The sequence below is a fragment of the Henckelia pumila genome, chromosome 3 (genome assembly GCF_033568475.1).
Source record: "Henckelia pumila isolate YLH828 chromosome 3, ASM3356847v2, whole genome shotgun sequence".
NCBI lineage: Eukaryota > Viridiplantae > Streptophyta > Magnoliopsida > Lamiales > Gesneriaceae > Henckelia > Henckelia pumila.
Genome location: NC_133122.1, coordinates 130,930,225 through 131,002,313, shown reverse-complemented (window position 1 = coordinate 131,002,313; position 72,089 = coordinate 130,930,225). Strand labels below are relative to the sequence as shown.

Sequence of the window (72,089 nt, the reverse complement as noted above, 5' to 3'; positions counted from 1 at the left end):
CTAATATGACATATTCTTAAATGAGTAAATGACATTCACCTTCTCTAAATTTTATGTTTTTTATATTCATCTTTCTTGTGTGTTATAATTTTTATATTTGATAAGAAATTGAGTATCAAATATATAAAGGGCAGGAGATGTGAATGCAAATGACTCTATTTCAAATTAATATATTTTTAATTTTTACAAAATTTACAGATAAATTTTAATGTTTTTAAGTTCTTGTTTAACTTTTTATTACTCATCTCCTTTCCCACCTAGAATGGGCCCATGGGCATGGGAGCATACATTCAACTTCCAAGGAACAAACTGGCAAATGATTAACATAAATTTGATTTTTTTTAAAAAAAATAATCTTATTTATTCAAGAAATTTTATTTATAGGTTTGATTAATTGATTATATTATTAATCAATGAAGACAAGTCTACTAACTTATATTTTTTCTTCAATTTTATCTTTTTTCCACATGAATACTGGACACAAATAATATATGTCTTCTAAAAATAATAATAATATATATGTCGCCAAGTATCCTTTCCAATGGCAAGTCGACATTTTTCAACAAATACGTTCAGAAATTAATTTTGCTTCTTATGTGCATTAAATCACGGTAGTTAAATATTTCATCCCGCTTCAAATGATTTTTTTTTTAAAAAAAAACTTTTTTAACTTCTTTTTTAAAAAAAAAAAAACACACACACACATATCAATCATAATACTCAGGTGGGACAATATTTAAAAGTTAGGAGGTCGAATGAAAAAGGCTCCTCTTGATTCAATGGTGATAAGTGTATTTTATATATTTAATTTATATATGATTTTAATTGTTAAATGTTTGTTTCGAACAGATTTATGTGGGTGTTTTATTGTTTTTGTGATTGTAGGAAATTTTGAAAAATTTGTGGAAAAGAAGAATTAAAGGAGGAAAAAATAAAAGAAAATAAAAAAAGGAAAAGAAAAGAAGAAAGAAGAAAAGAACAGACAAAAGAGAGAAGAGTTATTGAGCTTTCTTAATGGGCTCAATGTTAGCGCTTGTTGTTAGCGCTCAAATAAGAGCTATCGCGCTGCTGCTCTGAAGATTTGAAATTGAATTCGAATTGAAGGCGCGCCCGCGCCGCTAACTGAGCGCCCGCCCGATCGTGATTTGGAAAGTTTTATTATTTCGAGCAATTATTCTATGGGATTTTGAGTGGGCTTTTGTGCACGATATATAAGAGATTATTTGTCAGAGAAATAAGGAAGGCCGCCACACATTAACACAAATCAGAGAACAGAGAATTGATCGTGAGATTTTGGAGAAGAATTCTGGAGCTTATCTGAAGAACAAAGACGGAGATCGATCGACCGGACACGGCGTCGACGACGGATTTGTTTTCTTATCTTTTATTTATTTAATTCTGAATTCATGTCTGGATTTTTGAACTTGTTTTGTTTTATTCAGAATTTAATTATGAACTAATTTTTTAGAGTCTAGAGGTCGGATGGAACATGGTGTATACACTTTCATGAATTTTTGATTTTATTGAATTGAATTTCTTCTAGATTAAAGAATTGATTGTTTTTTCAATTATCTGATCAATAATTGATTTGTTATATTTATTTGAAATCTGGCACTCGAGAAAGAAGATTTTGAATAGGACCATTAGAAACTACACTGTTAATTATTTATACAGCTCGGGAGAGTGTATAATTTTAACAGAGCATTTAAAAAGAACATTGTTTTGTGATAGATCGCTGCGATAAATTCTTAATAGGGATATTTGAATTGAATTGTAGTTGATAAAAATTATTTGTTGCTCGAGAGAGGGAAATAATAAACTTAAGTATTCTTGGCTATTAATTGACTGGAATTCATGAAACTAAATTAATTAGGATTGATTGCTGTTGAAACCAGGTGAAATCTAAACCTTTAGACCAATTTTCTCTGATTGATTATATCTGCAAGTTGTGTGCGTGCTATTAAAAACTCATTGATTATTTTATTCTGCAAAATTCTGAGATTTTGATTTTCTAGATAAAGTTTAGACTATTTTAATTACAAGCACTGAATATTTTCATTTTACTCCATGTGGGATCGATATCTGATTTTATCACTATATTAAAACTTAACACTTGTATGCTTGCAAGGAATTTTCACAACAAGTTTTTGGCGCCGTTGCCGGGGAGTAAATTTTGATTATTTTTTAGTCTTGTTACCAATTAGTCTAGATTTTAATTTAGAGTTTTTTTATTTTATTTTAAGTTACTAATTAATTTTTTCTTATTTTTTAATTGCAGTTTATGCGACGATCTCAAAGTACGAATTCGTTACTTTTTGATCCGGAGATCGAGCGCACTGCGCGTGCTTTGAGAAGAATTAGAAGAGAAGAATTAAGGCGCATGGCTGAAGAAGAAGCACAACAAGCTCCCTTGGTGCCAATCAGATATCACTTCAGGCCAGTAATCCAGGCTCACTAATCTGGAATAGCTCGAGGAACCATCAACGCCAATAATTTTGAGCTAAAGCCGGCCTTGATCAACATGGTTCAACAGAACCAATTCAATGGGAGCACCACTGCTGATCCTCACTTACATCTACGCACCTTCTTGGAGATAACTGATACGGTAAAAATTAATGGTGTGTCTGAAGATATTATTCGCTTACGCTTGTTTCCGTTTTCTCTCAAGGATCAAGCCAGAAGTTGGTTGCAATCGCTGCCGCTAGAAAGCATCACTACTTGGGAGGGGATGGCAGAAAAATTTCTTGCTAAATATTTTCCACCTTCCAAGTCCACCCAGTTGAAGATAGAGATCATCACTTTCAGGCAGATGGACAATGAACAACTATACGAGGCATGGGAAAGGTACAAAGAATTACTTAGACGTTGTCCTAACCACAATTTTGCATATTGGGAACAGATCGAGTGGTTTTACAACGGATTGAATTCACCTACAAGGATGAACGTGGATTCTGCTTCTGGAGGGACTATTTTTGCAAAGGACCCCGTACAAGCCTACGATATGCTGGAACAGATGACGGTTAATAGTTTTCAATGGCCATCTGAGCATATGGGAGTCAAGAAGCCAGCTGGAGTGTATGCAGTGGATCCTCTCACATCCATCACTGCTCAAGTATCTGCACTGACTACACAGGTAGCTGCATTGAATAAAGTGAGTGTTACAGAGCCAGCAGGTGTTCCGGGTGCGGTGGATGAATCTCACTATCATGAACAAGCCCAGTACATAAATCAAAGAGGTTATGGAGGCTATCGAGGTAACCCTGTCCCTAATACTTATCACCCTAGTATGCGTAATCATGAAAACTTTTCTTATGCTAACAATAACAATGTGTTAAATCCTCCTCCGGGATACAACATAATTAAGGGTGAGGGTAAGCCTTCTTTGGAGGACGTTGTTAGTACCTTTGTGCAGGAATCAGGTAAGAGGATGGCGAGAACTGAGCCTCGCCTTGACAGCTTGGAGACGCACATGGCCAACATGGGTGTTGTACTTCAATCTATGGAGACTAGCATAGGGCAGTTGGCGAACGCACTGAAGGATAATAATCGCGGTCAATTCCCAAGCAACACAGAGGTAAATCCCAAGGAGCAGTGCAATGCCATCGAGTTGAGGAGTGGCAAAGAAGTTGGAGTCCAAGAACCTGCTATTGAAGAGGAGAAATTTGAGAAGAAAGTTGAATAGATGGAGCTTAAAACTGAGCCGAAACCGATGTACAAGCCTCCACTCCCCTACCCACAAAGGTTCAAGAAGAAAGCTTTAGATGAGCAGTTCTCCAAATTCTTGGAGATTTTCAAGAAGATTCAAATTAACATCCCCTATGCTGATGCTTTGGAGCAAATACCGAACTATACAAAATTCATCAAAGAGGTGATGTCCAAGAAACGGAGGCTGCTAGAGAACGAGATGGTAAATCTAACTGAAGAGTGCAGTGCGGTGCTACAAAAGAAGACGCCACAAAAGCTTAAGGATCCAGGGAGTTTTACTATTCCTTGCACAATTGGTTCTTGTAGTGACCCGCAATTAATCGAGGTAATTAAGGTAATTAATTACTAAAATGTACCTAAATAGTCCAAGGTAGATCGGACGGTCCGAAGAGGAGTTCGGAGGATCCGAAGTGGATCGGAAGCTCCGAAGTTAGGATCAGAAGCTCCGTCGGCGAGATCGGAAGCTCCGATCGGACTCAGTGTACACACCATCGCTTACATCAGCAAGGTGACGTCATGACTGACGTAATATAGGGCGATCGGAAGCTCCGAAGGGGCGATCGAAAGTTCCGATCGAGTTCGAGCATTTCGAACCAGGTTCGGAGGCTCCGAACGTTGTCTATAAATATGGGGGCCGAGGGTTCATTTGGAGTGCACCAATTCCTCTCTTCTCTCTGCTTCCTAAGCCTTCTAACTCAGATCTAGAGAGATCTAGGCGTCCTATCGGTAATCCGGAAGTGGATTAGTGATCTAGGCGTCGTCACGGAGCTATGGCCTAGTTTTGAGGCTATCGACAGCAAAGGGCTAACGACGGATGCAGGTATAGCTTTGGCATCCTAAAAATATTTAGGAGTACACTTTAGCTTAGTTAAGGCTTTTAGAGCTTTATTGTTGATGCATGGATATTTGCATTGCAGTAGCAGTAGACTGGACTAGTAAGCTTGGAGTATAGGCCAGTGGAGCTAGGTTTGTCCAGCAGCGTTAGAGGTACGTAAGTACTGACCGAGATAGCCGGCATGATATATTTGCATGTATGTTGCTTGAGTATGTGCTATATGCTTTATCATATTTTAGCATGTTTTATCGTCTTAGCACATGCATGATTTTACGTATGACTGCATCCGAAGAGATGTGAGTCATTGACAGTCTCCATAGGGAACTATGATCTCATTTTTGGACTCGAGTCAGGTATGACAGTTTCCATATGGGGCTTGTATCCTGTTTTGGATTCGGGTCAGGATGGGGTTGGCTCAGCCCTGATATGGAGTATACGAGTACCCCGCGGAGTCGCTTTCTAGCTGGTACTGTATATTCTCGGCGCCATGAGCAAGTGTTTTCACTTGAGTTTTAAATCATCTGTGTGCGCATATTTGTATTTATATCATTGCTTTGTATTGAGCGTTCTAGCTCACGCCCCTGTGTTTGGGTATTCGTTGTGTACCTTGTGGAGGGGCAGGTTTGAGGCTGGACGGTCCAGGCGGCTCTCAGCAGGATTGAGCTTGAGAGGGTGTGAGGTTGTAGAGGGTAGGGATTTATTTACCCTGAACCTTCGATTTGATTGTATAACAGTACTTATACACTTGTGATATCGTCGGTTGTATTCTGCCAATTGGATTTGTTGTATTTTAATTATCTGCACTTTACGCTTTAAGCTTTTATTGCGTGCGCTTTTACTGTAACTCTGATTAGGTAGTGGATCCGGGTTGGGTCACTACATTTTTGGTATCAGAGCACTCATTGCACTGGGAATATCGCAAAGCGGATTAAGTAATTATCTGTTCTTATGCAATAGATGGCAGATTACGATGAGAGCCACGATAGCGGAGGCGGCGGTCGTTGGGGCGATCCAGATGATCGTAGACGTCGTCGTGGTCAGCCAAAGGAGCGCAAGCGAGTGAGTATGCGCAGATTCAAGGAGGTTAGCCCGAAGCCTTTGACTGGAGGTGAGACAGCTGAAGAGGCAGAGGATTGGCTTGAGAGGATGGAGCAGTGCTACCAGGAGTTCCGTTGCACGACTGAGGATAGGATGGAGATTCTTGCCTTTATGCTTGAGGGCAGAGCGAGGAAGTGGTGGAGATATACTTCCGCACCGTTCATAGCAGCTAGAGGTGTAGCTACTTGGGTTGAGTTTCGTACTGCTTATCAGAGACTGTATTTTTCTCCAGCTCTTCGTCAGGCGAAAGCCAGTGAGTTGTTGAGTTTGCGACAGGGGACGATGACGATCGAGGAGTACCAGCAGAAGTTCTTTGATCTGCTACCTTTTTGTCCACATGTTGCTGATAGTTTTATGGCGAAGTTTGATAATTTCCTTCAAGGGTTGAACCCTGATATTCATCGGATGGTTGTTGTGGGCGGCGATGGGACTTACGAGGATTTGGTGGACCGTTGTCGCCAGGCCGAGGACAGTATTCGGAAGAACAGGGGACTTTACTTTTCTTCTTCCAGGTCAGCGAGTGCTAGTGCTTTGGGCCCTAGGGGGCAGTCCTTCAAGAAGCTAGGAGGTACTTCTTATTCTTCCTCTGGATCTGGTGGAGTGCATAACTTTGGTGGTCAAAGGCCGGACCGTTGTCATCAGTTTAGACGCAGACATGCTGCTGGTACTGAGGTGGAGTGCATAACTTTGGTGGTCAAAGGCCGGACCGTTGTCATCAGTTTAGACGCAGACATCCGCCAGGGCAGTGCAGTCGATCGACCAGTGCATGTTTCCAGTGTGGCCAGAATGGTCACATGAAGAGAGATTGTTCTATGCTGATTGGGGCAGTGAGTGGTTCCGGAGGTTCTCAGGCGTCTGTTCATCCACCTCAGTACCAGCAGCCACCTTTCCAGCAGCAGTATTCGCAGCAGCGCCAGCAGCCGCAGCAGTCTCAGAGACAGCCTACTCAGACTCCTTCTCGGGGTCATCCTTCTTTGAGGCCACGTGCCCAGGGTCAGGTCTTTGCGCTTAATCAGGAACAGGCAGAGGCTGACAGTGATCGGATGATCGCAGGTACCTGTAGTTTGTGTGGTTTTCCTGCATTTGTTTTGATTGATACCGGTGCATCGCATTCTTTTGTCTCAGCACGTTTTTTTAAGAAGTATAGATTGTCGTTTATTCCTTTAGACGTGTTGCTAGTGGTTTCTACTCCTATGGGGAGCGAGGTTTTATCCAAGCGTCTAGTTGTGGGTTGTGTTTTGGATTTCGAGGGACATCAGCTTAGTGCTAACCTGATGATTCTAGCAATAGAGGATTTCGATTGCATCATTGGGATAGATGTCTTAACTACCTACCGAGCGATAGTGGATTGCTATCAGAGGTTTGTTCAGTTTCATCCAGAGGATGACGAGTCATGGTATTTCTATGGTGAGGGAGCGCGACCCCCGATGCCAGTGGTTTCAGCTCTGAAGGCCCGGCGTGCTTTAGAGTCTGGCGGGGAAGGCTACCTTATCTACGCCATTGACGCTTCCTTAGGAGAGCCAGATATCCGAGAGATACCAGTGGTTTGTGACTTTCCAGATGTATTTCCGGAGGAGATTCCAGGTTTGCCACCAGTAAGGGAGATTGAGTTTGGCATTGAGTTAGTGTCAGGGACTGCACCGATTTCCAGAACTCCTTACCGATTGGCACCATCAGAAATGAAAGAGCTGCAGAAGCAATTGCAAGATCTTCTTGATAAGGGTTATATTCGACCTAGTGTTTCGCCATGGGGAGCCCCAGTACTGTTTGTCAAGAAGAAGGATGGGTCGATGCGGTTGTGTATTGACTACCGTCAGTTGAATCAGGTGACAGTGAAAAATAAGTATCTTCTTCCGCGGATAGATGATCTCTTTGATCAGTTGCAGGGTACTTCTGTCTATTCGAAGATTGATCTTCGGTCTGGGTATCATCAGTTGCGAGTTCGACAGGAGGATGTTCCTAAGACAGCATTTCGTATGCGGTATGGACACTATGAGTTTCTAGTGATGCCGTTTGGTCTGACGAATGCTCCAGCTATTTTTATGAATCTGATGAACAGAGTTTTCCGCGACTTTCTGGATAAGTTCGTGGTGGTGTTCATCGATGACATTTTGGTGTATTCTCGCAGCATGGATGAGCATGCCTACCATCTCTATACTATATTGCAGGTCTTGAGGGAGAGACAGTTGTACGCGAAGCTGAGTAAGTGTGACTTCTGGATTGACCGAGTTTTGTTCCTTGGTCATGTCATTTCTCAGGAGGGCGTATCTGTTGATCCTAGCAAGACAGAGGCTATTTTGAATTGGTCACGTCCGACTACAGCTTCTGAGATTCGTAGTTTCCTTGGTTTAGCAGGATACTATCGTCGTTTTATGGAGAATTTTTCTCAGATAGCTAAGCCTTTGACTCAGTTGTCGAAGAAAGACGTTTCTTTCGTTTGGTCTGATGCTTGTGAAGACAGTTTTTGTGAGTTGAGACGTCGTCTGACGACAGCTCCAGTTCTTGCTTTACCGTCTGGATCAGGTGGTTTTGTATTCTTCACTGATGCTTCTCTCCTGGGTTTGGGGTGTGTGTTGACTCAGAATGGCCATGTGATCGCTTATGCCTCCAGACAGCTGAAGACTCACGAGGAGAACTATCTCGTACATGATTTAGAGCTTGCAGCCATTGTCTTTGCTCTTAAGATATGGAGTGACTATTTGTATGGAGAACGATTTGAGATCTTCACCGATCATAAAAGTTTGAAGTATATGTTCACTCAGGCTGAGTTGAACATGCGGCAGCGTCGTTGGATGGATCTGTTGAAGGATTACGATTGTGAGATCAAGTACCATCCAGGTTCTTCAAATCCTATTGCTGATGCGCTTAGTCGCAAAGTCTATGCGAGTTTCCTTCGTACCAATTCGGTACGGAAGGCAGTGGAAGAGTGTTGTTCTTCAGGATTCACATTCCGTCATAAGAAAGAACAGCAAGGGATTCGTGTTTCTTCTTTGCTTGCAGAGCCAGCGTTGTATCGACGAATCCGGGAAGCTCAGAATTCTGATCTGAAGACGCAAAAGTTAACCCGTTTGGCTGAGGTTGATAATACTTCTGGTTTCCATTTGCAGGGAGACAGTTTGTTGTGTCTTTCTGGTCGAGTTGTGGTACCCGAGGATTCTACTTTGAGGGATGAGATCTTATCGCAAGCTCACCGCAGTCGATTCTCTGTACATCCAGGCAGCATGAAGATGTATAAGGATCTTCGCACTCGATTTTGGTGGAAAGGGATGAAGCGCAGTGTCTATCAGTTTGTGTCCCGATGCCTTGTGTGTCAGCAAGTCAAGGCAGAGTTTAGACGACCCGGAGGGTTACTTCACAGCTTAGAGATTCCTGAATGGAAGTGGGAGCATGTGACGATGGACTTTGTCACCCACTTGTCTACGTTTTCCAGGAATTGTGATGCTATTTGGGTTATCGTGGATCGGTTGTCGAAGTCAGCGCATTTTCTTCCTTATAACCGCGATTTCACCTTTGATAGGATGGCGCAATTGTATGTGCGGAAGATTGTTCGATTGCATGGGATTCCGTTGAGCATTTTCAGCGATAGAGATCCGAGATTCACCTCCAGATTTTGAGGTAGTTTCCAGCGAGCCCTTGGTACTACTTTGAGCTTGAGTACGGCTTATCATCCAGAGACGGACGGACAGTCGGAGCGTACTATTCGAACTCTAGAGGATATGCTTCGCTCGGTGGTGATGGATTTTGGTCCAGCGTGACATGATCATTTACCCTTGGTGGAGTTCGCCTACAACAATAGTTTCCATCGCAGCATTGGCATAACACCATTTGAGGCTCTTTATGGACGCCGTTGTCGTACACCTTTGTTTTGGGACGAGGTTGGCGAGCATCAGTTTGAGGTTCCTCAGATGATTCAGCAGATGATTGATGCAGTAGAGTTGATCCGACGCAGGATTAAGGTAGCCCAGGATTGACAGGCTAGCTACGCGAACACTCACCGCAGGCCACTTCATTTTGAGGTAGGGGAGTATGTATTCTTGCGTGTGTCACCTTTCCGGAAGGTGATGAGGTTTGGTCGCAAGGGTAAGCTGACACCTAGATTTATTGGTCCTTTCGAGATTCTCGAGAAGGTTGGGGATGTAGCTTATCGTCTGGCCTTGCCACCCGATCTTTCGGAGATTCACAATGTGTTCCACGTGTCCTTGTTGAGGCAGTATGTGGCGGACGATTCGCATATTTTGCATCCGATCGAGGTAAAGGTAGATCGGGATCTATCGTATGTGGAGAAACCCCTGCGGATTCTTGACAGGAAGGACAAGGTGCTTCGTAACAAGCGCATACCTGTAAGGCCCGAGATTATTTAATTTTAATCCAAGAATATTTAATTTGAGAATTTTTGGAGTTTAGATTTAAATTCTAATATTCTTAAATTATTTAGGATTGAAATTAAAATAAAAAGAAGTTTCAAGGGCCAAATTGCAACTAGTAAAGGAATGGGGGGGCCAAAGTGCAATTTCTTACTTGAGTGCCTTACACATGGCATTGTTATGTATACAAACGTGTAAATGCATGGATTATCATCAGATTTTCATCTTCTTCAATTGAGAAAACCGAGACTTCATTTCTTTGTTGAGATTTCATCTTCAAACCAAGATATCTCAAGATCCGTCTGGCCGATTTCAATTCCGGGCATAGTTCTACGATCCTCTCGTCAAGAGCTATGAATTGATGTAAGTATTGATGAGATTCAGTATATTTCGAAATTATGTGTGTGAAGAACTCAAAATTTGATGTTAGATATGTGTTCTTGAGTTTCTATGTGTTGTATTATCGTAATCGGGTCGAAGATTGGATGTCGTTTTTATTTCTTATGAATTTTTCAGCATGTATTTCGAAATGGTAGCTGCTGATATGATGGTATATTGATGTATTTTGGCTGGTATATCATGTATTTGAAGTAGATATGAATGATAGATTGGTTGGATTTCAGTTTTGGTTACCAATTTCGTACCGTTACGCCGTCGGTTTGAAAAATGATCAAGTTGGAGTCTAGATTGTTTGAGCTGGATATTGTTTGAGTTATTGCTGATATATATATAGCTTGAATATGCTTCCTTTCAGATTGATTAAGAGCTTAATTAAACTCGAAAATCCCGACTTCGAAACCGATCGACGGAAGAACAAGGTTTGTGACTTGTTAGCCTTGAAGATTGAGAAGAGTATGAGCAGATTTTGATTGTGTTCTTGTTGTGCAGCTAGATCAGATTTGAAGAGCTTTGAAACCAAGTTTGAAAGGTATAAGACAACCTTTAAATAAGGGCTTGTACATTCAAGAGATTTTGCTTGAATGCCCTTTCCAAAACCACATACTATGTGCTTATATATCTTGTATTTGCACATTTACTTGCTTGTTTGACTTAGCTTGTTATTAGTTGGATTTTACTCTTATGCTTCTAGATTTTGATGCATTCATCTTGAGCCAACAACCCTTTGAGATTTGGAATGGCAGATTCGCCAAAAGAATATGGACGGTTGGATATATATAAAGGAACCTAGGAGATAGATCAACTCCTATGGTTAGAAACTTGATATAGTATGCCAAAGTCCGGGAAAAGAGCTCAACGCCACCCCGAAAGGGAGAGTAGGTGGGAGATTTGTTGTGTTCTTATTCCTCGGGATCCCAAGAACCAATATAGAACTTGATAGCAGATTTTTAAATCATGCATTGCATTAGATTGGTTAATTCTTGTTGAGATTTTTATATGAGTAATTCTTTAAACTCTATGATATGCATGATATAATTGTTTTATACTGGGATTAAATTCTCACCGGAGACATCCGGCTATTTCTATGTTTGTATGTGTGCATGGGAATAGATGGGGTGAGCACAGGACAAAAAAGGTTGTAAGCAAAAAGAGGTGGAGTTAGATGTGGTGAACTCGGGTTTATGCAATAAAGATGATGTCAACCTTTGTATCTAGATCTTGTGTATGTTTTCTTATAAAAACTTACTCATAAATACTTGTATGTTTGGCAAGAACAAGAACAATGTAAGATCTTGTGGGTTGTATATCAAGTTCTATGTTTTGTTGCTTGGTTCACTCATAGTTATGCATGTTTTTGCTTAGATTTTGAAGCATGTATCATGTTTGAAAGGTTAGATGTTGTTTGAGATTCAAAACAGGGGCAAAGGAACCATTTTTCAGCTCTTTGGAAGCCAAATCAGAGGGTCAGGCGCGCCCGCCTAGCCCAGAGGTGCGGCCGCGCCTAACCAAGGCACTTTGGGTGCCTTGGCCCGAGCCTTAGGCGCGCCCGCGCGTCAAGTTTTCTTAAAAAAAAAATAAAAAAAAATATTGTTGATCTTTTGCGACGTGTTTTTGCGTCGCCAAATGTATGGTTTTGCGTCGCCAAATGTCCTGTATTATTTATTTGATTTTTTTAAGCAGATTAATATTCTGATTGAATATTTCTTGTTATTAATCGCCCTTTAAGATGAGATTAGCACCCGAGGTCCTCACAATAGGTGGTATCAGAGCATAAGTTCTGGACTGATTAGAGATAAGCGAGTGGGGTAGATCGAGTCCTCTTGATTAATTGATTTTGATAGCATGATTTAATGTTTTAGATTGAATTGATCACATGATTATGTGTATTGATTTTATAAGCATGATTTATTGCTTTATCAAGTATGTATTATTTGAGAATGAATTAGAACCGGTTTTGGATCAGAACTTGATCTCTAGAGAAGGCATGAAAATGCTAATCAGAGGGGGACTGAAACAGAATGGGTGAGTTTGATATATTGATACTTTTGTGTGCTAATCCTTTTGAATATCAGATATGCCTCCTCGTCAAGCACTGGTTACTAGACAGACATTGGCCGTCCCTCCACCAGAACAGGCAGATGTACCACAGGCCGCAGAAGCTCCTAGACCGTAACAGGGCAGTACATCCAATGACCCAATGGATGTTACAGCAACACCTATGGAGACTTTACTGAAAAGGTTTCAATCCTTCAAGCCGCCTACTTTGAAAGGAATCGAGAACTCAGTTGAATGTGAAGGCTGGTTAGAGGATATGAAAATGTTGTTTGATTCCCTAGATTATGCAGATGACAAAAGAGTCAGACTGATTGGGCACCAACTACATGAGGTTGCCAAGAGTTGGTGGATAACAACCAAGAGAGCTCTTGAAAATCGAGGTACGACTATCACTTGGAAAGTATTTACAAAATAATTTTATCAACGTTTCTTTCCAGTGTCGTACAGAAAGGACAAGGGTGCAGAGTTTGCAAATCTAAAACAGGGGAATCTGAATATAGAAGAGTATGTTGCCAAGTTCTCTACATTGCTAAAGTTTGCTCCACATGTAGCTGGGAGTGAAGAGGCCAAAGCTGATCAGTTCATCAATGGATTGAATCCAGATGTCTTTAACCTTGTGAACTCTGGGAGGCCGAATAACTTTGTTGATGCACTTGATCGGGCAAAGGGAGCAGAGGCTGGTTTAATTAAACAGCGAGGAGCATCGTTTGTTGCACAGTCTCAATGACAACCACAACCCCCAGCTCAGTTTCAACAATCATCTCCTAGATTTGAGGGAGGTAGCAGCAGCGGTGGTAAGAAAGATTATCTGAAAGCAAAAGGAAAGCAGTTTAAGAAGTCAGGCAGTGGTTCATCCAGCTCTAGTGGGCAAAGACAGAGCAGTGCTGGACAGGGTTCAGGCTATATAGGAATGTATTGCAACAAATGCAGAGGAAGACATCCCAGTGATCAGTGCAGAGGTGTGTCTGGGAATTGTAACATATGCCATCAGCCAGGACATTTTGCCAAAGTATGTGCACTGCGTGGTTTAGTGAGGTCTCAAGGTGCGGGGTCATCACGATCAGTGGCTCAGCCTGAAAGGCTAGCATCTACTGTACACTCCTTCCAGCCACAGCCTCAGCAACAGAATAGAGCAGGAGGTAGTCAAGCAACGAATCAACCTCCAAGACAACAAGCTCGAGTCTTTGCCTTGACTGAAGAGCAGGCTCAGGCAGCACCTGACGACGTTATAGCAGGTAACTGTACTCTTTGTGGTTATCCTGCTTATGTGCTCATAGATACAGGTGCATCCCATACGTTTATATCTGAACAATTTGCTACATTACATGCATTGCCTGTTAAGTCATTATCTGCTGTAGTATCTATATCTTCACCTTTGGGGAGCGGTATAGTATCAGTGAAATCTGTCAGAAATTGTATAATACAGTTTGAAGGTAATGTGATAGAAATAGACTGTATTGTGCTTGGGTTGTCAGACTTTGATTGCATTATCGGAATCGATATGTTAACCAAGTACAGGGCTACCATAGACTATTTTCAGAAAGTTGTGAGATTCAGACCAGAAATGGCAGGGGAATGGAAATTCTATGGTAAAGGTTCGAGATCTCGAATACCTTTGATATCAGTTCTATCTATGACTCGTTTATTGCAGAAAGGGGCAGAGGGATTCCTTGTTTATGCAGTAGATGTGTTGAAAATTAGCCCAGAATTGGCAGATCTGCCAGTGGTTAGTGAGTTTGCTGATGTCTTTCCAAACGAAATTCCAGGATTACCTCCAGCTCGGGAGATAGACTTCAGTATTGAATTGATTTCAGGTACGTTACCGATTTCTAAAACACCTTACAGAATGGAACCAATTGAATTGAAAGAATTAAAAGAACAACTTGAAGATCTCTTAGCAAAAGGGTACATTAGACCGATTGTTTCACCCTGGGGCACTCCGGTTCTATTTGTACGAAATAAAGACGGCTCAATGAGACTTTGCATTGACTACCGGCAATTGAACAAGGCGACGGTAAAGAATAAATATCCATTGCCTAGAATAGATGATTTGTTTGACCAGTTGCAGGGTTCCTCAGTGTATTCCAAGATTGATTTACGATCCGGATATCATCAGTTGAGAGTGCGGAATGAAGATATACCGAAGACCGCATTCAAAACGAGGTATGGTCATTTTGAGTTCATTGTTATGCCGTTTGGTCTGACGGATGCTCCAGCAGTATTTATAGGTCTTATGAATAGAGTATTTCAGAAATATCTCGATGACTTTGTTATTATCTTTATTGACGATATTCTGATTTATTCTAAGAATCTGTGTGATCATGCCGAGCATCTCAGAATTATTTTAAAGACTTTGAGAACAGAAAAGTTGTATGTCAAACTGTCAAAGTGTGAATTTTGGTTGAAGAGAGTGGTCTTCCTTGGGCATATTATATCCGGATATGGGATTTCTGTTGATCCTAGCAAGATTGAAGCTGTGATCAGTTGGCCTAGACCGATATCTGTACCAGAGATACGGAGTTTTATGAGCTTAGCAGGTTATTATCGCAGATTTATTAAAGATTTCTCTAGTATTGCCAAGCCTATTACTCAGTTGACTCAGAAGAATGCACCGTATGTCTGGACTGAAGCATGTGAAGCCAGTTTCCTTGAGTTGAAGAAGAGATTGACAAGTGCACCAGTCTTGACTATTCCTTCAGGTACTGGTGATTTTACTGTATATTGTGATGCTTCTCACAGGGGATTAGGTTGTGTGCTTATGCAGCGAGAACATGTCATTGCTTATGCCTCGAGACAGCTGAAACCACACGAGACCAGATATCCTATCCATGACCTGGAACTTGCAGCTATCGTATTTGCATTGAAGATATGGCGATATTATCTATACGGTGAGAAATTTGAGATTTATTCTGACCATAAAGGTTTGAAATATCTATTTTCACAGTCTGAGCTGAATATGAGGCAACGAAGATGGCTAGATTTATTGAAAGATTTTGATTGTGAGATCAAATATTATCCGGGAAAGTTCAATGCAGCTGCAGATACCTTGAGTAGAAAGGTATGTGCCTTATCCTTATCTACGATAGGTGTCACTAAATTGGTAGAAGATTGCTGTGTTTCTGGGTTGGTATTTGACATAGTTATGAAGCCTATCAGAATTTGTGCACTTCAAGCTGAGCCAGAATTGTTGGTTAGAATCAAAGAAGCACAGAGAAATGATCAGAGTATTCAGAAGTCCGTTGACATGGTCAGATCAGGGCATCAGTCTGAATACAAGGTTAGTATAGATGGTGTTTTATATGTGAATAACAGACTTGTTGTTCCAGATATTTCAGATTTGAAACAGCAGATATTGAAAGAGGCTCATTGCAGCAGATACAGTGTTCATCCTGGTGGCAGAAAAATGTACAATGATTTGAAAACTCAGTATTGGTGGAAGCAGATGAAATCTGATGTTACAGAGTTTGTATCTCATCGTCTGAATTGCCAGCAGGTAAATGCCGAAAGAAAGAAACCAGGTGGTTTATTGCATAGCTTACCTATTCCAGAATGGAAGTGGGATCATATTTCTATGGATTTTGTAACGAAGCTACCGCGTTCATCCAGAGGTTGTGATGCTGTTTGGGTAGTTATCGACAGATTGACGAAATCAGCATGTTTTATTCCGTATAGAATGACATACAGACACGACCAGATGGCAAAGATTTATGTCAGAGAAGTGGTAAGATTACATGGTGTGCCTAAATCTATCGTTTCAGATCGAGACCCTAGATTTACATCGCACTTTTGGCACAGCTTGCAACAAGCTCTTGGTACTCGATTGTACTTGAGTACTGCGTATCATCCTTAGACTGACGGACAGTCAGAGCGGACTATCCAGACACTTGAGGATATGCTTAGAGCTATAGTGCTAGATTTTGGCACTAGATGGCAAGATTCACTACCACTTGTGGAATTCTCGTACAATAACAGCTACCAGACTAGTATTGAGATGGCTCCATTTGAAGCATTGTACGAAAAGAAGTGTAGATCTCCTCTTTATTGGGATGATATTTTAGAGACACCTGGTATTGGGCCAGATATGATTCGAGAGATGACCGAGAAAATAAGACTGATTCAGAAAAGAATGAAGACAGCACAAGATCGACAAGCCAAATACGCAAATGTCAGACGCATGCCTTTGTGTTTTGAACAGGGGGACAGAGTGTTCTTGAAGATTTCACCATTCAGAGGCACTGTCATATTCGGCAAGAGAGAGGGAAATTATCTCCACGATTTATTGGTCCATATGAGATTCTCGAGAAGATAGGCAATCTTGCCTATAGACTTGCTCTTCCTCAGCTCTTTCTGGAATACATGATGTCTTTCATGTTTCTATTAGGGGTGGGCAATCGGATCGGGTAGTTCGGGTCCCGACCCGACCCGAACCCGATCGGATACAAAAATCGGGTTGTTCGGTTTTTTAATCGGGTTCGGGTAGTAACCGAACCCGACTATTATTAAGTCGGTTCGGTTTCGGGTAGCAAACTGCTACCCGAATTACCCGATCGGGTACCCGACTATCCGATTTTTATTACTTTATTTAAAAATATAAAAATTAAATGGGCTATTGGTTTGGACTTTTATTATGAGGCCCATTATTTTAGTACAAAATATGCATGATTTGGTGAATGAGGGAAGGGACTGTGTCCTTATTCTTTCATGAGAGAAAGTTTGTATTTATTTTGATTATTTTTATTTTTTAAAAATTAATTTTTTTGTTTTTTTAAAAAAAATAGGTTACCCGAACCCGACCCGAACCCGAACCCGACTTAATCGGTTACCCGAAGAGTCGGGTACCCGATGTTATCAGTTCAGTTTCGGGTAGTATAAAATACTACCCGACTAATCGGGTACCCGACCCGAACTACCCGAAACCCGAACTACCCGACCCGTGCCCACCCCTAGTTTCTATGCTGCAGAAGTATCAGCCTGATATTTCTCATGTTCTCCAGCCAGATGAAGCAGAATTAGATGAGACTCTGAGTTACTTTGAGAAGCCGATACAGATACTTGATCATAAAGACAAACAACTCAGAAACAAGACTATTCCTCTCGTGAAAGTTCAGTGGAGTAGACATGGAGTTGAAGAAGCAACTTGGGAAGTCGAATCCGATATGAAACAACGCTTTCCAGACCTATTTCACTGATGTGAGTTCTTATTCAGTATTTCTGTTATTTTCTTATCTTATATGCGTATAGGCTGCATACGATTTCGAGGACGAAATCATATCTTAGAGGGGAAGAATTGTAAGGCCCGAGATTATTTAATTTTAATCCGAGAATATTTAATTTGAGGATTTTTGGAGTTTAGATTTAAATTCTAATATTCTTAAATTATTTAGGATTGAAATTGAATTAAAAAGAAGTTTCAAGGGCCAAATTGCAACTAGTAAAGGAATGGGGGGCCAAAGTGCAATTTCTTACTTGAGTGCCTTACACATGGCATTGTTATGTATACAAACGTGTAAATGCATGGATTATCATCAGATTTTCATCTTCTTCAATTGAGAAAACCGAGACTTCATTTCTTTGTTGAGATTTCATCTTCAAACCAAGATATCTCAAGATCCGTCCGGCCGATTTCAATTCCGGGCATAATTCTACAATCCTCTCGTCAAGAGCTATGAATTGATGTAAGTATTGATGAGATTCAGTATATTTCAAAATTATGTGTGTGAAGAACTCGGAATTTGATGTTAGATATGTGTTCTTGAGTTTCTATGTGTTGTATTATCGTAATCGGGTCGAAGATTGGATGCCGTTTCTATTTCTTATGAATTTTTCAGCATGTATTTCGAAATGGTAGCTGCTGATATGCTGGTATATTGATGTATTTTGGCTGGAATATCATGTATTTGAAGTAGATATGAATGATAGATTGGTTGGATTTCAGTTTCGGTTACCGATTTCGTACCGTTACGCCGTCGGTTTGAAAAATGATCAAGTTGGAGTCTAGATTGTTTGAGCTGGATATTTTTTGAGTTATTGCTGATATATATATAGCTTGAATATGCTTCCTTTCAGATTGATTAAGAGCTTGATTGAACTCGAGAATCCCGACTTCGAAATCGATCGACGGAAGAACAAGGTTTGTGACTTGTTAGCCTTGAAGATTGAGAAGAGTATGAGCAGATTTTGATTGTGTTATTGTTGTGCAGCTAGATCAGATTTGAAGAGCTTTGAAACCAAGTTTGAAAGGTATAAGACAACCTTTGAATAAGGGCTTGTACATTCAAGAGATTTTGCTTGAATGCCCTTTCCAAAACCACATACTATGTGCTTATATATCTTGTATTTGCACATTTACTTGCTTGTTTGACTTAGCTTGTTATTAGTTGGCTTTTACTCTTATGCTTCTAGATTTTGATGCATTCATCTTGAGCCAACAACCCTTTGAGATTTGGAATGGCAGATTCGCCAAAAGAATACGGACGGTTGGATATATATAAGGAACCTAGGAGATAGATCAACTCCTATGGTTAGAAACTTGATATAGTATGCCAAAGTCCGGGAAAAGAGCTCAACACCACCCCGAAAGGGAGAGTAGGTAGGAGATTTGTTGTGTTCTTATTCCCCGGGATCCCAAGAACCAATATAGAACTTGATAGCAGATTTTTAAATCATGCATTGCATTAGATTGGTTAATGCTTGTTGAGATGTTTATATGAATAATTCTTTAAACTCTTTGATATGCATGATATAATTGTTTTATACTGGGATTAAATTCTCACCGGAGACATCCGGCTATTTCTATGTTTGTATGTGTGCATGGGAATAGATGGGGCGAGCACAGGAAAAAGAAGGTTGTAAGCAGAAAGAGGGATGATGTCAACCTTTGTATCTAGATCTTGTATATGTTTTGTTATAAACACTTACTCATAAAGACTTGTATGTTTGGCAAGAATAAGAACAATGTAAGATCTTGTGGGTTGTATATCAAGTTCTATGTTTTGTTGCTTGGTTCACTCATAGTTATGCATGTTTTTGCTTAGATTTTGAAGCATGTATCATTTTTGAAAGGTTAGATGTTGTTTGAGATTCAAAACAGGGGCAAAGGAACCATTTTTCAGCTCTTTGGAAGCCAAATCAGAGGGTCAGGCGCGCCCGCCCAGCCCAGAGGCGCGGCCGCGCCTAACCAAGGCACTTTGGGTGCCTTGGCCCAAGCCTTAGGCATGCCCGCGCCACATGAGGCGCGCCCGCGCGTCAAGTTTTCTAAAAAAAAAAAAAAAATATTGTTTATCTTTTGCGACGTGTTATTGCGTCGTCAAATGTATGGTTTTGCGTCGCCAAATGTCCTGTATTATTTATTTGATTTTTTTAAGCAGTTTAATATTCTGATTGAATATTTTTTGTTATTAATCGCCCTTTAAGATGAGATTAGCACCCGAGGTCTCCATAATACCATTGGTAATGGTATAGTGGCAACGCAGAGGGACAGAGGAAGCTACTTGGGAGTTGGAGAGTCGGATGTTAGCCGAGCACCCCGAGTTATTTTGAGATTTTGTATTTCATTATATCAAGCTGTACTTGTTCAGTTGTAATAAGATTATTTGGTTGACTATTCCTATTTTCCTCTAAGACTTAAATTTCGAGGACGAAATTTCTTAAGTGGGGGAGAATGTAGTGACCCGCAATTAATTGAGATAATTAAGGTAATTAATTACTAAAATGTACCTAAATAGTCCAAGGTAGATCGGACGGTCCGAAGAGGAGTTCGGAGGATCCGAAGTGGATCGGAAGTTCCGAAGTCAGGATCGGAAGTTCCGATCGGACTCAGTGTACACATCATCGCTTACGTCAGCAAGGTGACGTCATGACTGACGTAATATAGGGCGATCGGAAGCTCCGAAGGGGCGATCGGAAGTTCCGATCGAGTTCGGGCGTTCCGAACCAGGTTCGGAGGCTCCGAACGTTGTCTATAAATATAGGGGCCGAGGGTTCATTTGGAGTGCACCAATTCCTCTCTTCTCTTTGATTCCTAAGCCTTCTAACTCAGATCTAGGGAGATCTAGGAGTCCTATCGATAATCCGGAAGTGACTTAGTGATCTAGGCGTCGTCGCGGAGCTATGACCTAGTTTTGAGGCTATCGACAGCAAAGGGCTAACGACGGATGCAGGTATAGCTTTGGCATCCTAAAAATATTTAGGAGTACGCTTTAGCTTAGTTAAGGTTTTTAGAGCTTTATTGTTGATGCATGGATATTTGCATTGTAGTAGCAGTAGACTGGACTAGTAGGCTTGGAGTATGGCCAGTGGAGCTAGGTTTGTCCAGCAGTGTTAGAGGTACGTAAGTACTGACCGAGATAGCCGGCATGATATATTTGCATGTATGTTGCATGAGTATGTGCTATATGCTTTATCATGTTTTAGCATATTTTACCGTCTTAGCACATGCATGATTTTACGTATGACTACATCCGAAGAGATGTGAGTCATTGACAGTCTCCATAGGGAACTATGATCTCATTTTTTGGACTCGAGTCAGGTATGACAGTTTCCATATAGGGCTTGTATCCTGTTTTGGATTCGGGTCAGGATGGGGTTGGCTCAGCCCTGATATGGAGTATACGAGTACCCCGCGGAGTCGCTCTCTAGCCGGTACTGTATATTCTCGGCGCCATGAGCAAGTGTTTTCACTTGAGTTTTAAATCATCTGTGTGCGCATATTTGTATTTATATCATTGCTTCGTATTGAGCGTTCTAGCTCACGCCCCTGTGTTTGGGTATTCGTTGTGTACCTTGTGGCGGGGCAGGTTTGAGGCTGGATGGTCCATGCGGCTCTCAACAGGATTGAGCTTGAGAGGGTGTGAGGTTGTAGAGGGTAGGGATTTATTTACCCTGAACCTTCGATTTGATTGTATAACAGTACTTATACACTTGTGATATCGTCGGTTGTATTCTGCCGATTAGATTTGTTGTATTTTAATTATCCGCACTTTACGCTTTAAGCTTTTATTGCGTGCGCTTTTACTATAACTCTGATTAGGTAGTGGATCCGGGTTGGGTCACTACAGTTCTTCTTATTTTTATAATGCACTTTGTGATTTAGGAGCTAGCATTAATTTAATGTCTTTGTCTGTTTTCAGGAGCTTAGGACTTGGTGAGGTGAAGCCCACAATGATCACTTTGCAGTTGGCTGATAGATCGATTACATATCCGCTTGGAATTATTGAAGATGTTCTGGTAAAAATAGATAAATTTATTTTTTCTGCGGATTTTGTTGTGCTAGATATGGAGGAGGATACAAATATGCCACTGATATTGGGGAGACCATTCCTGGCCACTGCGGATACCAAGATCGAAGTCAAGAAGAGTGAATTATCTATGGGTGTGAAAGGCGAGAGAGTGATTTTCAACTTATTCACGAAAGCACCCAATCCACCCATAGAAGAATTGTGCTTAATTGAACCGGTTGTGAAGTTGGAGAGCTGTCCAAGAGCCAATTTTGAGGTTGAATCATCAAAGAATAAAGCGCCAAATTTACCAATGAAGAAAATCACGAAGAACAAGAAACCAAAATTTAAAAGGCGGTTCGTGGAATTTATTTGGCGAGTAAAAGAGAAAGGGAAGATCTAACACCGGTGAAAGTCGGGCTGACGACTTTAAACCAAGCGCTACTTGGGAGGCAACCCAAGCATTTTCTTTTATGTTATTTGCTTTTATTTTCAGTTTATTTTTTTGTTTGTTATTTAAATTTTTTTTAAAAAGTTTTTTATCATTTTTTTGAAGCCTAATTCTTCTCATTTTTCAAATTTTTTCAGGATTAAAAATAAAAAATTCGAGCGAAAGGCACGCCCGCCCAATTTTATTGAGCGCCCGCGCTGCACCTGGGAAGAAAATAATGTTAAAGTGCGAACTAGCGGCACGTCCGCGCCACTCCTCTCGAGCGCCCGCGCTTCCTCTGCGCCACACTCATGCAAGAATAGCGTAAGAACTAGCGCAAATGCGCACATAATCCGTGCTTCATCAAGTGCTATCGCACTCACCAAGTGCGCACTACCTTGCGCCACCTTCAGTGCTATCGCGCTTGCCTCCCACCATCAACGCTTCCACCTGCGCTATCGCCCCTCTCCATTAGCGCCTCCCATAAGCGCTATCGCGCTCCTAGCCTTTCCAACTACGCAGCTTCCAAAGCGCTATCGCGCTCACAGGCTTCTCCCATTGCACTTCAACCATGCGCTAACGCGTGTCCCTCCATGCCAACAGCGCGGGTTCCATGCATGCACCAGCTTCACCATCCATGCTTGTTAGCTGCCCTATATCATGATTCCTGACCAGCGCTTGCATCAAGCTTACTCGCGCTTATTAAATGACGCATCCAATTCGTGTTAAAGTGCTTCTAGCTTGCTTCATTTTTGTTTCTTCACCGTGTGCATGTCTTCTTTTTAGGTTCACTTGGATGTGCATGTTGTGCATCTTCAATTCCCTTCGATGATCGGTTTCTGATGGTGTTCTACATGCTGGATATTATTTTTTTATGACCATGATGGTTACATCGAGTACTGATGCTCGGTGTCGAAGGTACGCGTCCCTTGTTCTTTTATTGTTTTTAATCATTAGGAACAATGATTATATTAAGTTTGGGGGGATGAATCATTTTGTTTGAATTAGTTGGTTGGTTGATATTGTAGTTGAATTTTATTGTGTGCTTCATAGATAAAATTTTTTGTTTGAGTTTAGTTGTTGTTTTTGTTGAGTTGAGTTGAAAAGAAGTCAAGAAAGAAATGGATGCATGGCTGATGAAAAATTTTTGTGCTATAACTGAAATCCATGATTATCTACCTATTTGACAAATATTTTTGAAAAAATGGAACCAAGTAAATGAACAATTCCCTATATACTCTGTGATTAATACTTGAATCTGATTTTTGAAATATACAGACATAGATATGATTGAGAAATTGTTTGGAATTATTTTTGGGCCTGAATTTTATTGAAAAAAATTTACCCTTAGTTGCCCATTTTGAGCCTACACGTATATGAGTATATTGAGGTACGAGAAAATTCTGAATTTCTTGTGAAAATCATCGTTTACTGCTGATGATTAATCTTTTCTGCACTAATTGATATTTGTATGATTTAATTGTGGATTGAGACTCGTCTAGAACTAGTTCGAACACTCTTCGAGATGAAATATGGGCAAAACTGAGATTAGGAATGATTTAGGCGATTTTTCTGAATTCGTTTGAGCCTTTTAAGCTACCCTATTATATATGTTATCCTTAGTACCTTTTTTGAGCTTTATTAAAAATCGAATGGAATGCGTGTAAACGTGTGATAAACCTCCATTCGTCATTGTTTCAAAGTCCTACATTGACTACCTGAATAGCTTATACACTATTTCCTACCTTTAAGGGAGTAATTTGAATGCTAAAATGTTATATACTCCTAGTGTTATTTGTGAAAAATGGAATGGTGTAGTGGATGAATTGAAAAAAAAAAAAAAAAAGGTAGTAGAAAAGAAAAAGAGTTGAAAAAATTTGTGGTTGAAAGAGTTGTGAAAAAGAAGTTGTGAAAAAATGGAAAAATCAAATAAGTGTGAAAAATAAGTTGTAAATTGTGAATGAAAGGAGTTGAAATTAGAGCATAAATATGAATTACTCCTTATTTTGAATTTTTTATCATTCATTTGTAGCCATGAGCCAGACCTTACATTATAAGCTGATTAAGTCCTATTGACCGAGTTTCAGTTGCCCAATATACTAGTGGAGAAGAGTTGCGAAAATTTAGCCTATGGACTATTGACTGTTGATTGATACTTTTAATGATTATGAATTTTGATCGAAACACGCACACACTATTATTCTTTGAATTTACTTAATTGTGAGTGTTTTTGATTTTATATCCTATATTTGATCTCATGCTACCTTGAAAAGTCCTCATGATCTATGAATGTTTGAATTGAACTTGGATAAGGGTGTTTTGAACGTGAGTTGCGGAGATTGTGAGTTTATGCGGTTATTTTGGTTATGATTAAAACTTTCAAGTGTTAGTAGGTTGGATGAGATTGAATTTGAATTTTTTTGAACTTATTGCTAAGGTCATTGCTCCATAATATTTCTTGGCTTCCTTGTTGGTTTGATAGAATGAGTTTTCGGAATTTATTGGTTTTGAATATTTTTGCTCGGGACTAGCAAAAGTCTAAGTTTGGGGGCATTTGATAAGTGTATTTTATACACTTAATTTATATATGATTTTAATTGTTAAATGTTTGTTTCGAACAGATTTATGTGGGTGTTTTATTGTTTTTGTGATTGTAGGGAATTTTGGAAAATTTGTGAAAAAGAAGAATTAAAGAAGGAGAAAAAGAAAATAAAATAAAAAAAGAAAAAGAAAAGAAGAAAGACGAAAAGAACGGACAAAATAGAGAAGAGTTATTGGGCTTTCTTAATGGGCTCAATGTTAGCGCTTGTTGTTAGCGCTCAAATAAGAGCTATCGCGCTGCTGCTCTGAAGATTTGTGATTGAATTCGAATTGAAGGCGCGCCCACGCCGCTAACTGAGCGTCCGCCCGATCGTGATTTGAAAAGTTTTATTATTTCGAGCAATTATTCTATGGGCTTTTGAGTGGGCTTTTGTGCATGATATATAAGAGATTCTTTGTCAGAGAAATAAGGAAGGCCGCCACACATTAACACAAATCAGAGAACAGAGAATTGATCGTGAGATTTTGGAGAAGAATTCTGGAGCTTATCTGAAGAACAAAGACGGAGATTGATCGACCGGACACGGCATCGACGACGGATTTGTTTTCTTATCTTTTATTTATTTAATTCTGAATTCATGTCTGGATTTTTGAACATGTTTTGTTTTATTCAGAATTTAATTATGAACTAATTTTTTAGAGTCTAGAGGTCGGATGGAACCTGGTGTAGACACTTTCATGAATTTTTGATTTTATTAAATTGAATTTCTTCTAGATTAATTATTTTTTCTAGAATTGATTGTCTTTTCAATTATCTGATCAATAATTGATTTGTTATATTTATTTGAAATCTGGCATTCGGGAGAGAAGATTTTGAATAGGACCATTAGAAACTACACTGTTAATTATTTATACAGCTCGGGAGAGTGTATAATTTTAACAGAGCTTTTAAAAAGAACATTGTTTTGTGATAGATCACTGCGATAAATTCTTAATAGAGATATTGTAATTGAATTGTAGTTGATAAAAATTATTTGTTGCTCGGGAGAGGGAAATAATAAACTTAAGTGTTCTTGGCTATTAATTGACTGGAATTCATGAAACTAAATTAATTAGGATTGACTGCTGTTGAAACCAGGTGAAATCTAAACCTCTAGACCAATTTTCTCTGATTTATTATATTTGCAAGTTGTGTGCGTGCTATTAAAAACTCATTGATTATTTTATTCTGCAAAATTCTGAGATTTTGATTTTCTAGATAAAGTTTAGACTATTTTAATTACAAACACTGGTTATTTTCATTTTACTCCCTGTGGGATCGATATCTGATTTTATCACTATATTAAAACTTGACACTCGTACGCTTGCGAAGAATTTTCACAACAAATGGATATGATAAAGTATGGATAAAGTATATTGGGATTATTGAAGGAATTGAATAGAATTGAAATAAATAACGATATGTTTGATTTGAATGATTAATATTGGGATTGAGATAATGATAAAATAAAAAATTACGTTTTTACCCTTATCATTATAAATAAATTTTAAATATTATATTAATTATTAAATTTTCATTAATTTTAAATTCAAACAAAAAAATTAAAATATTAATAAAAATAGAAATTAATAAATTTAATAATAATATAAATATGAATTTATTTTGATAAATAAAATATTATTATATAATTTGTATATTAATTTTAATGTTAAATTTAATTAGTAACAATTATAATATTACTGTTAAATAAATAAAAATTTAATAATTACTAATAATTAAAATATGATGAATAGTAATTAAATTAATTATTAAATTAGTTACATTATAAAATTTATTTATTATTATATTAATTATTAAATTTTTACTATTTTCAAACTAAAAAATAACTAAAATTTTAATTAAAATATAGGAAATCATTAAATTTAATGATATATAAATATGCATTTATTGGAAATACTAGTAAATAAATGGAGATATGCGATTACAGAAGCTTGGAATGAAATGCAATGCAAAATGGAGATCAGCCCTACCAAACGGGAATGGTCTTATCCGTAGTACAATATTTGGAGTCATTTTTTGAATTTGAAATTGAAATTTACAGGAAGCCAGTACCAAATTATCCCCATTAAAAATTCAACTTCTATTGTTCCATTTTCTTGGATCTGCCCCTGCACTTTCGGCTTAGGTACAGATAATTTTGAAATATGGGAAGAAAAATTATAGAGAATCCCCCTTAGTTGCAATAAAAGTGATTATTCGTCATATTGAATGGTTAAATTAAAAAGAATGGAAATGTTCATATTGATTAGTACAAGAAACGGGTCAAAGGCTCTGCTGTGGAGAGAGAATCATGTGTATTGTAGGAGACTTTTATCAAAATACACCGATCCATATGTTTATGTTTAATTAATTTGAATTGTACAAATATACACATATGGTATAATTAATTTAAATGGTAAAAATCTACACATGATTGTAAGTGGTATATTTAACTGGTATAAAAATCTCCCCGGCAAGGCAACACGTAGCTGAGAGGATATTGTTCAACAAAAAAAATGGTGCAAAAATCCTGATATATGAGTCATCTGGGAAGCATCTGTGTAGTAGGCTGTTGAATATAAGTAGTGGTGCGAGGAGTTGCAGACTGTTTGCCTTTCTTCCTTCGAGAGGACGAAGTCTCGGAACAACCATCACACGATCCCATGGAAGATGCACCAGTTTTGTACAATCCCGGTTCAGATAACAACTTGTCGTTGATCTTCACTTCGGTTGACAGCATTTTCACCACTTGTTTCATGTCGGGTCTTTGGTGAGAGGCTGCCTGAGTGCAGAAGAGGGCGACTTTGGCGAACCTTAATACTTCATTCTTTGGATAATCTACCAATTCCGGATCAACGATTTCTTCAAGCCTACCTTCACTCAACAGTTTCCAAGTCTGCCACAACATGGAAAGATCAGATACATAAGTTTATGGATGTAATGCCAAATAGTCTCTGTACAGAAGTATATAATTTCGTAAACATAGGCCTTGATTCATGAACTAATTGTACCCATTCAAGAAGAAGCAACAAGTCCTGGCCAAAAGCAGCTCGACTACTGCTTCTCCCACTTATGATTTCGAGTATGAGCACCCCAAAACTATACACATCTGCCTTCTTTGTGAGTTGCTGTAATAATGCATATTCAGGAGCTAGATAACCCCTGCAGTATAGGAGACAAATATAATAACTAAAAGCACAAAGGAAAACCGTCAAATATATTATGGTGGGCGTGGATTACAAGCTCGGCTTGTAACACTCTTGCCTCACATTGTATGATGGGACATTTGTTAATAATTTGTAGGATTACGTATAGAACTCATTTACTGTGGTTAATTGTTTTTGTATAATGATAACGGTTACTCGGCTAGTGAAGCCCGTTATGTTGAGCTTACTTGCACAAGCTTATGAGTCTAGGGCCGGACACGACTCTCAAGATTTGGGCAAAGAAATGTAATAGAGATTAGTTCTCACATTGTTCCAGCTACTCGTGTGCTGACATGGGTGACATTGTCCGGAAACAGTTTTGCCAACCCGAAATCACCAATTTTAGGGAGGAAATTCTGATCAAGGAGAATGTTGCTAGCTTTTATATCTCGATGGACAATACGTGGCTCAGCATCCTCGTGAAGAAACGCGAGGCCAGAAGCTGTACCCATACATATTTCTGCCCTCTTAGACCAGCAGAGCTCCACATGTTTAGCTTTCGAGCCTGAGATGTATAGTGACAGTGGTCTGTTATACATAAGCTTAAACATTGTCAAATTTCAAGGAATACAAAGTGCTGAACATTACCAAGTAAGGCACTGGCGAGACTATTGTTCTCCAAATACTCGTACACCAAGCTTCTATAGGGACCCTCGATGCAACAACCAATGAGCTGCACGAGGTTCGGGTGTTGAACTTTTGATATCATGTTAATCTCTGTCAAGAATTCACTGCTCCCTTGCTTAGAATTAGCAGAAAGATTCTTGATGGCAACTTCGGTCCCGTCCCTCAGAACTCCCTGAAAGTACATACGTATTTTAGAACAAAAACGGGACCTAAGTTCCTAGCTAAAGGTGACAGAGCAATACACGGCATTGGTAAAAACAGAAATGACTATAAACTAACCGCACCTTATAGACCTCACCAAAACCTCCACGACCGATTTTGTTCGAAGGGTGAAAGTTCCTTGTAGCTGATCTCAATGAATTATAAGAAAACAGCCTCACGTTGTTTACATAAACTCCTGACCATACAGAAGCAAACAAAATACCAAGTGTAAGCAACTGTATAAGGTTCAAAACATGCACCAACTCAATCCGGATCAGTCCCTAGCCGGTTCCCCGGGGGCTACCAGGCTGACATGGGGCGTTGTCAAAGCTTTAATCAGAGATGAATCAAGCCGCAATAACCACGAAACAAACGGACCGAATAACACGACATTCGAATTATTTTTTCCAACATTCAGACAGCAAATCACATCGGCTCGTGTGAGAGAAAGGTAAATGAGTAAAAAGAGCATTGGAGGCGCAAGACAAACAAACACCACACAAATACCCAATAAACATTTAATCAGGAAAAATCTGATAAATATAACAAACAGCCAACTCACCTGGAGCTTCCATTACAGTACTTTCTCTGCGGGAACCAAATAAACCACAGCAACTCGAAAATCCCATTACAATTTACAGCTCTTGGCTTCATAAAAATCCAATCTTGAATAAAATCACAACCCAAACCCTTTTAACCTGTACTCCAAATATGAAAATAGACAAATGAAATCAACCCAACCACAAGTTCCAGGAACAAACAAACGAAGATGTTGTTGTACCAGAGAAGAAATACGAAACATGAGCAAATTGGGCTCATTGAAAACACCTCTGGTGCGTATAAATACATGCTCGCGAAACATCATCATTGAATAAAATAATGCCACCAGAAAGTCGTCTCAAGTTGGTGAATCAATCGTTAGCAAATTTTTACACCTGACTCGCGGGTTCTCGACAACGACATTAAGCGCAGTTTGAAAATGAAAGGAAAACTATTATTGCAGCTTAAAGAACTCCAACCGTATTGGCAATCGCCCAAACTAACAAGCACTCACGACCCCAAAACTTCAAAGGGTCTTTTGTCATCATGACGGAACTCAGTGTCCCCTTTACGCTTTTACTGTTGAAATTTACGCTGAAAATCGTTTTCTAGATGTTTGTTTGTTTTCTTTTGGGAACCTTGTTATTGCGACTTTTTTGGTTAATAATTAAAATAATAAAAGAAAACATAAATAAATGAATTTATATGATTTTTGAGTTAATTGGTAAAAAAAATGTCATGTGTACAACAAATTGAAATTCAAGTACAAATATATGAAATTTCAGTACTAACTAATTTAGATTTGATATAAAAACAAGTTTTCTTGGTATAATTTTTTTTGTGTTATATTTCATCTCTCTAAAACTAAAAATATAATTAAATCATGATTTTGTACTCAATTTGAGGCAATTGATGCCGTAAATATATAAATCAATACTTAAATTAAATAGATTTTGTACTCAAATTTCTTAAATTAGTGCACACAAATTATTAATTTTTGTGATTTCCAAAATACTAATGTATGTACTGATTAATAATGAACAAGTGTTTTTAATATAACTATTTTGTACATAAACAATATGTACAATAAGCTTTTGATATTAATAAATTTGTTCCAATGTTATACTCAAAATCTTAATATTTGTAATAGATTGAAACTCTTAGTACTCAAATATTATATATTAGTACTATATATTTAACTTTTTGTACCGATTTTCATCCATGAAAAAAAAAGTGGGATCTAGGAGTTCAAACAAAATTTTCTGACACGAGGACTGAATTTTAACTCATAACTACATAAACGTCATGGTTCGATCGTTCTACCAACAGAGATAATTATTGCACAATTATTGCGTATTAACGGGGATGCATATATTAAACCAAATTAAGAGTAATTACATTTGAATATGACCAGGCCAAACATTGATACAGCCGTTAGCAAGAGCAATATTGGCAAAAACTGATTCGTTGATGGTTTCACGAAAATAAATGTGTAAGATGGTACGTCCAAGCAAGGATTTTACAATTTTCGACATTTAAATCCTATCAATATAAATATAATATCTTAATAATAACATATTGGAAGATTTTCATTTTTGGGGTAATAACTTTAAAATAAATATATAAAAGGATTAATTAAAAACAAAAATATCTGTAAAACTAATTTTCATATCATCCTCAAATAGAAGAGAACAATATTTGGTTACAGGTAAATAGTTTCCGGACTAATCAGAAAAGGAACGAGTAAATTATAGTTAATAATGGGATACTGTTTTTTGATAATAAAATAACGGTAAAGTATCATTCAGTATCTAAACCCAAACAAATATATATGTTCAGTCCCCCGTCAAAAAAATGTTTGTTTAAACTCCCTATGCCCACATTTTTTTTCTCGGATGAAAACCAGTACAAAACATTGAAAATAAGGTACGAATACATGATATCCCAGTACAAAACATTGAAAATCTGAATAAATGTATGATTTTTGAGTACTCAAATATATAGATAAATATTGACATTAATGACAAATTGTATGTTTTGATGAAAATGAGTACAAAATATCAGAAATAGAGCACTAATATATGTATTTTAAGTACGAAATGTGTTAGATCTGGTACAAATATATGATTTTTGAATACTAAAAATATTAATATTAATGACATATTTTTCTTATTAATAAAAATGTTCATGTTAATTTTATACTCAAAATCTAAGTTTTTGTACCAGATTTTCAATGTTTTGTACTGGAATATCATATATTCGTACCTTATTTTCAATGTTTTGTACTCATTTTCATCCGAGAAAAAAATGTGGGCTCAGGGAGTTCAAACAAATATTTTTCTGACAGGGTACTGAACATGCATATGTGTTTGGGTTTAGGTACTGAATGCGAATTTACCCATAAAATAACTAAATGACAAAAATTATCAAAACCCAATAATGTATATACAGGATTGGAAATTTTGATTTAATATATTATATTTTATAATTATAAAATAATAAGTAATATCAAGAGTGTTGCTCTCAAAATATTTCATTATTTCTCTGATTTTGGGTAAACCTAACTTCAGCAACGAAGGGTTTCCACCGGACACTCTCCGATGGTTCTGAAACTCATTTCGTGACGTAGGTGAAGATCCACTATTATGTAATTGGGGTCCGCATGAATGACGTCTGCAAAACCAATATAGACAGTCTTGTAACCCTTGAATTTTCATAATTCAGGTATTTGCTTTATTAGGTTACATCAAATATAATATATTAATAAATACATTATGATATGTAGTAATAATAATTAAATAATAGAAATTTCTCATTATGAAAACATAATTAAATATATAGCGTTGGAGCAAAAAAGATGGTACTTTTGCATTTATTTCTCTCACGAGTAAGGTTTGTTATTTATTATATTCAAATCCAAATTTAAAGTTCGGTTGAGTTTAGGTCGAGAAATATGTTTTTGATTTAATGTGAGCTTAATTGAATTGATTTCAGCCATATTTTCGAAAACTCGGTAACAAGCGAGACAATTTTTTACAATTTCGGTCTTATATGTTTGAATTTTTATGATTTGGTTGTCTATGTTATTATTTCAATGATGTAAATGAGCCGACCCGAACAATATCAGGCTCGAACTCCGCTTGTTATATATATATATATATACATACAGTAATGATCACCTGCACCCTAGGGTACAGGGTTTTTCGTGTGCGACCACTAAAATCCGGTACCGGGTTTTAGTATTTTTTTTACACTAAAACCCGGCGAAAAACCCTGCACCCTAGGATGCAGGTGATCAAAATTATATATATATATATATACATATATATATATATATATATGCTCGATTAAAGCTTTTGTCATGAGACTCGAGCTTGGCTCATTTAATATATTAAAGATTGAGCTTGGCTCGAGCATGATTCATTAATAGTTCGTTTATCATATTTAACGAGTCTGGCTCGACTTCAGATCTTTTAAACGAGATTTTTTTCGAGCTCGTCAGATATACAACTTAATTAGTTCGAGTTTGAGGTTTATTCGATCTCGCTAAAAATAAAATTGAGTTCGAGCATACAATAGAATGTTTCTATATAAATTAATTCTAAACCCAGATATTAAAGAGTAAATTTTTTTATAAATAACAAAAACACAAACCTAACAACTAAAAAAACATAAACTCAGTACATCATGAAACATCCCAACATACTATATCTAACTTCCAAATAAAAATAAGGGGAAATTGCATATATCATCCCCTATGAAAAATTTTTGAGCTAAAAGCCCCTTATGATTCTAAATCTGTAGCATACACCCCCTTCTGGCTAAAAAATGACTAAAATGTCCTTAATGTTATAATATAATTTAATATTAAATTTCGTGTATGACAAATATTATGTAAAATAATTATATATAATTTTCATAGTTATTTAAATAAAATTTGATTATTTTACTCAATTAAATATAAAATTATAAAACAAAATTAATTTAATTATTTATTTAAGTAAGGGTATTTTTGTCAATTTTTAACTGGAAAGGGTGTGTATGCTACAAATTTTGAATCACAGGGGGTTATTAGCTTAAAAAAATTTCATAGGGAGTTATTAGCAAACTCGGGATTTCACAGGGGTGATATATGCAATTTTTCCTAAAAATAACCACATCATAAAATTCATTACTAAATATCTCACAACATAACTATGGGCGAGTTTGCGAGCCATCTAAACGAGCAGAGATTGAGCTCGCGAGCCTATCAACGAAGATGTTCGCGAGCTCACGAGTCAAATATCCTTAAGTTCGAGCTTGTCTCGATAAAATTTTCGAGCTCGAAATCAAGCTTGGGCTCGACTCGATAACCTTAAGACTGAGCCGAGCTCCGAATAATTTACAAACAGTTCGGTAATTTTATTCCACTGGTTTTTGTTTTGTTTTGTTTAGGGGTGGTTCGGTACGGTATACCGCATACTGTACCGAAAATTTCGATACCAAAATTTTCGATACCGTTGGTATGACATAAATCCATACCGATACCGTACCGAATATCAAAATTCGGTACGGTATCGGTATGATACCGTGTATAACAATTTTTGTATACTGTTTTTTTTTTAAAAAAATATCGGTATACATACCGATTTTTTTCGGTATACCGAAATACCAAAAATTCAAAAATCTTATACCGATACCGATACCGATACCGAAAATTTCATACCGTACCGAAATTTACGGTATACCGAAATTTTCGATATATTCGGTTTTTTTTCGGTACGGTAAAAGCGGTATGACGACATTTCAATATTTTTTGTCAGCCCTAGTTTTGTTTTGTTTATTGAAAATTTTGTTTTTTCCTCTGACATGACTTCGCATGTGCATTGATATATTACTACTTTCAAAAACAAAAATCCTAAAATTACTAAAAATGTAAAAATTTGTAAATAATCTGATTCAATTTTAAAACATAAATATCCAAAATTATAAAAAGAAAAACAGACTTATGAAAATTTCCATTTTCACATATATCAACAATGTTTGACAGGATACGAATATGAATGATATTATTTATTTTACTTTCAATTTTATATTGTTATATACACGACTAAATTTTATTCGTTAAGTGGAATGTAAATAATTTTTTATACATAGGAATCCGAAGTCCTTATTTTTCAGTGTGCATTTGGATAAATCTCTGACTAACACAGTCGCCCATATCAGAATAGCCACATAAATCACACTGGACAAGTCATGTATGATAGGCTTGCCCAAGAAGATATTAGTAGAGAGAATTGAATGCTTACCTACTTCACCAACTCGGACATGATCTAACATGCTTAAATGATCAATATATAACTTTACAACCCAACAATAAAATAAAAGATAGACATCTGTGAGATGGTGTCACAGATTTTTATCCATGAGACGGGTCAAACCCGTTATTAAAATTGTGGTGTTTTGGATATGGAAGAAGACAACAGAATATGATAAGTCGAGATAAGAGTAAACTCTTTGTCCGCAAGACGAAATTTTCCCGTATCACAATGCTATAACGGTGATAACAATCGTCCGTAAGATACAACGACTATGATCAATAAAGCGTAGCACAATGAATCTCTTGATACCGATGAACTCAAATACGCAGAACTTTCAAATATATATGATGAAGAAAGGATGCAGATGGAAAACGAGAACAATGCGGACCGGAGGATTATTCATAATGAACACCGGTTTCAAAGAAGGAACACAACCTTCAGCGATAAGCCTAGTGACACATTGGTTCAAATGAAAAGGTACACTGGATCGTTGGATCGAGTAGGTAGACTTTTCCAGACTCTTCCGGACACTTTAGGAACGTAATAATGTTATGAATAAATAAATAAATAAATAAAATAAATATTATTTTCAAATTAATTGAAGTTAAAAAATATTAACGTGATCAAGTTAACAAAATGTACTCGTGAAACCATCTCACAAAAGTTTTATATAAAATAATATATTTAATTCAACACACATCGTACTCGATCAAATTCCCTGAATAAACAAGCGTTCATATGGGTGGAGCTCACTAGTTAGGGAAATTGATGGTTCATTTCAAATGTGCATTAAATGACTAGGTTAACGCTACACGCTACAATTGCATTATAATTACTAGTGAAAAATGAGAGAAAAGTTTTTTTTAAAAAGCAAATCATTAATTTTAGTGAAAAGTTTTTAAGTGAAATATTGGGTAGAAAAGAATAATTTTAAAATAAATTATTTTGATGTTCTTAAGGTAGTTACTATAACCTACTCATCTTTTATAATATAGATAGGTAGATAGATAGATAGATATAGATATAATAGATTTGCTATATTTTAGGTCATTTTTTAAAATATATTTCATTTAATTATTTTCTATATTCATATCTCTTATTTTTTTATGCTATATATACATTCAACCCTATACAAAAATCTTAGCTCTGTCCGTCGTTTCTTCCAAAAAATATAGATTTTTGTTTGTCTTGAATTATTCTTCCAACAGTTATTGAATATCAGCGATCGTCGTTAAATTTATTGTCACTCGTCATCGCCGAGAGGATTTTCATCAAAGTTCTTCGCCGGAAAACCACATAAATTACGCGATTCAACAGTTGCTACAGGAGTAATTGAAGTCAAAAAAATCAAAGACTGTGTAGTAATATTATATTTTGGTAAAGAATAATGGTTGTAGCTAATTAACCTAAAGTCAGAGAGAAAATGGTACGACTACAAATATAATTCAGAAGACGAATCACACGCAAGCAAGAAAAGGTCAGACGAATGAACATTTTGAATTTCAACCTTTTTACTACAATAATACAGTTTCAAAAACAATTTAATTAGTATAGTATAATAGTTAGACAATACAAATAAAGGGAGTAGTCTTGCCTCCATATATAGTTGACCAGACTTTCGAATTTTCAAACTGAACCATTCAAAGCTTCAACAGAAGAATATTTATCCTCCTTTTGAAAAAAAGATCATCGAACTCGTAAGTTTGAATAAGTTTGTGGGATTATTCTTTTCACCCCCACCCGGGCGATGAACACCGACATTGTTCTCAAATCATTAATTCGAAAACAATGTCATAAGTACAGATTTAAAAAAAAAAATCAGTTTTTTTATTTATAGATTGAAATTACATTGTCTTTCATAAAACTCGAATCAAACTGTCTTTACAAACTAAAATGAAAATAGAGTCTAACGCTAAAACAATAAAGGAGTTTTTGGTGGAGCTTTTAATAATCACTTATTAGATTCTAGATGCACAAAAATGCTTAATAGTGTTTGTGAACATTTGCTTCTGCTTTAACTTTTAAAATTTTTAATTAAAAGCCAAAAGCAAGCTTGAGATGCTTTTTTGTGCTTGTGCTTTTTTATATTAATGTTGGAAATTAAAATGGGACGCTTGTGCCCTTACAAAACTTTTCACGTTCCACAATTATCCTCCCCATTTTTCACCCACTTTTCTTTTGTGTTCATGCCCCTCTTTTGGGCATTCTCTCTCAAAGCTAGCGGCGGCGATTTGGGCATTCTCCTCTCTCGAAGCTAAGGGCGGCTATTTTCTACAGCTAGCGGCGGCGAATTCGAGCATGGTAATTATCTGACATCAAGCAAAGCTTAATTGTAGATTCGTCCTCCTTAGGTTATGCAATCCTTATAGATATCTATTTTATTCGTCTGATTTTTGCCGGTCTGTGTGTTTCTGTATTGGGGTTGTGATATGTCAAAATTATTCCATCTAGACAAATAGACGGCTAAGATTGTTGAGTTAGTTGATTCAGTCAATATTTCTTTGTGAAATTCACATGCCAGATGATTCTTTATTGCCCTTTTGTTCATAACCGTGATTTAATTTTGCCCCCAATCTGCCCTAATTCCTTTACATTACTTTTTCTCACACCAGCTGTGGTGTGTATTTCTCCGTCTTCTGTGAACATTAAAATTTTCTCTGATCTTTGCTTCTTTGTGCTGCTGTTAAAAAATTTAGACATGAAGAAATTTATTTTATTACATTAATATTACAACGGTCAATGAATGATTATTATTCTAATTTCTAAACACCAACATTTGGAGATCTTGTTTCCATTTTTTGAAATTTTTGTTTCTCTCATTGCTTTATTATGTACTGATGATTATCTCGTTTGTTCAATGTGAAGTCGGATCCAGGAAATCTTTAGCATTCTTTATTGCCCTTTAGTTTTTATAAGAATTGTGAATAAGATGTGCTTTTAGGATTGGCTTTGAGTTACTCACGAAGGTGTCATTATTTTCTGATAAGCTTAATACACAATTGATTAAATCAAGATTTGGAATCGTAGCTATCTATTGGATCATACCTCTTAAGAACTAGTCATTACTTTCTGATAAGCTTAATACACAATCATCTCATTTATTATAAAAAGAGAAGTGGTGCCACTGCATGCCAGCGTGAGACCTATACTTTAGGAGCAAGATAATAAAAGATACATGCTTTCTGTAAATATTAAGTTTTAACTTTCTGTAATATATAACAAAAATAACTTCAATGTTTACACGTTTAACTAATTGTTTTTCTCGCATGTTTTTTTTACCAAATACTTTAATGCATTCGGCCTCATTGTTTGACTTGTTTTATGCAGTCATGGATTCACAAATGCCCTGGGCAAGACGTTCTGATACTAATTTTCAGATGTATTCACAACCACTATCACAACCATCTCAAAGTGTTGATGCTAGTAGACAACAAACTACGAGAATCACTGAGTGTATTGGGAAGGCAAATTGGGATCGTGCAAGTACTGAGGTATTTATTAAAATATGTTTAGAGGAGCTCCAAGCAAGGAATAGGCTCGGTACTCACTTTAACAAGTCCGGTTGGGAAAATTTGGTTCGTAAATTTGAAGCACGTACGAGTCGTAAGTATTCAAAGATACAATTGAAAAATCGTTGGGATAACTTGAAGAAAGAATGGAGTATTTGGAAGACATTATTGAGAGGAGAGACTGGACTACGTTGGAATCACGAAAAAGGAACTGTGGATGCGACTCCTGAGTGGTGGCAACGAAAGATACAGGTGAGCATTTGTTTATTCAAAACAAGATTAAGTGATTTTATGTTTTTATTACTATTTGTTTATTTAACACACAATTACATGATTTTATATTTTTATTAGGCACGCCCTGAAGCTGCCAAGTTTAAAGAGAGAGGACCTTTGCTAGTACATGATCAAGATTTATTATTTTCAGATGTTGTAGCTGAAGGGAATAGTGAGTGGGCTCCCAGCTCTGGAATTTTGCCATCACACTTACAAGATGAGCATGAAGATGACATCAATATACATTCCGGTGAGGTTAATGGACCCGATATTGACTATACTACTGAAACAAATGACACACAACAAACCAACATGGAGAGTGGTTTATCTAGGAGAAACATCAGAAATAACCCATTTTCTGCTCCCATCCGTCATAAAAAGCAAAAGAAATCATCAATCGCAGAAAAAATCGCGAGGTGTCTTGAGCGGATGGTTAATACAATAGAGAGTGAATCACAATTATCTCGCTTGACAACTGATAGTGTAGGAAATTATACTATCAAAGATTGCATGGAGGTTTTAGATTGTATGTCAGGAATTGAAGAAGGTGGTAGCTTGTGGATGTATGCAACAAGATTGTTTTTGAAACCTGCTGTTAGAGAGTTATTTTTAACAATCAAGAGAGATGATTTAAGGCTAAAGTGGTTGCAAGATCAGATGGAAAGGGACATGCAGCGAAGGACTTCTTCCATGACTTCAGCTCATGCATCACGTGGAGAGTCATACCATAATGACAATGCCTCTTTTGGATGATCATCCTTTGAATATGTAACGCCCGGGATTAATTAATATTAATTCGAACTTAATTTGATTTTAATCCAAGTATATTTAATTTGGAAATATTTAGAGTTTTGATTTAAATTCTAATATTCTTAAATTATTTAGGATTGCAATTGAATTAAAATAAGGGCCGATGACCAAATTACAATTATTGAAGACTTGAGGGGATAAATTGCAATATTGGTTGAAAGTTATCAGATATTATTTGAGTACTCAGCATGTGCACGTGTAATTTTCCTTTTCAATTCAGCAAACTTGAACAGAGCAAAGCCGAGAGCAATTTTCTTCATTTGATTTGATCTTTAAATCCTCGTAACTTTTGCTCCGGTTATCCGACTTCGATTCCGTAAATTGTTCTGGAATCCTTACGACGAGGGCTTCGATCTCGTGTAAGTTTTATGTTGTTTTTTATGGATTTCAAAATTAGTTTGTGACAAAAATCAGAGTTTAAGCTTTTGATTACGTTTATTGACGTTTATGCGATTCTATCTCGAAATCGGATTGAGGAGTTTATATGGAATGTGTCCAAGCATGAATTCCAGCTTATGATTGTTGTTTATAGCTGATATTATGAAGAGTTTGATGAGATATTATCTGATATATGTTGTATGAATGATTGAAATGAAGTTAGAAATGGTTTTGGGATTACGTCGGTTAGCGATTTTCAATCGCTACGCCGTTTAATCGAGTTTTTGGACTGTTTTGATATTCGATAGCTAAGCTGAAACACTTATCTTGATGATGTTAATGTTATAGAATTTTATTCTTCAGTTTCAGTTGAGTTTGGAAGGCCAACGACTCGAGACAATGACTTTGAACCGAAGAAGGTTGATTGAGGTTTGAAATGCAATCGATTGACGATCTTATGATGTTTTCGACTCGATTTTGATACAATAGATTGGAATGAAGTTTGATATTTGTGTATTTGATGTATCTTTCAGATTTGAAGAGTCCAGAATCGATAATAACGAAGGTATAATGACGACATCGCGAAGTAGGGACTTTGAAACTCAAGAATGACTATTATTGAGTTGGCCCGCAAAAACCACATACTTGTTTATGTTTTTGATTTGATTATGATGTTGTCGATCCATCTCAGGTAGTGGATCTTTAAATTTGAGTTGATATGATGCTATATTGAATTGATTCTATGCCAAGGTTGCTGTTAACCTTATTTGCGAGTCGGTTACGAACTCGTTAGATGGATATCCATGTCAAGATTAGTTATGAATCTTGATGACCTCGAAGTTATGTGAATCAATTTGTATTTGAAGCGTTAAATTACTCTATTTGTTGAGTCGAGTTTAAATTGAGACGATGTGATTTATTTAGCGCTTTCTATATGTTGGTTATACTGAGAATCGTTTCTCACCGGAGTTTATCCGGCTGTTGTCTTGTTTTGTATGTGTGCATGACAACAGAGAGGGCAGGAGCTGATCATCGACGTCATTGACAGCTGGGAGAGAGTCTAGCACGTGAGTACTCGGGTTGTAGATGAAGTCTTGTGAACTTTAGAAGCATAGAACCTTAGAACTTGTTGGTTTGAAGTATTGTATGGAATTTGAGATAGTTATGCTTTCTATTAACCTTTGAATGAATCGTTCGATGTATATATATGCATGACTTGTTGTTCGAGATCTTGTTTATTTGTTGATGCAAGTTCCAGAACTTTTAAACCATGCCTTGTATTGATTTTGGTGATAAGAATTGATAGTGTATGGTTTTGACAGCAAAAATATTTATGCAGAGTTTTCTGGAGTTGGAGGCCGCTCGATCAGCAAGAGTTCACCGATCGAGCGAGGCCTGTATTTTGCAAACAGAGAATTTGGATTTTCTTGTCCGCTCGATCGGCAGAAGTTGACCGATGTTGACCGATCGAGCGAGGACAAATTATACTCAGACCCGAGAATTGTGATTTCTTAGCCCGCTCGATCGGTAAGACTTCACCGATCGAGCGAGGTACAAGTTTAAAAAAAAAAATTTATTTGGTTTGAGTATTCTTTTAAACACTTGATGAATGGTTTATTAATCGTTAATTTCCCTAATATGAGATTAGCAACCCGAGGTTAATTGCCCTAAGATGAGATTAGCAACCCGAGGTCCCCACAATAGTTGGTATCAGAACATAAGTTTCTTGGACTGAGAATAGATGAGCGGGGTAGATCGAGTCTTCTAATCTGATTTATTTATTGCATTCATATTTGTATGGTATCTGATTCATTGTTTACAGATGTTAAATTGTCACGTGATGCTGTGATAATTTGCGAAGAATATGTTATACAATGTTTTGAATTACATGCTATCTGATTATTTGATTGAAGTAATAGCATGTATTGAATGAGTATGAATCAGAACTCGATCTTTTGAGAAGGCATTGTGGACTGCAACGGACTTGTTCTATTTGAGATTGAACTGTACACTAATCTGTTTGATTATCAGATATGCCTCCCCGACCAGCACCAAGAGTTAGACAGACATTGGCCATGAATCAGCCTGAACAGACAAATGCTGCACAGGTCCCATTGACAGTGTCTAAACATGGACAAGGTAGTACTTCTACTGATGAGTTCAGTGATCTAATCCGATGGAAAAACTTCTGAAACGATTCCAATCATTCAAACCAATGAAGTTGCAAGGAACTGAGAATTCTTTGGAGTGCGAAAACTGGTTGGAAGATATTGAGCAGTTATTCGAGTCCATTGATTATACAGATGATCGTCGCGTGAGACTGGTAATTCATCAACTGCATGGCCTTGCCAAGAGTTGGTGGATAGCGACGAAGAGAGCATTGGAAAACCAAGGTACTGTTATTACCTGGTCTGTATTTCGAACTGCTTTCTATCAGCGTTTCTTTCCTGTGTCTTATCGCAAGGACAAAGGAGCAGAGTTTGCAAGTTTACAACAGGGACAGCTAAATATTGAGGAATATGTTGCAAAATTCACTAGCCTGTTGAAGTTTTCTCCACATATTGCTGTTAGTGATGAAGCTCAAGCCGATCAATTCATCAATGGCTTGAATCCTGATGTGTTTACACTTGTGAATTCGGGAAGACCGAATACCTTTGCCGATGATCTGAATCGAGCAAAGGGTGCAGAAGCAGGGATATTGAAACAACGAGGAGCACAGTTTGTGCCACAACCAGTGAGACAGCCCCAAGAGCAGCCACAGATTCCACCACCTTGATTTGAAGCTGGAGGTAGCAGCAGTGGAAAGAAAAGTTTCTTCAAGGGCAAGAGCAAACAATTCAAGAGATCTGGTGGTAGTAGCTCTTCTAGTTCAGGTAGTTCCCGACAGTCTAGAGCTGGACAGAGGTCTGATGTGTATTGCACCAAGTGTGGTGGTCGCCATACTAATGATCAATGCCGAGGTGTGTTTGGCAGTTGCCACATTTGCAACAAGATGGGACACTTTGCGAGAGTATGTCCACAACGAGGTTCTGAGGGTGCACAGGGTACTGGATCATCGAGACCGGTGGGTCAATCTACATCTTCTGTTCACTCTTTTCAACCACAGCCTGCAGCACAGAGTAGAGGAGGAGGTCAGACGATGAATCAACCTCCGAGGCAACAAGCACGAGTGTTTGCATTGACAGAGGAGCAAGCACAAGCAGCACCAGATGATGTGATTGCAGGTAACTGTTTTCTTTCTGGTTATCCTGCCTATGTCTTTTTTGATACTAGTGCGTCGCATACCTTCATATCTGAACAATTTGTTATGTTGTATTCATTTCCTGTTGAGTCATTAACTACTGTAGTGTCTATATCTTCATCGTTGGGAAAATATATAGTATCAGTGAAGTCTGTTAGAAATTGTGTACTACAGTACGAAGGTAATGAAGTTGAGCTTGACTGTATCGTTCTTGGTTTATCTGATTTTGACTGTATAATCGATATTGATGTGTTAACCAAGTACAGAGCAACAGTTGACCGTTTTCAGAAGATAGTGAGGTTCAGACCAGTGATGGCTGACGAATGGAAATTTTATGGTAAGGGTGCTAGATCTAAAATTCCCTTGATCTCTGTTATTGCTATGACTGATTTGTTACAGAAGGGAGCAGAGGGATTTCTGATCTATGCAGTTGATATACTGAAGACTGGTCTGAAATTGACTGATATATCGGTGGTGAATGAGTTTGCAGATGTATTCCCTGATGAGATTCCAGGATTACCACCGTACCGTGAAGTAGACTTTGGTATTGATTTGATGCCAGGTACTCAGCCGATATCAAAAGCACCTTACCGAATGGCACCAATTGAACTGAAAGAACTGAAAGACCAACTTGAATATTTGTTGGCCAAAGGATATATCAGACCGAGTGTATCCCCGTGGGGTGCTCCAGTATTATTTGTAAGAAATAAAGACGGATCGATGAGATTATGTATTGAGTACCGGCAATTAAACAAAGCAACGGTAAAAATCGCTATCATTTACCTCGTATCGATGATTTATTTGATCAATTGCAGGGGTCGTCAGTATATTCGAAGATTGATCTACGATTCGGATATCATCAATTGAGAGTTAGAGACGAAGACATTCCTAAGACTGCATTTAGAACCAGGTATGACCATTATGAATTCATAGTCATGCCTTTTGGTTTAACGAATGCACCAGCAGTTTTTATGGGATTGATGAATAGAGTATTTCAAAGATATTTAGACTACTTTGTGATTATTTTTATCGATGATATTTTGATATACTCTAAGAATCTATGTGAACATGCTGATCATCTCCGAATTGTACTGATAACATTAAGAGGAGAGAAATTGTATGCCAAGTTATCCAAATGTGAATTTTGGTTGCAGAGAGTTGTTTTTCTTGGTCATATAATTTCAGGAGATGTCATTTCAGTTGATCCGAGTAAGGTTGAAGCTGTGATCAATTGGCAGACCGACATCTGTGCCAGAAATTCAAAGTTTTATGGGCTTAGCTGGTTATTAACGTCGATTCATTCGAGATTTTTCATCAATAGCGAAGCCTATTACACAGCTTACACAGAAAAATGCACCATTTATTTGGTCTGAGGCGTGTGAAAGAAGTTTTATCGAACTCAAGAAGAGATTGACTACAACGCCGGTTTTGAAAATCCCTACAGGTACTGGTGATTTTGTTGTTTATTGTGATGCTTCTCACCAGGTTTTGGGATGTATTTTAATGCAGAAAGAACATGTTGTCGTTTATGCTTCTCGACAACTAAAACCACATGAAGTCAGGTATCCGATTCATGATCTTGAATTGGCTTCAATTGTTTTTGCATTAAAGATCTGGAGACATTACTTATATGGCGAGAAGTTTGAAATCTTTTCTGATCACAAAAGTCTGAAGTATCTGTTCTCACAATCCGAATTGAATATGAGACAATGACGATGGCTTGATTTATTGAAGGATTTTGATTGTGAAATCAAATATTATCCGGGAAAATCAAATGCAGCAGCGGATGCCCTGAGTAGAAAGGTTTGTGCTCTGTCTTTGTCTACTGTAGGTGTATCTAATTTGATTGAAGATTGTTATATTTTTTGGTATGTATTTGAGATAGATAGAAGGCCGATGAGACTGTATGCAATCAGTGCTGAGCCAGAATTGCTGATTCGTATTAGAGAAGCGCAGAAAGCCGATCAGAATGTGCAGAAATTGATTGAAATGATCCGATTAGGACATCAGTCTGAGTACAAGGTTAGTGATGATGATATCTTGTATGTGAATAACCGAATAGTTGTTCCCAATATTGCAGACTTGAGACAGAATATTTTGAAAGAAGCCCATTGCAGTCGCTTTAGTGTTCACCCTGGAGGCAGAAAGATGTACAATGACTTGAAGAATCAGTACTGGTGGAAACAAATGAAGTCTGATGTGACTGAATTTGTATCTAAATGTTTGAATTGCCAACAGGTGAAGGCTAAAAGAAAGAAACCAGGTGACTTATTACAGAGTTTATCGATTCCTGAATGGAAATGGGACCACATTTCCATGGACTTTGTAACGAAGTTACCACGATCATCTCGAGGATGCGATGCTGTTTGGGTGATCATCGACAGATTGAAGAAATCTGCGTGCTTTATTCCTTACCGAATGACTTATCGTCATGATCAAATGGCGGATCTCTATATTCGAGAAGTGGTAAGACTACATGGTGTGCCAAAGTCGATTGTATCTGACCGAGATCCAAGGTTTACTTCGCACTTTTGGCATAGCCTATAGGAAGCTTTAGGTACGCGCTTACATTTGAGTACTACTTATCATCCTCAAACTGACGGTCAATCTGAACGAACTATTCAGATGCTTGAGGATATGCTCAGAGCTGTAGTACTTGATTTTGGTGTTACATGGCAAAATTCTATACCACTCGTGGAATTTTCGTATAACAACAGTTATCAGACGAGTATAGAGATGGCACCATTTGAAGCATTATATGGGAAGAAGTGTCGATCGCCTTTGTATTGGGATGATGTTTCTGAGGTACCTGAGTTAGGTTCAGATATGATCAGACAGATGACTGAGAAGGTGAAACTGATACAGCAGAGAATGAGAACAGCACAGCACAGACAGACCAGATATGTGAATATACGACGACGACCATTATCTTTTGATTAGGGAGATAAAGTGTTTCTGAAGATTTCACCGTTCAGAGGCACCGTTTGATTTGGTAAATGAGGAAAATTATCTCCGAGGTATATTGGGCCATATGAGATTCTCGAGAAGATAGGCAATCTAGCTTATCGACTCGCTCTTCCTATGTCTTTATCTGGAATACATGATGTCTTTCATGTATCGATGTTGAGGAAGTATATATCTGATGCATCTCATGTGATTCGTTCTGATGAAGCTGAGTTGGATGATACTCTTAGTTATTTCGAACAACCTATTAAGATTCTCGATAGGAAGACAAAGCAACTCCGAACGAAGACCATTCCATTGGTGAAGATTCAATGGAGTCGACACGGAGTTGAAGAGGCGACGTGGGAAGTCGAAGAAGATATGAAACAACGATTTCCTTACCTATTTCACTGATGTGAGTTCTTATTCAGTTTTCAGTTATTCTTTATTCTTATGAGCATGCAGTCTGCATATCTACACTGTTTATGAATTCGAGGACGAACTCATGTCTTAGTGGGGGAGAAATGTAAGGCCCGAGATTAATTAATATTAATCCGAACTTAATTTGATTTTAATTCAAGTATATTTAATTTGGGAATATTTAGAGTTTTGATTTAAATTCTAATATTCTTAAATTATTTAGGATTGCAATTGAATTAAAATAAGGGCCGAGGACCAAATTGCAATTATTGAAGACTTGAGGGGCTAAATTGCAATATTGGTTGAAAGTTATCAGATATTATTTGAGTACTCAGCATGTGCACGTGTAATTTTTCTTTTCAATTCAGCAAACTTGAACAGAGCAAAGCCGAGAGCAATTTTCTTCATTTGCTTTGATCTTTAAATCCTCGTAACTTTTGCTCCGGTTATCCGATTTCGATTCCGTAAATTGTTCTGGAATCCTTACGATGAGGGCTTCGATCTCGTGTAAGTTTTATGTTGTGTTTTATGGATTTCAAAATCAGTTTGTTACAAAAATCAGAGTTTAAGCTTTTGATTACGTTTATTGACGTTTATGCGATTCTATCTCGAAATCGGATTGAGGAGTTTATATGGAATGTGTCCAAGCATGAATTCCAGCTTATGATTGTTGTTTATAGCTGATATTATGAAGATTTTGATGAGATATTATCTGATATATGTTGTCTGAATGATTGAAATGAAGTTAGAAATGGTTTTGGGATTACGTCGGTTACCGATTTTCAATCGCTACGCTGTTTAATCGAGTTTTTGGACTATTTTGATATTCGATAGCTAAGCTGAAACACTTATATTGATGATGTGAATGTTATAGAATTTTATTCTTCAGTTTCAGTTGAGTTTGGAAGGCCAACGACTCGAGACAACGACTTTGAACCGAAGAAGGTTGATTGAGGTTTGAAATGCGATCGATTGACGATCTTATGATGTTTTCGACTCAATTTTGATACAATAGATTGGAATAAAGTTTGATATTTGTGTATTTGATGTATCTTTCAGATTTGAAGATTCCAGAATCGATAATAATGAAGGTATAATGACGACATTGCGAAGTAGGGACTTTGAAACTCAAGAATGACTATTATTGAGTTGGCCCGCAAAAACCACATACTTGTTTATGTTTTTGATTTGATTGTGATGTTGTCGATCCATCTCAGGTAGTGGATTTTTAAATTTGAGTTGATATGATGCTATATTGAATTGATTCTATGCCAAGGTTACTGTTAACCTTATTTGCGAGTCGATTACGAACTCGTTAGATGGATATCCATGTCAAGATCAGTTATGAATCTTGATGGCCTCGAAGTTATGTGAATCAATTCGTATTTGAAGCGTTAAATTACTCTATTTGTTGAGTCGAGTTTAAATTGAGACGATGTGATTTATTTAGCGCTTTCTATATGTTGGTTATACTGAGAATCGTTTCTCACCGGATTTTATCCGGCTGTTGTCTTGTTTTGTATGTGTGCATGACAACAGAGAGAGCAGGAGCTGATCATCGACGTTATTGACAGCTGGGAGAGAGTCTAGCACGTGAGGACTCGGGTTGTAGATGAAGTCTTGTGAAATTTAGAAGCATAGAACCTTAGAACTTGTTGGTTTGAAGTATTGTATGGAATTTGAGATAGTTATGCTTTCTATTAACCTTTGAATGAATCGTTCGATGTATATATATGCATGACTTGTTGTTCGAGATCTTGTTTATTTGTTGATGCAAGTTCCAGAACTTTTAAACCATGCCTTGTATTGATTTTGGTGACAAGAATTGATAGTGTATGGTTTTGACAGCAAAAATATTTATGCAAAGTTTTCTGGAGTTGGAGGCCGCTCGATCGGCAAGAGTTCACCAATCGAGCGAGGCCTGTTTTTTTCAAACAGAGAATTTGGATTTTCTTGTCCACTCGATTGGCAGAAGTTGACCGATCGAGCGAGGCCAAATTATATTCAGACCCGAGAATTGTGATTTCTTAGCCCGCTCGATCGGTAAGACTTCACCGATCGAGCGAGGTCCAAGTTTAAAAAAAAAAAATTTATTTGGTTTGAGTATTCTTTTAAACACTTGATTAATGGTTTATTAATCGTTAATTGCCCTAATATGAGATTAGCAACCCGAGGTTAATTGCCCTAAGATGAGATTTGCAACCCGAGATCTCCACAGAATAGGATTTAAACAAAGTTTTTCTTTTGGATATCTTATGTTGAGGGCAGCACTGTTAAAAAAACTTGTATTGCAGACTTCTTTTGTTTTCATGTTTGTATGGAGTTGTTAATGTTGACATGAGTGAAACGTGTTGGGAGACTTCTTTTGTCTTAATTGATTGCATATGGCATATGGCAACCTTATTTACAAATCATATTACTTTGAACATTCTTTTTTTGCTTACTTTATTATATCAACAATGAAGGAATGAAATTGAATGGTACTCTTAAATTTTTCAGAAAACTTGCAAATGTCAGATAGTGAATCAAACAGTGACTCAAACAGCATATTGAATTCTCTTTCTTCTTCATCAGGTTCTGAAGAGTTAGATGACATTATGAACAATGAAAACATCGAAGGTACGGGTTCAAACCCACTCACTAAGAGGAGAAAAAAATTGTTATCTGTGTTTGCAGTTGGAGCAACAATATATTATGAGAAATATTTGCATAAGTCTCCATGTTATGACCGTGAATATAGTGGATGGGTTTCGTTAATATCTATCTTGAATGGAAATCCTCACCGATGTTACCAATCCTTTAGAATGCATAAAGAGGTCTTTTTTGAGTTATGTGGAATTTTAGTGAATAATTATGGCCTGAAACCCACAAGAAGTGTGATTGTTGAAGAGCAATTGGCAACTTTCATGATGATAGTCGGTGTATGTGAAGGGAACAGACAACTGATAAGTGCATTTTGTATGCATATTTTTGTTATGATTTTATGTTTAATTTGCATTCATTATTTGTGTCTTTGTGTATTTTATTTATTATTTATGCTTGCGTGTGTATTTCACTCTCCTCGGTATTTTTGTAGGAAAAATACTCAAAACTCGGATTCTCGAGAAAGTTGGAAAGAGGACTATGAGCAGCGAAGGAAGATGATGCGCTTTTGGTGAAGAACGCTGCAAGATGGGCTGCTGCAAGAAGAAGAAGCTCGAAGCTGCTACACAATGAAGGAACAAAGATGACGAACAGCGAACAAGCACAAGGGAAAGCAAGCAGCTGTGGTGCTGTGCAAAAGAAAGCAGATGGGAAGAAGGTTGGCGTAGCTGGAAGCGCAATCACGCATCAAGGCTTGAGTTCAGCGCTTGGATGATGCGCAAAAAAGGATGGGAACAGCGGCTGGAAGCGCAATCGCGCTTGAGGCTTGTGGTTGGCGCAAGACTTGGAGCAATCGCACTAAACTTTAGCGCAAAAGAAGAGATTGGCGCATGGGAGAAGCGCTAACGCGCAAGAGCAAGGGCAATCGCGCAAGGAAGTCTGCGCTGTGTTTTTCTTCCGGCAGAAACATGCTCGCTCGAGCGAGAGGTGGTGCTCGCTCGAGCAAGCGAGACGTGATTTTAATTTTTCGGGACAAAAGAGTGCTCGCTCGAGCGAGACCCTATGCTCGCTCTAGCGAGCCGCAGGACCAGAGTTTTATTTTTGGAAAATTCTTGCTCGGGAAGGATTTTATCTTTTTAATATTTGGGACCTATAAATATATTTTTTAGCATCAGAATAAGGGTTCCAGTTCCAGATTTTCAGAGGCGGCTACAGGCTACACGCTTGGGAGAAGATTTCTTATTCTTTCTTTTATTTTATTTTTACTTTTCATGATTAAAAACCTTGTTTGATCATGAATTTATTTTTTGAGTAGTTTTCTTTTTCGATCAAGGCCACGTGATTGGGCCAGAAAATTTATGTATAAAACTCATTTGTTTATTTGAGATTTTTAGACTTGATTTGATTTTATTGATTATCGAATTTATATTTGTCTTACAAATTTCTTGGCCAGTTATTTGTTTGCTTGTTAATCGATTCCAAGTCGACAGAGGAGGTCTCGAATTCAATCACTTTGATAGTCAACATAGTGTAAAACTGACTAGAAATAGAATTCAGTTTCATTATGCGGTTTGGGTGTAAACTGAATTTTTACAGTTATTCATGCATTCAAGTTTGATTAGAATTACGAAAGATTAGTTCATCAATATTTGAATAGGTTTGATTGTTCTAGAAATAGTCCTTCGAACAAATTAGGAAAATTCCCGTGAATTAAGATTAAGTCTGATGTCTTAGATCGACTGCTTGTTACATGAATTGTCTGGTACCTACGTGAGTCCTTGATCGAGCTTTTCCCAAATTTGAAGTAATCTAAAGTTTTCTGCTGCGTTTTAATTAATTTAATTTTAATTGAAATTTTATTTATTAGTTAAAAATCTGAATAATCTTTATTCATTAGTCTAGATTAAGTAGAAATAAATATATTTTGGTAATCATATATTTACAGTCCCTGTGGGTTCGACACTTGGACCTTTGTCCACTATATTATTACTTAACCTGGTACGCTTTCCAGTTGAATTTATTCACACCGATTAACGCGGTCTAGTATTTGGCGCTGTTGCCGGGGACTGTTTTGATATCAAAATTTTTGTTTCTCTTGAGATTAGACTTTATTTTAAATTTTTTTTTCTTATTAAATTCTGAATTCCTCTCTTTTCTTTGTAACTTTCAGGTGCTAGGATAGATGGCAGACAATCGTACTGTTTGGGATATTATTAGGCCGCCAGTTGAAGGTTATGGATCTAGCATCGTTCGCCCCGCTGTTGAGGGGAATAATTTTGAACTGAAGCCCTCTACAATTTAGCTGATCCAATTACAAGCTAGATTTGGGGGTACGTCTGTGGAAGACCCCTACGCTCATCTGGAGCATTTTTTGTCGATCTGCGACACGTTCAAAGTTAATGGGGTAACATCTGATGCAGTGCGACTGCGGTTATTCCCCTTCTCTTTACAGTGCAAAGCCTTGGAGTGGCTTGATGACCTGCCGACTGGTTCTATTACTACTTGGACGGAGCTTGTCCAAGAATTCCTAAAGAAATACTTCCCTCCTACGAAGATGGCTAAGTTGTTCTCTGATATTATATCATTCAAGCAAAAGGATGGAGAATCTCTACATGCGGCATAGACCAGGTTCAAAAAGATGTTGAGGACATGTCCTCAGCATAATCTTACTCAAATCCAGCTGACCCAAACATTCTATAATGAAGCCGATCAGTCGGTTCGATCTATGCTGGATGCTGCTGCTAATGGATGCTTGTTCAGAAAAACGCCGGCAACTGCCTGGGAGATCATCGGTAATATGGTAGAGAGCAATATTGGGTGGCCGAATGTGAAGAAATAAAAGAAATCCGGAGTTCTAGAGGTCGATGCTCTAATGGCTCTGAATGCAAAGATCGACGCTCTCACACACCAAGTCGCACTCATGAAAACAGCGCCAGTTCAAGGGAATCTGCAAGATGAGCAAAAGTTGTTTGAAGTTGAAACGGCTAAATTTACAGGAAATCAAGGACGACAGCCGTACAACTCCTACAACAACAATTATAATCAGAACTGGCAGCCCAAGCAAGAGGAGAAGAAGCCGAGCTTCGAGGAAATAATGATAAAATATGTGGCGGGTACTGAGGCTCGCTTACAAAATCAAGAAGCTATGATGCAGAGGTTGGAAAGTCAGATGCGTCAAATCGCTTCTCAATTGTCAACTCGTCCTGCTGGATCCCTACCGAGCAACACTGAGCTCAATTCCAAAGGCGTGAATGCGATTATGGTAGTGACAAGATCACAAACTGACAAACCTGAGGAGCAGAACACCAAAAGGACGAAAAATCCTGAAGTTCAAGAGGAGGTGCGGACTGAGAAATCCTCCAAGACAGGTAAGAAAGGTAAGACTTCGAAATTTGAAGTTAATGAGAATGTTGATATATCTGCTTTACCTTTTCCCCCTTAGAGCTAAGCAACTGTTATTTGATTCTCAATTTAAAAAGTTTCTTGAAATTTTCAAGAAACTGCATATTAACATTCCTTTTGCAGATGCATTAGCTCAGATGCCGAGATATGCAAAGTTTCTGAAAGACTTCCTGAAAAATAAGAAAAAATTGACTGATCTTACGCAGGTTACAGTGAATGAGGAGTGCTTGGCAGTGCTGCAAAAGAAGCTTCCAACAAAATTTCAAGATCCAGGGAGTTTTTCTATACCCTGTCATATTGGAAGTCTGTCTTTTGATAATGTGCTGTGTGATCTAGGATCCTGTATAAATTTAATACCATATTCTATTGCTCGAAAACTAGGAATAGAAAATATTGAACCTGCTGCTATATCTCTCAAATTTGCTGATGGTTCTATTAAATATCCGAGAGGGATTGTAGAGAATGTCCTAGTCAAGATTGATAATTTAATTTATCCTGTAGACTTTGTTATCCTTGACATGGTAGAGGATTTAGAGGTTCTTCTAATTTTAGGACGTCCTTTTCTTGCTGCTAGTAGGGCGTTGATTGATGTTGAGAGAGGAGAGTTGGTGTTGAGACTGAACGATGAGCAAATAGTTTTTATTATGTCTAAGTCGGCTACTGAGAGCCCAATTTTGAAAGCTTGTTCTGCTATTCTTTTGATTGATATGCTTGATGTTGTTGGTGATGCATGTCAGCAGGTGCAGTTGTCTGCAGGAATTGGTCAAGTGCACAAATTCTTTAATGGTGTAGCATGCAAGTGCAGGACTGATTTCAGTTTGTCACAGACGGTGGATAAACCACCTTGAATTTCGCCACTCAAGAGAGGAGTATAGTCAGACTATAGACTATAAATTTAGCGCTGACTGGGAGGCAACCCAGTGTTTTTGCTTATGTTTTTTTTTATTTTTTATGTTCGGTTTTTATGTTTTTGTTTGTTTGGTTTGATTTTTGTTTTCTTTCCTATGCCAGTTTGCCGTGCCTGCTGATTTATCAAGACTGAGGCTACCATCACCAAGGATACATTCAAGAAGGAAGAGAATGAATCGAAAACCAGGGGAGTATTATTTTTGTTTTCATGGTGTTTTTGTTTGTTTGCATTCTGTTCATTGTTCTGAAGCATTGAGGGCAATGCTTTGGATAAGTATGGGGGGGTAGACTAGTTCATTGCATTGGTTATTATCTTTTGTGTTCATTCTGTTTGCATTCGTTTGGTTTAGTTTTTGTGTTTGATTCGTAATCATGCATATCATTTTGTTGTTGTTTGTGTTGTCTTGCATGAGTAGGATGAGTCATGGTAGCCTATGATGATGAAGTTTTTTTTGAAGAAAAAAATTTATTTTTGAAAAATTTTGCCCTTGACTTGACATGAGAAACTGTAGGTTGAATCGTGAATATTTATAAGCACTTGTGTTAGACCAGTGGAGTGTAACGAAAGATTTGATGAAGTTTATGTCTGTTTGACCATTGCACGGCAATAGGTGGTTTGTGGATCTTGATTGTGTTCTATGAATTTTGATGAGGCTCTAGTTTACACTTATGATCTTGGGCGCACCTAGAGAATTTTTTTTTTTTTTTGTATACAATTCCATCCGGGCCTTGAAAGGATTAAAATCCTATAAAAAATTAAATTTAAGGCTAAGTATGCGGATTAAATGGGATTGATGCTCCATCCGGGCTATAGACGAGGGGATTAGAAAGAAAAAATAGAATGATTTTTCGTATCCTAGCCAGTTATAGCTAAGTCAGCGGGTAATTATTGGGGCTAAAGCAATACCGGGTGCAAAATCCGGAGGTGTGTAATTCATTATCTCAAGGGAGGTGGTTTAGTCTAGAGGTCGTTGGAAGGAATAGATACTTGAAGAGTGAAACTTGCACTAATTTGTCATAGGTTGCTAAGCAGATTTGAGACGAATTCGGCCTAAGTTGCATGAAACTGGAATGACATTTCACACACACGTTCACGTTTAATCGAAAGTGTATTATGAAAAGTTGAGATCATGTCTGTGTTTTTGGTTTTGTGATTGAACTTCTCGGAGGCTTTGCACATTTATGAATCGTCCTTACTTATGTTTTTGTATGCATTTTGTTTTTGCATGTCTTGCTCGAGGGCGAGCAAGAGTTAAGTATGGGGGTGTTGATAAGTTCATTTTGTATGCATATTTTTGTGATGATTTTATGTTTAATTTGCATTCATTCTTTGTGTCTTTGTGTATTTTATTCATTATTTATGCTTGCGTGTGTATTTCACTCTCCTCGGTATTTTTGTAGGAAAAATACACAAAACTCGGATTCTCGAGCAAGTGCAAAAGAGGACTATGAGCAGCGAAGGAAGATGATGTGCTTTTGGTGAAGAACGCTGTAAGATGGGCTGCTGCAAGAAGAAGAAGCTCGAAGCTGCTACACAATGAAGGAACAAAGATGACGAACAACGAACAAGCACAAGGGAAAGCAAGCAGCTGTGGTGCTGCGCAAAAGAAAGCAGATGGGAAGAAGGTTGGCGCAGCTGGAAGCGCAATCGCGCATCAAGGCTTGAGTTCAGCGCTTGGATGATGCGCAAACAAGGATGAGAACAGCGGCTGGAAGCGCAATCGCGCTTGAGGTTTGTGGTTGGCGCAAGACTTGGAGCAATCGCACTAAACTTTAGCGCAAAAGAAGAGATTGGCGCATGGGAGAAGCGCTAATGCGCAATAGCAAGGGCAATCGCGCAAGGAAGTCTGCGCTGTGTTTTTCTTCGGGCAGAAACATGCTCGCTCGAGCAAGAGGTGGTTCTCGCTCGAGCGAGCGAGACGTGATTTTAATTTTTTGGGACAGAAGAGTGCTCGCTCGAGCGAGACCCTATGCTCGCTCTAGCGAGCCGCGGGACCAGAGTTTTATTTTTGGAAAATTCTTTCTCGGGAAGGATTTTATCTTTTTAATATTTGGGACCTATAAATATATTTTTTAGCATCAGAATAAGGGTTCCAGTTCCAGATTTTCAGAGGCGGCTACAGGCTACACGCTTGGGAGAAGATTTCTTATTCTTTCTTTTATTTTATTTTTACTTTTCATGATTAAAAACCTTGTTTGATCATGAATTTATTTTTTGAGTAGTTTTTTTTTTCGATCAAGGCCACGTGATTGGACCAGACAATTTATGTATAAAACTCGTTTGTTTATTTGAGATTTTTAGACTTGATTTGATTTTATTGATTATCGAATTTATATTTGTCTTACAAATTTCTTGGCAAGTTATTTGTTTGCTTGTTAATCGATTCCAAGTCGACAGAAGAGGTCTCGAATTCGATCACTTTGATAGTCAACATAGTGTAAAACTGACTAGAAATAGAATTCGGTTTCATTATGCGGTTTGGGTGTAAACTGAATTTTCACAGTTATTCATGCATTCAAGTTTGATTAGAATTACGAAAGATTAGTTCATCAATATTTGAATAGGTTTGATTGTTCTAGAAATAGTCCTTCGAACAAATTAGAAAAATTCCCGTGAATTAAGATTAAGTCTGATGTCTTAGATCGACTGCTTGTTACATGAATTGTCTGGTACCTACGTGAGTCCTTGATCGAGCTTTTCCCAAATTTGAAGTAATCTAAAGTTTTCTGCTGCGTTTTAATTAATTTAATTTTAATTGAAATTTTATTTATTAGTTAAAAATCTGAATCATCTTTATTCATTAGTCTAGATTAAGTAGAAATAAATTTATTTTGGTAATCATATATTTACAGTCCCTGTGGGTTCGATACTTGGACCTTTGCCCACTATATTATTACTTGACCTGGTACGCTTGCCAGTTGAATTTATTCACACCGATTAACGCGGTCAACAACTACAAGAATATTTTCAACGATCTGGCTATACTATTAGTATGTCATTTCATAATGTCCTTTGAGCTTGTACAAAGATGTCTCTTGATTGGATAAGGCCATTTTCTGATAACACCACTATTCATCCATATATTCAACAAATTTCCCGATATTTCCCTCATTTTAAGGTAAATAATTATAAATTTTCTTGAATATTTCATTTTATCAAATATTATGTTAATGGTTTATGTCATTTACTTTATACAAATTTTCAGGATTGTATTGGTGTAATCGACGGTACTCTCATCAAAGCATCAATACCGTGTCACTTGCAAGTTCCATTTATTGGTAGAAAAGGTAGTCCAACTCAAAACGTAATGGTGGCTTGTGATTTTGATATGTGTTTCACATTTGTTTTGCCTGGTTGGGAAGGGAGTGCTCATGACACTAGAATTTTCTATTCCGCTATAAAAGACGCCTCAAAGAACTTTCCAATGCCACCAAGAGGTTCGTATTACGATAATATTTTAACATAAATCTCTTTAATGATATCTTAATTTATGCATTGTAATTATATTTATTTTTTTCAGGAAAATATTATCTAGTTGATGCAGGATATCCTAATATGTTGGGATTCTTGCTCCATATAAAGGGCAAAAATATCACATTCCAGATTTTCAGCATGCCTCTTCATACAACAGTCATGTTGAGGTCTTCAATCACTTGCATTCATCACTTCGTGGTACTATTGAGCGCACTTTTGGTGTATGGAAGAAAAAGTTTCAAATTATGAGTAACATGCCTGTCAATATTTCTTGGTTAGATCAGATTGCACTTGTGTCATCCACAATGGCAATACACAATTTTATCAGAAAGAAAGATGCAAGGGATGAAGATTTTTTGGAGGCTGATTTAAGAGCAAATAATGGCAATGATTATATTAAACAGAGTGATGCAAACAACTTTGCATCTTACTGTATATAGTCAGATGAGACTATGGACAAATTGAGAGATGATATATGCACATCGATAGCATTTGAAAGGACTGGCGTTCCCTTTTCTAGAACATAAGAATGATCATCACAATATATTAATATTTTTTATTTTTTGTGGACAAATATATTGTGAATGGTTGCAGATATTCTAGCAAAATATCGAGATGATTTTTAATTTCTTGGTATATTAATTTGTTGGATGTTATATTAATTTCTTTATTAGAGTTTGCATCTTCAAGCATTTTAATTATTATAGATCGTATAAGTTTTTCAATTAATAATGATTTAATTTGTTAACTATTTTATATTTTTTATTTTGCTCAGGTTTAATGAGATGGTCCAACTAAACGGCACAATTTAATCATCTGATGAATAAAAATAAATTTTTTAATATTTTTGGAGATTCTTTTAAAATTTTAATTTTAATTTATATATATATATGAGGTTTTTTTTATAGTTTCTAATAATGGAATTCATAAAATTCTCATCATATTTACTATAAGGATTTATTTTTTTTTAAAAAAATATTTGCATTGTTTAAAATTTTTAATTTCCAGAATTTTTAAAAATATATATATTCTGTACATTTATGCAAATTTTGTATTTTTATTTTAATTAAAAATCGTAAATAAATTTTCAAGAATTAATTATAGAATTCTTCTATGTTGTCTTGAAGAATTAAAATGGCGGAATTAATTCTACAACAAGTTTTAAAAATATTTTGATGTGGACAATAGTGGCTTTTTTAATTAAAAGAATTAATTAAGTGTTATATAAGTTAAGGATATTGTTGTCATTTTATTTAAAATTAAGCTTAAAAGCATTTTTCTCCAAACACTTAAACTTTAGCTTGTATTAACTTTTAACTTTTGTTTTCAAACACTATCTACTTTTTCTTATCACCCACTTCTTCATAATCTCTAAAAGAATCACTTTTAAATAAGTAGAAGCTCCACCAAACACTCCCTAAAACTGAACAGAAGCTAAACACCAAAATCTTCAGTCCTTCACAGCCCCGGAACTGGTTTTGTTCATCTTCTTCGATTTCCTCTTCGTTCTTATCTGAGATGATTTTGAGTGGGTGAGTGCATGATGTGGTCGTCACTCAGTAAATGGAGAAATCATCACAATTTTTAAAAAATCATTTTTAACATAAATTTTTACAGAAAACTCAAAACAGAAATCGGAGCAAAAATAACTTGTTTTTTCAGGAATAAGAAGCAATCATTTTATGCACAATTCGCTTATGATTTGCGTGACTAAGTGATACCAGTCTCTTGTATGATAATCCTCTAAAGGGTGATGTCAGTAGTAAGTCATCAGTAATCAATATTCAGTATTGTTCAGAATATATATTCATACCACTAGTTCTTAAGTTTTAGTGCATCAGAAAATAAATTTCAAAATTCATACATTGAAAAGATAATACACATGAATATTTCTATTGCTCCGAAAAAATATATTTCTATTTTTTAATTAAAAAATATAATCAAAAAATATTATTAATATATTCGAGTCGGGTCGAGAATCTCATCGGTAGGGTTGTTGATCCCGATTCCGTTCCCAAAATTGATCAGGTCGAGAAAAATTCCGACCAATCGGGTCGAAAAAAATTTGGGAACGGGTTGGGAATCGGGAAGGGTCAGGAATTTTGTCAACCCTATTGGCACCTACATAAAGCCTGGGAGATACGAAGCTCCAACACCTATTAAAGCCCAGTGTAATCTAAACCCTAACACCTACCCTAAAGCCCAGGAGATACGAAGCCCCGACACCTATTAAAACCCAGGGTAATCTAAACCCTGGTACCTACCTTAAAGCTTGGGAGATACAAGGCCTTGACACCTATTAAAGCCCAGGGTAATCTAAACCTTGACACCTACCCTAAAGCCCGAGAGATACAAGGTCCCGACACCAATTAAAACCCAAGGCAGTCTAAGCCTTGGCAACTACCTAAAGCCTGGGAGATATGAGACCCCGACACCTATTAAATCCCAGGGTAATCTAAACCCTAGGGATGACAATTTTTCCCGCGGGTTCGGGTCCCTGCGGGTAAAACCCGAAACGGGGGCGGGTTCGGGGGAGGGTTTCGGGGGAGGGTTCGGGTTCGGGGATTTTTTAAAAATCCCCGAAGTGAAGTGGGGCGGGTATGGGGATGCTATCCCCATCCCCAAACCCGCCCCGATATTCCCGAAAATAAATAAATAAATATAAATAATAATAATAATAATAATAATAATAATAATAATAATAATAATAATAATAATAATAATAATAATAATAATAATAATAATAAAGAGTAAAGACACACAATCATCATCATATTATAATTTTTTTCTTGAATTTATTTAGAATTTTCACCGTATATATGTTAAAGATATTTGAATCACTAAGTTGAATTATTTGATATTTGATACTTGGAATGTCTCAAAATTTTTATATAAATCTAGAATTTATGTATATTTGTCAAAATTTTATAGTTTGAGTTTGATCATTTTATAAGTTAGTGCACAAAAATGTAATATTAATGATTTTTGAAATGTAAAAATATAATTTTTGGAAAATTGAATATTTTAATCTTGATGTCTACGGGGACGGGTTTCGGGGTTTGGGGATTTCCCCACGGGTTTGGGTATCCATCCCATCACAATCTCATTTCCATCTCTATAATAGGTTCGGGTTCGGGTTCGGGTTCGGGTTCGGGTATGGGGGTTTAGTCCCCACAGATTCGGGGACGGGGATTCCCCGAATATGTAGAACCGGGGATGGGGACGGGGACGGGGATGGGTTTTTAATTCGGGGACGGGGATGGGGATGGCAAACCCGTCCCCGCCCCGCCCCGTTTCCATCCCTACTAAACCCTGGCACCTACCCTAAATCCCGGGAGATACAAAGCCCCGACAACCTATAAAAGCCCAAGGCAGTCTAAGCCATGGCACCCTACCTAAATCCCGACAGATACGAGGCCCCGATACCTATTAAAACCTAGGGTAATCTAAACCCTGACACAAACCCTAAAGCCTGGGAGATACAAGGCCCCAACACCTATTAAATCCAAGGGTAATCTAAGCCTTGAAATCTATCTTTAAAGCCCGGGAAACATGATTCCCCAACATCCCTTAAAGTCTAGGAGGTAGGAGACCCTAGCCCTTATTGGGATCCCGAGAGGTCGGAGTTGGGATTGGCCTTAATATACATCTTAAGGTTTTTTCCTTGACCAGGTTTCTGGAGTTGGTTTATTACCACAAGCTTTTATGGGTTAACATATGTACTGGAGCGGGAAGTTAAAAAGAAATAGTCGATTTCATTAAAGGAAAAATACAACAGGAGGGGCTTCAATGGCCCAAATAAGTACAAAATCTATCCTACTGATCATCCGTCCTGTTCTTAGGCTCGCTCTCAACCTCTGGGGTTTCTTTGGTCATTGAAGCTTCTGCATCTTTTGGCCCCCCGAGAGAAGCTGGAAGGGAGTCAATAACCTTATCAAGATCAGGGAAACCTTTCTTATCGATAGACTAGAGACCGGCTTCCTCAAATTGATCACGACATTTAAAAAATCCAGTCTAAAAATAAGCATAAGCCTTGTCTATCACGCTCTTGTTGAACTCAACGGATGTAAGGAAAGAAGCCTTCAGCTCCTCCTCTGTCTTCAAATGAGTTTCTAAGGCAGTTACTGCCTTATCTAACAAGCCTTTTGAAGACTGCAACTCAGATTTGACCTGGGTAGTTTTAGCTTGAGCTAGCCGAAGCGCAAGGGTGGTAAAAGAAAGAGCATTTCGGGTCTCCTTTTCCCCTGCTTGGGCCTTGGACAACTCTTCCTGAGCAGAGTGAAGTTGTTGATATGCTACCTCGGTGGTGGCTTGCAGACTGGACATAGCTTGTTCGTGAGTTTGTTTGGCCATCTACACGTCCAGTTCGAGTTGCTTATGTAGCTCACTAGCGGCCCGGGCTTGCTCGACCTCAACATAAGCCTGATCAGTCTCCAATCAAGCAATCGGGATACTTCCTCATAAGAATCCGCTAAAATTTGCAATCCTTGAAATTTAAAAGTGTTACAAGATGAGCAAGTATATAAGGAAACAAAGTGGCCAGAGAGAAGTCTTACCGATAGAACCCGATTGGTACCCTCAAAGTATTTACTCGCTGGGTCTCGGTGGTAGAGGTGAAGCTGTTCAGCCAGGGTTAAAAGCCCTTTCAATAGGCGGACCCCACGACCAAAAGCTTTATCTTGGAATAGGTTGTCCCGAGCAGCAGGGGGACTAGATCTCAGAGGAGCCTGATAAAAGGACCCAGAGGTCGGAAAGAAGGGGATAATGGCCTCTCTTATTTGTGGTCGCTCAGAACGACCGTTTCAGGCTCCGTCATAGCCTTCCTCTTATGGGAGAGGACATAGTAAGGCTCAACCAGATTCACTTCTTGGGAGTCAACATCCTTGGTCCCATGGGTGGTCGGGATCATAAGAGTTGTGGGATTAGGCTGGGAAGGAGGAGTTGAGATAGTCCTGGTTGGTTGGAGTTCCCGAGTTGCTGCTTCCTGAGCTCGATGCTCCTCAGCTAGCTTCAGTACTCAAGCCTTTCTCTTAGCCTTAGCAACTCGAGCCTATTCTTTCTCTTCGGCTGCAGCTTTTCTGCAACACGTTTTTGAGCAAAAGCCTGCTTCATGAGTCTAGGCTTTTGTTTTGATTTGGACTTGGCCATGAAAAAAAAATACCGGTAAACAGGTTAACAACAAATAATGGAGTCAATACTCACAAGAAAAATAGGAGCACATACCGGGAGGAGAAGTGGTGCTACAAATTCATCAATCACCCTGTCCAGAGGGTCTACTAGTCTGGCACCTAACCCAAAAGCAAATAATTTTTTCTCCTCGATCAGGGTAGAGGAGGGAAAATTTTGGGTTTTCAAACAGTTCTTGGCTACGCAAGAAAGGTTCCTCAGTTTTATATTTTTTAGGGAGATCGGGTTGAGGTGGGAGCTCGGGGAAATTTTGGTGGCTTTGGTAGAGGTATAAGGGAGCTGGATATAGAAAAATCGTTCTTTCCACCCCTTCAAGGAAGAAAGGATATCATCAAGAAACCTGGAGTTTTGCAGAGCAGTTAAGGAGAATACCGCTTCATGGAAGTGGCAGGCGTAGTAATAGTGAAGAATCAAAAGGGTGATATACAAGTTGTTCATCTTAAACAAGATGAAAGTAACAACTGTAATCCGAAAAAAATTTGGGTGGAATTGGTTAAGAGGGTCCGGGAAGAATTTAGTTACTTCATAGTTGTAACGTCCCAAATTTATCTTAATTGAGCTTATTTGAGATAATCAAAGATTTCAGAGTTCAAGAGCCGACTTGATTTTGATCAGGGTCTATTTTGAAATTTTTGGAATTTTCAGGGACTAAAACGCAAATATGAAGTTTTATATATTATCTTGTCTTGGTTGACTTGTCTCACTTCTCCATCTTCTTCCCTTAGCCGCCATCCACCATTAGAGACGCCCCATAGCTTCTCCCAAGCTTTGTGATTTTGGTTTCTGCTCGATCCGTCCGTTAAAATTTATTTCAGAAGACAGATTAGCGATCACAGCAGCGAGAGCTTCGTTCTATAGTAAGTTTTTCTCTGATCAGTTGTACTTCTATTTTTGGATGTTGTTAGAATCGATTGAGTTTTGGTTATGTTGTTCTTGAACGAGTTCTTATCGTTTATTCTCAGTCGGTTTTGAAATAGAGCGACGTTCGGAATTGTTATGATTTTTGGAAGCTTTTTCAAAAAAGTGGGTTTTGTGATTTGTTGGAATCAGATTGTTATTGTTGTTTTACCATTGATTTGAGTTATTTGCAATGCTGTACTATTGTTTGTATTTCCGGTTTGTTCTGTAGCGACCCAACCCGGATCCACTACCAAATCAGAGTTAGAGCATAATTAAGCATGCATTTAAAATAAATCACTGCGGAAGACTTAAATAAAAGCAGACCGACAGAATACAAACGGTTAAATAAATGAGTATACAACCCAATCGAATTACAAAATAATCCTAAGGGTTAAGACCTACAGCAAATCCTGTTGTCTTCTCTGGTCACTCGCTACTCCAAGCTCCTGATGCTCAATCATGCACCTACGCCTGCCCCGTCGAATGGGGTGTCCAGACATACAGAAAATACTGGACGTGAGATCTAAGCTCAATATGGAAGCAATGATATATAAAATATATGCAGTACATAAGTGTATTTAAAACGAGGGTAAAACAGTACTCAGAGGCGCCATGAATATACAGGGAAATATCGGATAGCATGTAGTAGCCCGTAACCAAAATCAGTAATTAAGGAATTAATCATAATTACTTGGGTAGAGTTCGGAAGCTTCGAAGGTGAGTTCGGAAGCTCCGATCAGGATCGGAAGCTCCGAACAGGATCGGAAGCTCCGATCGGTATTACGTCAGGCATGACGTGTGGCTCGATCGGAAGCTCCGATCAGGACCGGAAGCTCCGATCACCCCTATCCGGAGTCAACAAGTGATATTTTGACACGTGGCAGATCAGGATCTTCGGAAGCTCCGATGGCAGGATCGGACGTTCCGATCGAGGTTCGGACGTTCCGATCAAGGATCGGAAGTTCCGATCGTTGTCTATAAATAGAAGGCCGAGATTTCACTTTCATTTGCCAATTCCGAGTTCTCCTTTCCCTTCTAGTCCTTTTGGAGCTGTTCTAGTCTTCTTAGGCTTGGTCCGGAGGTCGGCGAAGCATTCGGTCGTAGCGGAGTTGTGCCCAAGTTCTGGAGGCATCGACATCAAAGGGCTAACGACGGACGAAGGTATAGCTTTTGCTTCCTATAAATATTTAGGAGTATGCAATAGCTTAGTTAAGGCTTTTAGAGCACTTTAATGATAGTAGTATCATTTGGCAGTGTAGAGCAGACTATAGGCGTGGACCTAAAGTTGGTAGAGCTTGCTCTATTTTGAGGTACGAAAGTACTGTTCGAGATATCCTGACTGAGTATACATGTATTATGTGACTGCATGATTTATATGCCATGATATTATGCTGCATTCATTTGCATCTTGCTGTATCTCTTTCGAGATGTCTGTTAGTAGGGTTGTACCCTATCCTGTTAGTGGATGGACTTCCATCGATTTGGGTTCGGCGTATCCATGGTTATCTCGGTATGGGAGCCACCTCCTGAAGCGACGGCACAGCGTGCTACATACCAGGGCCCGGTCTGTCTCTGTTATCTGATCCTTGACCTCGAGTCTATAGGGAGTTCACTTTGCATGCATGTATACTCATACTCTCGTGCTGAGCGTTTTATGCTCACGTCTCGTACTCTGTATTTTCTGGACACCCTATTCCATGGGGCAGGTTTGCGATTGGACGAGGAGGGAGGATCCAGGAGGGGCTAGTCAGTGGTTGGCCAGCTGGAGCTTCGCTTAGGTTTTATTACTGTTGTTTTGGGTTTATACAGCTATTCGATTTGGTTGTATATTATTGGATAAATTACAATGTCCTTTACTTGGGGTTGTAAACTATTTATGGATTCCGCAGTTTTATTCTGATATCTGTTTAATTGAGTTAATTGCATGCATAAGTTCTGTTTAGTAGGTGATCCAGGTAAGGGTCATTACATTTATGGTATCAGAGCATGCAAAAGAATTCTTGGGATTTAGTCTCATCTTGAGGTATTTTTGTAGATGTCAAATCGTGACGACCAGAGTTCTCATGGCAGTGTTGGTGGGCGTTGGGGAGATGCCGACCGGGAGCCTCGTCGAGAACGGCGTCATCGTCACCATGACGACGAGCGTTTCACTGTGCGTCGATTCTTAGCTATGGGTCCTAAGCCCTTAGTTGGAGGTGAGTCTCCGGAGGATGCGGAGAACTGGTTAGACCGTATGGAGACGACTTTTCAGACTTTCCAATGCACCGAGGAGCAGAAGGTGGAGACCCTTGGCTATCTTCTGGATGGGCGTGCGCGCAGGTGGTGGAGGTTTACTTATGCACCTTTTGTTGCGGCGAGAGGAGTGGCCACCTGGGCCGAGTTCCGCACAGCTTTCCAAAAGCGGTATTTTCCTCCTGCACTCCGTCAGTCGAAGGCAGGCGAGCTACTGAGTCTGCGACAGGGAGCCTTGTCTATCGATGAGTATCAGCAGAGGTTCTTTGATCTGCTATCCTATTGCCCCGAGATTGCTGATAGCTCGGAGATGAAGTATAATCTGTTCCTTCAGGGCCTTAACCCTGAGATCCATGACCGTGTGGCGGTTGGCGACGACATGTCCTACGAGGGTTTGGTGAGCCGTTGTCACCAGGCGGAGGACAGTATTCGGCGGAACAGGTCTTTCCCTCAGTCGAGGCCTGCTAGTTCTTTGGGTCCTCGTGCCCAAACTTTCAAGAAGTCTGGATCTTCTTCTTCCTCTGGTTCTGGAGGTGTTGTTCGTTACGGTAAGAAGGACAAGTGTGATCACTGTGGGAAGAACCATCCATCCGACAAGTGCCGTAGAGCTTCTGGAGCTTGTTTCCATTGTGGAGAGACTGGTCATATCCGGAGGGATTGTCCACTGTCTTGGGAAGGCGGTTCTGGATCTGGTTCAGGATCGGGTTCTCAGGCCACCGTACAGCAGAGGTCGCAGGGACAGTCTGCTGGGAGTTCTCATTTGAGGCCACGAGCTTCTGGCCAGGTGTTTGCCCTGAGACATGATCAGGCAGTGGAGGAGAATGAGAAAGTCATCGCAGGTACATTTCTGCTTTATGGTATACCTGCTCTTGTACTTATTGACACTGGTGCATCTCATTCCTTCATTTTTGCACGTTTTGTTAAGAGGCATAAGTTACCATGCATTGCACTATACGTAGTGATGTCTGTTTCTACTCCGACGGGCCAATCTGCTTTGGCTAAGCGTCTAGTGATGGGTTGCCCTTTAGAGTTCGAAGGGAACATTCTGTTAGCAAATCTCATGGTCCTGGCGATGGACGACTTTGATTGCATTCTGGGAATAGATGTGTTGACTACTTATCGAGCTTCAGTGGACTGCTATCAGAGATTAGTAAGCTTTCATCCGGAGGGGAGCGAGAGCTGGTTTTTCTATGGTGAGGGAGCGCGACCCCCGATGCCTTTGGTATCAGCTTTGAGAGCCTGTCGAGCTCTAGAGTCTGGCGGGGAAGGCTAACTTATCTATGCAGTTGATTTGTCCGCTGAGAGTATTGGGATAGAGAGCATTCCCGTTGTGGATGAATTTCCAGATGTGTTTCCTGATGAGATTTCGGGTTTTCCTCCTGCTAGGGAAGTCGAGTTTGGCATAGAGTTGATGCCGGGTACTTCGCCTATTTATAGAGCACCGTATCATCTGGCTCCATCAGAGATGCGTGAGTTGAAGAATCAGCTACAGGATCTTTTAGACAAGGGGTACATTCGTCCTAGTGTGTCTCCTTGGGGAGCTCCTGTTCTCTTCGTAAAGAAGAAGGATGGGTCGATGCGGCTGTGCATTGACTATCGGCAGCTGAATCGAGTCACTGTGAAGAACAAGTATCCGTTGCCTCGTATTGATGACTTGTTCAATCAGCTGCAGGGCACATCAGTTTACTCCAAGATTGACTTGAGATCTGGGTATCATCAATTGAGAGTCCGTGATCAGGATGTAGCCAAGACTGCATTCCGTACTCGCTATGGGCATTACGAGTTCCTAGTGATGCCATTTGGTTTGACTAATGCGCCGGCTATATTCATGGATCTGATGAACCGTGTCTTCAGGGAGTATTTGGACAAGTTTGTCGTGGTTTTCATTGACGACATCTTGGTGTATTCATGTAATACGGAAGAGCATGTTTCTCACTTGCGGTTGGTACTACAGACTCTTCGAGATGAGCAGTTGTACGCCAAGCTGAGCAAGTGTGAGTTCTGGATGGATAGAGTGGTCTTTCTTGGCCATATCATATCCAGGGAGGGGATTTCTGTTGATCCAAGCAAGATTGAAGCGGTACTTAATTGGTCGCGTTCGACGACAGTTGCTGAGATCCGTAGTTTTCTGGGTCTAGCAGGGTATTATCGTCTCTTCATTCTAAACTTCTCTCAGTTAGCTCGACCGTTGACGCAGCTTACCCGCAAGGGTGTGGATTTCGAGTGGTCCTCCGAGTGCGAGGAGAATTTCCGTGAGCTTCGACGGCGGTTGACTTCTGCGCCGGTGTTGGCATTACCGTCAGGATCTGGAGGGTATGTAGTTTACACGGATACTTCTCTTCAGGGGTTAGGCTGTGTCCTGACTCAGAATGGGCATGTGATCGCATACGCTTCTAGACAGCTGAAGCTTCACGAGGACAACTACCCAGTCCATGATTTGGGGTTAGCAGCCATTGTGTTCGCTTTGAAGATCTGGCGTCATTATCTGTATGGCGAGAAATTTGAGATCTTCACCGACCATAAGAGTCTCAAGTATTTGTTCACTCAGGAGGAGTTGAACATGAGGCAGAGACGTTGGATGGACTTGCTTAAGGACTATGATTGCGAGATTAAGTACCATCCGGGAGCTGCTAATCTCACCGCTGATGCTTTGAGTCGCAAGGTGCGATTATCTGCACTTCAGACTTGTTCGATGTCTAGTGCGATCAGTGACTGTTGTACTTCAGGTTATACCTTCAAGCATAAGAAAGGTATGCAGAGTATCCAGATGTTTGCGATATTATCTGAGCCAGCCTTGTATTCGCGGATTCGAGATGCTCAGATGTCTGATTCGAAGACCCAGCGTTTAGCTCGTCTAGCTAACGAGGGTAGCTCGTCTGGATTTCATTATCAGTCAGATGGCTTTCTGTGTTTGTCTGGTAGGCTTGTGATTCCGCAGGATGAAGAGTTGCGAGAGGAGATTTTGTCTCAGGCACATCGCACTAAGTTGAGTATTCATCCTGGGAGCAACAAGATGTACAAGGATCTACGTACTCGTTTTTGGTGGAAGGGAATGAAACGCAGTGTTTATCAGTTTGTTTCGCAATGTTTGGTGTGTCAACAGGTCAAGGCAGAGCACCGACGACCTGGAGGATTTCTTCACAGTCTGCCTATTCCTGAATGGAAATGGGAGTTTATCACAATGGACTTTGTGACCCATTTGCCGGTATCCCCGAAGAACTGTGACGCTATCTGGGTTGTGGTGGACCGACTCACCAAGTCAGCGCATTTCATTGCCTATAGCCGAGAGTACTCTGTGGATCGCATGGCACGAATATACATTCAGGAGATCGTCCGACTTCATGGAGTGCCTGTGAGCATTGCTAGCGATCGGAACCCCAGGTTTACTTTTAGATTCTGGGGGAGTGTTCAGCGTGCGATGGGTACTACTCTCAGTTTGAGTACAGCCTATCATCCGAAGACTGATGGTCAGTCAGAGCGCACTATCCATACGTTAGAGGATATGCTTAGAGCGTGCGTCATGGATTTTGGTTCAGCCTGGCAGGATCATTTGCCGTTGATCGAGTTCGCTTACAACAACAGCTATCATACTAGTATTGGGATGGCACCTTTTGAGGCGTTGTACGGGCGACGTTGTCGTACTCCACTCTTCTGGGAAGAAGTGGGGGAGAGACAGGCTGAGGGACCGGAGTTTATCCAGCAGGCGATAGATATTGTTGATCAAATCAAGAAACGGATTAAGACTGCACAGGATCGTCAGGCCAGCTATGCTAATATCAAGCGTAGGCCTTTGCAGTTCGAGGTCGGGGAGAAAGTGTTTCTGAGAGTGTCACCTTTCCGTAAGATTCTCAGATTTGGCCTTAAGGGCAAGTTGTCTCCCAGATTTATCGGTCCATTTGAGATCTTGGAGAGCATTGGCGATTTGGCTTATCGACTAGCATTGCCACCGCATCTATCCAGTATTCACGACGTGTTCCACGTATCTCTGTGGCGACGGTATGTGACGGATGAATCTCATATTCTGCAGCGGTCTGAGGTTCAGGTAGACAAGGATTTGACTTATGTTGAGAAACCTCTTCGTATCCTGGATTATAAGGATAAGGTTTTACGGAACAAAGTCATTCCTTTGGTTTTAGTTCAGTGGAAGCGCCGAGGCACTGAGGAAGCTACTTGGGAGCTTGAGGACAGGATGCGTAAAGACCATCCTGAGTTGTTTTGATTTCATTCTTTAAAGTTGTATTCAGTTGCAAACTTTGTAAACGTTTGATTTGAATAAAGAATGTTTCTGATTTTTGTATTTTGCATTCGGTACTTAAGATCTGATTTCGAGGACGAAATATCTTAAGTGGGGGAGAATGTAGTAGCCCGTAACCAAAATCAGTAATTAAGGAATTAATCATAATTACTTGGGTAGAGTTCGGAAGCTTTGAAGGTGAGTTCGGAAGCTCCGATCAGGATCGGAAGCTCCGAACAGGATCGGAAGCTCCGATCGGTATTACGTCAGGCATGACGTGTGGCTCGATCGGAAGCTCCGATCAGGACCGGAAGCTCCGATCACCCCTATCCGGAGTCAACAAGTGATATTTTGACACGTGGCAGATCAGGATCTTCGGAAGCTCCGATGGCAGGATCGGACGTTCCGATCGAGGTTCGGACGTTCCGATCAAGGATCGGAAGTTCCGATCGTTGTCTATAAATAGAAGGCCGAGATTTCACTTTCATTTGCCAATTCCGAGTTCTCCTTTCCCTTCTAGTCCTTTTGGAGCTGTTCTAGTCTTCTTAGGCTTGGTCCGGAGGTCGGCGAAGCATTCGGTAGTCGTAGCGGAGTTGTGCCCAAGTTCTGGAGGCATCGACATCAAAGGGCTAACGACGGACGAAGGTATAGCTTTTGCTTCCTATAAATATTTAGGAGTATGCAATAGCTTAGTTAAGGCTTTTAGAGCACTTTAATGATAGTAGTATCATTTGGCAGTGTAGAGCAGACTATAGGCGTGGACCTAGAGTTGGTAGAGCTTGCTCTATTTTGAGGTACGAAAGTACTGTTCGAGATATCCTGACTGAGTATACATGTATTATGTGACTGCATGATTTATATGCCATGATATTATGCTGCATTCATTTGCATCTTGCTGTATCTCTTTCGAGATGTCTGTTAGTAGGGTTGTACCCTATCCTGTTAGTGGATGGACTTCCATCGATTTGGGTTCGGCGTATCCATGGTTATCTCGGTATGGGAGCCACCTCCTGAAGCGACGGCACAGCGTGCTACATACCAGGGCCCGGTCTGTCTCTGTTATCTGATCCTTGACCTCGAGTCTATAGGGAGTTCACTTTGCATGCATGTATACTCATACTCTCGTGCTGAGCGTTTTATGCTCACGTCTCGTACTCTGTATTTTCTGGACACCCTATTCCATGGGGCAGGTTTGCGATTGGACGAGGAGGGAGGATCCAGGAGGGGCTAGTCAGTGGTTGGCCAGCTGGAGCTTTGCTTAGGTTTTATTACTGTTGTTTTGGGTTTATACAGCTATTCGATTTGGTTGTATATTATTGGATAAATTACAGATTCCTTTACTTGGGGTTGTAAACTATTTATGGATTCCGCAGTTTTATTTTGATATCTGTTTAATTGAGTAATTGCATGCATAAGTTCTGTTTAGTAGGTGATCCAGGTAAGGGTCACTACATAGCAAGTCCGTGGTGCTGCTCCTATATTCATCTATCAACTATAGCGTCAAAACCCACCGTCGTGGCCGCTCTTAGTGATAGCAAAACTAGGGGCTGAGCATCTCCAGACACGAGTCCACAGGAAGTAACGCCTCACTGATGGAAACTGTCATGAATCACATCATACCAGATGTAGTCTACCGTAAAAACATGCATGTGATAAAGCCGTAAAACATATAAAACAAGTAGCACATACTCATGCAACACATACAATATATATCATGCTAGCCATCTCAGTAAGTACTTACGTACCTTACTACAGGCAGTCCTTGTAGTCCTACTCTAGGTTCCAAGCCTATAATCAGCTCTACAATGCAAATACCCATGCATCATTCATTATTATCTAAAATCCTTGACTAAGCTATTGTATACTCCTAAATAATTTAAAGAGACCATAGCTATACATGCGTCCGTCGTTAGCCCGCTGATGGCGACTATCCTGCAACTAGGGGCACCCCCTGCTGCATCTCCACAGCCTTGTGCACGGCTCCACTACAGAGCACTGCTCCGCTACTATATCAGACACTGTTTGACTATGATAAAATATATATTCACTAATCCAACTGTAGTGACCCGCACCGTGATCACCTACTAATCAGAACTTAAGCATGCAATTAATTAATAAAATAATCTTAATCAGAGAAACTGCGGAATTAAAGTAAGTCAAATACCAGGTAAGCAAAACCTAGTGGTCAACCCCGCTATCCAGCCTTGGTCACCACCTAACCTCCCTGTCTCCGGGAGAACTACCTGCATCTGCCCCATGGAATAGGGCATCCAGCCAACATAAAATAACCGAAAGTGAGCCTAACATGATCAGTACGAGAGTATGAGTATACGGTGTTATGTGTGCATGTATGAAAGTGAACTGGGTACCAAGACTCTCAGGTCAAGAAACAAGCTCATAGACCGGGCCCAGGGTATATAGCACGCTGCGCCGTCACATCAGGAGGTGGCTCATATAACCAGTGGATAATGGTGACGTGATACTAGTACATGTGTCCAACCTTAAAGGTGACCTAACACAAGACTTACGTATCCAACCATCCACAAACTCGTAGGGTGAGCACCCTACTACAGGATACCTCTAAGATAAAAGCTCAATATGCTCATGTATACAACATACAGTCATGACATGCTGTATATATAAAGGCATATAAAACATGCAATCACATAATACATGCATACTCAATCTGGATATCTCGAATAATACTTCCGTACCTTACTAAGGCAGATCCTAGAAGCTCCCCCTCTAGGTCCAAGCCTATCATGCAGCACTACAACATAAATAACCATGCATTACCTAGCATGCCAAACATCACCTACTAGGCTCTAAAAGCCTTAATTAAACTATAGCCTACTCCCTATTTACTATAGGAAACCAAAGCCATACCTTCGTCCGTCGTCAGCCCGCTGATATCACATGCCCCAGAGCCTGGGCATAGCCTAGCTACAACTCCTAGACGCCTCGCCAGAGCTCCGCCGCCTGGCTGCTACTGCGGACACTGTCCGCTATAAAATAAACTATTTCCTACTCCAACTCT

The 72,089-nt window shown here is 38.7% G+C and overlaps 2 protein-coding genes and 1 long non-coding RNA gene across 5 annotated transcripts; 2 read left to right on the top strand and 1 right to left on the bottom strand.

The window, feature by feature from the left end:
• Nucleotides 1-27,009: 27,009 nt before the first annotated feature.
• On the bottom strand, nt 27,010-29,782 carry LOC140891854 (cold-responsive protein kinase 1-like). The gene is made up of 7 exons (XM_073300518.1): nt 29,498-29,782; nt 29,279-29,414; nt 28,800-28,912; nt 28,477-28,687; nt 28,156-28,393; nt 27,694-27,844; nt 27,010-27,578 (listed from the first exon to the last, which is right to left on the bottom strand). Exons 2-7 carry the CDS (start codon nt 29,343-29,345, stop codon nt 27,225-27,227), a joined length of 1,134 nt encoding a protein of 377 aa, XP_073156619.1. The 5' UTR covers nt 29,346-29,414; nt 29,498-29,782; the 3' UTR covers nt 27,010-27,224.
• Nucleotides 29,783-36,763: 6,981 nt separating this feature from the next.
• Nucleotides 36,764-39,099, top strand: LOC140893182 (L10-interacting MYB domain-containing protein-like). Of its 3 annotated transcripts, none has more exons than XM_073302248.1 (3): nt 36,764-36,907; nt 37,884-38,317; nt 38,417-39,099. In XM_073302248.1, the coding sequence occupies exons 2-3, from the start codon at nt 37,886-37,888 to the stop codon at nt 39,089-39,091; spliced, it is 1,107 nt and encodes a 368-aa protein (XP_073158349.1). In that variant the 5' UTR covers nt 36,764-36,907; nt 37,884-37,885; the 3' UTR covers nt 39,092-39,099. The 3 variants fall into 3 exon arrangements, with proteins under 3 accessions (XP_073158349.1, XP_073158347.1, XP_073158350.1); XM_073302246.1 differs by having other exon boundaries at nt 36,767-36,857; XM_073302249.1 differs by lacking the exon at nt 36,764-36,907 and having other exon boundaries at nt 37,874-38,317.
• A 16,983-nt stretch (nt 39,100-56,082) lies between these two features.
• Nucleotides 56,083-56,792, top strand: LOC140886167 (uncharacterized). The gene is made up of 3 exons (XR_012151451.1): nt 56,083-56,143; nt 56,231-56,462; nt 56,546-56,792. It is a non-coding gene; the product is annotated as an uncharacterized lncRNA (long non-coding RNA).
• The last annotated feature ends 15,297 nt before the right edge of the window (nt 56,793-72,089 follow it).

Bases quoted from the DNA above. Each gene is read 5' to 3' on its own strand.
- LOC140893182 (XM_073302248.1), top strand. From the start codon at position 37,886: ATGGATTCACAAATGCCCTGGGCAAGACGTTCTGATACTAATTTTCAG. The intron at 38,318-38,416 runs GTGAGCATTTGT...TATTTTTATTAG, and splicing joins GGTGGCAACGAAAGATACAG to GCACGCCCTGAAGCTGCCAA.
- LOC140891854 (XM_073300518.1), bottom strand. From the start codon at position 29,345: ATGGGATTTTCGAGTTGCTGTGGTTTATTTGGTTCCCGCAGAGAAAGT. The intron at 28,688-28,799 runs GTGCGGTTAGTT...ATGTACTTTCAG, and splicing joins GTTTTGGTGAGGTCTATAAG to GGAGTTCTGAGGGACGGGAC. The intron at 27,579-27,693 runs GTACAATTAGTT...ATGTTGTGGCAG, and splicing joins TGTTGCTTCTTCTTGAATGG to ACTTGGAAACTGTTGAGTGA.